This window comes from Moschus berezovskii, chromosome 9 (assembly GCF_049115385.1).
Source record: "Moschus berezovskii isolate FMDL1 chromosome 9, NW_MosBer_1.0, whole genome shotgun sequence".
Lineage (NCBI taxonomy): Eukaryota > Metazoa > Chordata > Mammalia > Artiodactyla > Moschidae > Moschus > Moschus berezovskii.
In genome coordinates, this window is record NC_142468.1 from 54288722 (window position 1) to 54360810 (window position 72089).

The 72089-nt window shown below is 43.1% G+C and overlaps 1 protein-coding gene across 1 annotated transcript; it reads right to left on the reverse strand.

The window, feature by feature from the left end:
* Positions 1-3800: 3800 nt before the first annotated feature.
* On the reverse strand, positions 3801-50252 carry ANXA2 (annexin A2). The gene is made up of 13 exons (XM_088839662.1): positions 50154-50252; positions 38458-38516; positions 35142-35241; positions 18423-18517; positions 15132-15245; positions 11935-12025; positions 10952-11031; positions 9565-9624; positions 7802-7895; positions 7125-7220; positions 6647-6705; positions 5178-5300; positions 3801-4175 (listed from the first exon to the last, which is right to left on the reverse strand). The coding sequence occupies exons 2-13, from the start codon at positions 38503-38505 to the stop codon at positions 4116-4118; spliced, it is 1020 nt and encodes a 339-aa protein (XP_088695788.1). The 5' UTR covers positions 38506-38516; positions 50154-50252; the 3' UTR covers positions 3801-4115.
* Between the last annotated feature and the right edge of the window lie 21837 nt (positions 50253-72089).

Genomic DNA, 72089 nt, shown 5'->3' on the forward strand with positions numbered 1-72089 from the left:
ATAGATATGCAAGGTTAAATAGAGGTAGATGAAGAAGATTTTCATACATTAAAGATTAACTGCAAGGGAAAAAGAATAGTAGGAAAGGCAAACAAAGGAATAAATGTAGAAAAAATATAATAGGTTTAAACATTAAAATTATAAAAAAGAGAAAAGAAAAAAATGGAAGAAGAGAAGAAAAAAAGGAAAAGGAAAACTCCACAGAACTGCAAAAGCCCAACATAGAGGCAGAGGTTTATAACAAAAATAAAAAAACGTGACTGAGGGAGAAAAAAAAAAGCTCAAAAGCTTAATTGGATTTCATAGTGCCAATAAAATCAACAACTACAATGGTGGAGGGGAGGAAAAAAGATACAAAAGATCCTACAGAACAAGCCAAAACATAAGAATAATAAATGTTTTTACTGAGTCACTGCTGTCAAAGAGTCCTTTCCCACACTGGGAGTCGCAGTCCACCTCACCTCCCTAGATGCCCTCCAACACTGTGCTGATCTCTGGACCTGCTGTGGGGGCAGCTCAGGTTCTAACCTGGTCCTATTCCTGTGTGTTCTTGCCTCCAATGTCCACAGCTATCAGAACTAGTGCGTTTTCTTTTGTGGAAGCTCTCAGTGGTTTTTTATATAGTCCAAAGACATAGACTCTGTCTAGTTGACCATGTGAATTTAATCTGCAGCTTGTACAGCTGGTGGGAAGGTTTTTGGTCTTCTTGCTTAGCCATACTGCCCCTGGGTTTCAATTGTAGTTTTATTTCCACCTCTCCACGTGGGTCGTCCACTGGGGTTTGCTAGCTGCCTTAGAGGACTTGGGTTTGCCCCTGTGAAGGCCAGGTATGGAGGTGGTGCAGCTGCTTGGGTCACAGGGGTTCTGGCAGCATCAGGTACTCAGGGTAGTTGGCAGCTAGGGCAGCAGGAAATACAATGCTCTAGAAGGGTATGGCAACCAGTATTGGCCAATACGCTCCAGTATTCTTACCTGGAGAACCTCCCCCCATCCCTGACAGAGAAGCCTGGCAGGCCACAATCTACAGGGTTGCAAAGAGTCGGCCACGACCGAAGAGACCCTGCGCACACAGACGCAAGACTTTTTTTGCCTGTGGCAGCTCTGCCCCAGCAAGAGTTGATAGTGAAGGTGGTGCAGCTGCTTGACTTACGGGGACCCTGGCAGTGCCATGTGTGCAGGGACATGGACTGCCTTCGCCACAGGAGTTATGGCCCTATCAGAGTCTTTGTTCTAGCCTCTTTTAGCTGGCCATCAGGCCTCTTTGGCCAGTCTTTCTCTGTAGCTCCGCCTGTTCAGGCACTTAAAGGGTTCCCTTGCCTGGGGTCCTTCTCTGTTGTTTGGCGCATCAGGCACATAGAGGGGCCCCCTGGCTGGGGTCCTACTTTGTGGATTGGAGCGGCAGGCACTTAAAGGGGCACCCTGGGTGGGGTCCTACTCCGTAGTTTAGTGCCTCAGGCCCTTGATGGGCCAGCCTCCCTATTGTTCAGCTGCCATGCTGGCGTGTGGGGAGAGAGGCTATGGTGATGGCTCAACCCGCTATGCTGGACTCAGTGTTATCGCCTTGCTTCCATGGCTGCAGAACTTTCCTCCACAGGCATTTCCCCCCACAATCTCTTCCCTCACATCCCCTCAATCTGTCTCTCCACAGTCAACAGCAGCCCTCACCCTGGGATTGCTCCACAATCCCTAAACTCCAGCTCCTAGCTGCTGCACCTTCCAAGGGACCAGCGTTCCTGTCTGCAGTATATATGGCTGAGGCAAGGAATGTCTGATTCTCATCCTACTTAGGCTCCCACAGATCAGTTGTTTCACTCTCAGCCTTAAATGTTTTTCCTCTGCCTCAGACAATTGCCCTGATGTGGGGGTCGGACCCCTGCTTCAGTTCCCCCACTCGTCGAGAGCAGGTCCAGTCCTACTAACACTCCTGTTTTTTCCCCTGGCTCCCTCGTCCTACCAACTGACATGGTTCTATATATTCTTTTCCACTGGTGAGGTACTCCTGTCTGCTCTCAGCTGGTGTTCTGCATGCACTTCTGTGCCTGAAGGTGTATTCCTGATGGATCCATGAAAAGAGATGTACTCCACGTCCACCTACTCCTCTGCCTTCTTGTTCTCCCCGCTAACTTGCATTTTAAAGAATATCTCATTGGATTTACAGGCACTTCACGGACCACTTAGGGACTCAAAGAGTTATGTTCCATCTGAGTTTCTACCTAAAGTTTGCCAAAGGTCAAAACAGCAAATCAGTCAGCTCACAGATGTCTCATTATGTTCTTAATGTGGTGTTGTTTTCACCAGATCTGAAAGCTGAAACGTGGGGCAGAGGTTCTCCAGACTCTCCTCTCTGTCCAACCAGCCCATTTCACACCTGCATTTCCATTCCTGCCTAGACCCTGCAGGCCACTAAGTGCATTGGACACTAGCCAGAAGTCAAGAATTAGCAACTGCCAGAGCATCCTCTAGAAAGAGGAAATGTAAGAATTTAAGGATAGTTATCAACACTGCCCCAGCCCTACCTGCAGCTGAGGGGAGATACCTGTATGAGCAAGCTGTCCGCAGGGTCCTGGGCTAGAAGACTAAGAACAGTGTCTTCACCTGGTGAATGGAGACAGATACATCAATACACATACCTGTTTAGCTTGCAGCCTAGGCTATCCAAGCGCCTGAGGACCAGAGACCACTGACTCTAGGAAGGTACCTGGCTGGTTTGGAGGAGAGTAGGAGGGAGATGTCGGAGAAGGCAATGGCAAGCCACTCCAGTACTCTTGCCTAGAAAATCCCATGGATGGAGGAGCCTGGTAGGCTGAGTCCATGGGGTCACTCAGTAGGACACGACTGAGAGACCTCACTTTCACTTTCACGCACTGGAGAAGGAAATGGCAACCCACTCCAGTGTTCTTGCCTGGAGAATCCCAGGGATGGGGGAGCCTGGTGGGCTGCCGTCTATGGGGTCGCACAGAGTCGGACACGACTGAAACGACTTAGCAGCAGCAGCAGCAGCAGCAGGAGGGAGATGTAATTTTCACTGCACTGATCCATTGTGCCGTTTGAATTGCAAACCAGGTGGTAAGGATTAGCTCTCCTCTATGATCAAGACCATGTGAAGTGTGTGGAGAGCTTCTTTCCAGCTGTAACACTCTCCCTTAAATTTCAGGGTGAGGTTGAAATGTTTCCTTCTCTGGGTCATCCTTCTCGATCCTCCCAGGCAAAACCGCTTTCTTCCCTGTGCACCTGTCCACTTGTGTTACACTGCCTGGACAAGAATGCTGTAGCCTGACTCACTGACGTGTGAGCCCTCAAGGTTGGAACAGGATGTTGTTTACTCCTCTGACTCTTACACCATCCCACCCCTTTTCCCAGTTTGAGGCCCCTGCAGATGCTGGTTTTCACCTGTATAAAGATGAACAGAGATGAAGGGGTCATTCTGGGATTTCTCCCAAAGAAATTTCTCTGTTTATCCCTTGGTAAACAGAGATGCCCAATACAATCTTCTGTTTATAATGAAAGATGCACGCATCCACTTTTGATATGCTGCCTGTGCTGTTCCAATACACTCGGTGCTAACCACATATGGACACTGATTATTTGAAATGTCGATAGCATGATTGAGGAATTCAATTTTTAAATTATTTCATTTAAATAAATGTAAATGTAAACAGCCACAGCTGGATAGTAGCTACCATATTGGACAGCTCCTTTCAAGAGCTTTCTTCCTCGAGAGGACAGCCTTACCAGCTGAACAAGACAACCCTGAAGCATGTCTGGTTTTGAAACAATGAACTGAGAGCAAGGTTCACAGGTACCTGTTTCTAAAGTAAAAATTCAGTTTATTCATCTGTTTATGACACAGTACTCGAGAGGCAAAGTGTTTCACATCATAGATTTCACTTCCAAATCCTTGGAATGTTCATTTCTTTGGCTATAAAGAGGGACTAGCCGGGAAAGCCAGGTAATGCATAGGAAACTAAACTAACAAAAGAGCGGGTGGGATGGGCAGCGCTAAGGTCATCCTCCCAGGGATGGGTACAGGGGGCTGTTAGCCGCAAGCTGACTGTGAAGAAATGTTAGCTGGAGCACGGAGCAGCCGTCCTGGACGCTCGGGCCGGCGCAGGGGTTCAGTCATCCCCACCACACAGGTACAGCAGTGCTTTCTGGTAGTCGCCCTTGGTGTCTTGCTACAAATGGCCGAGGAGAAAAAAAGAAATTCTGGGTCAGGAGAAAGATCCAAATTCTGCAGGAACAGACAAAGAGGCCCACGGCACATGGAGGCCCTGTGGGACCTGCCCAGATGCCCCCAGACCATCAGAGGATCCTCAGAGAGTGGTCCAGGGGGATTACTGCCACAAGCGTAGAGAACAGGGGGTTCCAGGGATTAACACGTTAAGTGACCAGAGGACAGAACCTGGTCTGCTCCCCTTGCACTGAGGTCCTGCAGACACCACCCTCTCTCTCCCTGGCCTGCACCCTTCCAGGGAAGACATGAGGCCCCTTCCTGTCTCCCTGTGTTGTTTTGTGGACTTTTAACGTCACGTGGGAACTAGCTGATAGATTAAGGAAATAATTACTTAGAGTCTAAATGGCCCCAGAATTTTAAACATATGCCCTATGAAACCTAGTTGTAGTGAACTCAGCTCTGAATTCATCCCTGGTGACCACTGACATGCCTCTGACGTTTTCAGGATCTTTCAGAAAAAGGGGTTTGCAACATATGTCTGAACTAAACACAGTGGGAGGGATCATGGTGACTGCAATCAGTGCTTATGAAAGGATGCTCCATCCCTCCAAAATAGGGACAGGCTAAACCAGGGGAAGAGACGGGGTTTCTCAGTGAGGAAATGTTGCCCAGGCTTATCACAGAGGAGTTTCAAGAAATGGAAATATAATAAAATGCAGTTTGAACTGACTGAAGTCTTTTCAAGATGTCAGCAAGTCTTACAGGATCACTGTCATGAACACCAACTATCACTGTAGAATAGGTGTGGGAAATATAAAATATTTGCCTGATTCTTTAACTTTCCAGGACACGTCGTAATAGCACTTTGAGAATAAACCCCTGATATTTGATGAGTAGCATCTCTTCCCAGGGGAGTTAGGAAACAGAAAACCACCATTTTGCCATTGTTCTGACAGACCCCTGCCGGGGACCCCAGCCCTCTGATGGCCAGGTGGGGCCTTACCTGAATGTAGTAGTACAGGGACTTGCCGTACTTTTTCTTGAATTCAGATCTAATTTTCAACATGTCCACTTCACTGCGTGAGACCATGATTCTAATCAGGACCTTGTCACGAGTGCCCTTGCCCTGAAAATCAAATTCATAGTCCAAGTTACAATTCACTGACAATGTCAGTCATTATAAAGGAGTCTCGCGGGGACTTGGTGATTCAGTGGTTAAGACACCAAGTTCCCAACTCAGGGGGCAGGGGTTCAATCCCTGATTGGGGAACTAAGATCCTGCCTGCTGCACAGAAAAAAAAAAAAAAGTCTAGGCGGTTCTCCTGCACATGGAACTGATCTAGGTTCTTGACGGTGCCCTAAGAGATTATAATGATAACAGTGAAACTACTCCCTAAAGAACAATTAACATCTTGGAATTCCAAACACACCCGTGGCACAAACCCCTCCACACCATGCATTTAACAAACGTGAACTGAGCACTAATCACTGCAAGGCTCAGAGTTAAAGCATGTGAGTTCACACATGTAACACAAAGCTCCTGGCTCTTGGGGGCTCGGGGAGCACACATAACCACGTTCACCACAGCTCTGTGCCATCATGAATGGTACAAACAATAAGGACCACTGAGTTTACTTCCAGAATCTTACACCAGAGAACAGGTCAAATGTGACATGGAACCTAAGGGGAAAGGGAAGAGAGGCCATGTGGATAAGAGGGTGGCCCAGGAAGAGGTGGCAAGGGCTTGGAAGCCAGAAAGCACGAGGCACATGTGACAAGTGGAAAGGGGATGGGACTGTGGGAAGAGATGGCCACTGAAGGGAAAATTGCAGGGCTGGCTTTGGACTCATACAGACCCAAGTTCAAGTCTGGCTATGCAACCTCAAGCAAGCTGAAAGCTTTCCAAGCTCCATTCTCCTCCTCTAGAGCGAAGATGGCCACACAAGCCCCATAGGATTTTCAGTAATGACTTAAGGTGAAGTCAGCAGCACAATGCCTATTGCACAGTGATTGCTTAATAACTTCTCTCTTCCTTGCCCATCCTCACTCTGGGGCACCAGGAGGGAATCACTGAGAAATCTGAGCAGGAATCTAATGGGATCACTATCTGGCATTTTCTGTCCTGTGGCACTCTGTTTTCTACCTGTCCACAAAAAACGCATTGAAATAACTGGGAGAAGCAGAAGACTGAAAACCACTGGATTGTGGGTTTTCGTCTGTCAGGTGCAAGTACAGCTGACCAGTGTGGTCACCGAGACAATGGGGTCTCTTCCGCCATCCACTAATTAAGGAGACTCTTGCCTGGAGAATCCTAGGGATGGGGGAGCCTGGTGGGCTTCCGTCTATGGGGTCACACAGAGTCGGACACGACTGAAGTGACTTAGCAGCAGCAGCAGCAGCAGCAGCTGCTTGGGCCACAAAGAAAGAAAAGCCTAGTGTGGAAACATGGACCTCTCAGCAGGCTGCTCTTACCTTCATGGAGTCATACAGTCTGTCAGCAAAATACAGGGGCTTGTTCTGAATGCACTGGACTGTGAGGAGAAGCAAAGGGTCAGCAAATGCACTGCACAATGGGAAATGCTCAGGGAAAACCGGGAATCCTCTAAAGCCCTGAGCGCTCCCAAATCAGGGGAGTCTGAGGGCCACAGAAACTGACACACATATGTCTGTTGCCCCCAGGGAGAGAGCCGTTTCCCTGGTTATCTTATTCTGCCTGGGCAGCTCTCCATTCTACCAATGTAAGCCCTTCTTCAGTCCCACATCTTAAATTCATACAGTGAAGATCATGAAAGTACCTACAACATGTAAACAAGTCACACTTCCCAAAGCCACCTCAATTATCAGGATGGTCATTCATTACTTCTCTGCTTCAGCATAGTGGACTCACGTCCACTAGGATGGGGCAGTGGCGGGGTGGGGGTGGAGTGTGTGTGTGTGCACACTTGCTTACCCAGATTCAGAAAGGCATTTTCCAGGTCTCCTTTGACCTCCTTCTTGATGCTCTCCAGCATGTCATAAGGGCTGTAGCTCTTGTACCTTTCAAACACTAAAGAAAAGCAAAAAACAATTATTGTAACAGAGCCACTAAGAGAGCTGTCAATGGTCACACAGAGTTACACATCACATACACACGGATCATCACAGCACTCTAGGGGTTAGGGACTGCCTTGTGAACCAGGGCCAACACTGCACCAGTTGCCCTGGGACAGCCCTACCATGCATCTGTCCTGAATGGCACAGCCCAGGGCATGTATTTTGACCATCTTCATTTCTATAGAGTGGAACCCATTTTATCTAAGCTACAAGAAACAGTACATAGCACCCAGCCAAGTCCATTATGTCAAAAAATATGGCAAGATAAAATGACCTAGATAAGAAGAGGCAGCCTATGAAAGAGGCACCAAACATGGAAAATATTTAGGGGAGAAATAAAGGATCCAAAACGGGAGAGAAGGTTGAATGGATTTGGTGAGGAAAAATGCATGAGATTACAGGGTACAGAGTGGAGAATGAACTCTGTTCTGGCAGACCCGAGCCCCAACACAGATACCTGCTGGCAATGACACAACTGAGAGGGCCCTTCATTCAGGCCCCGGGACTCTAAGACCACCCCCGAGCAGCACCCACCTTTCTGCAGGTGGCACACGCTCCGCTCGGTCATGATGCTGATCCATTTGGGAACATCAGTTCCTTTCCTCTTCACACCAGCGTCATAGAGATCCTATGAGCACAACCAGCCAGGAAAGTTAACCCCGCAAATCCAGAGAGGGGGTCATTAAAAAAACATCATGCAAAAAAAAAATTTATGCGTTTAAAATGCCAAATGAAAAAGGAGGATGGCACTGCAGACACAGGAAAAATGTGCTATTTTCTTGATCAATGTCAAAGTCTTGATTAAGAGCAGTCTTCCCGAGGCACAGACATGCAGTATGAGACGAGGCTGTGAGGCTGATGCTGAACCAGTCTTCCCTGAAGGCCATGGGAAGAACCAAGAGCTTCTGCTCATCTACAGAAGGACAAGCCGATGCGCACTAGTGCCTCCAGCTCACCTCCATGTGGCCCTTCCATCTACTGAAGACAGCTTCAGGTCAGGTACCCACCCTGGGCTTCTTAGAGACTGAGAAAATGATGTAGCTGGGGAAAAAAGCTGCCTCAACCACATTCTCAGTTTCTAGAAAATTTAGGGGCTACAAGTAATGCTAAGAATGTCAAGGAAGGAGGGAGAAAGGCTTACACAGGAGCCAATACGCATTGAGTGACCGTCCACTATCTGGGCGCTGCAAAGCCTAACTTCCATTTCTTTATTAAAAAGCCTTTTCTACCTCCTGCTAAAAGTGCTGTGTGAAATATACTGAATTTTAAAACTAAAAAGAATTAAAAGTAACCTTGTTCTTCAGCTCCTGTGAAATACATCGAGACAGCTGTCGACCCTCTGGGAAAGGCAGGCAGTTCATAGTCATCTGAATCAGCTTCCCAACCAGTTCTCAGTGATTATGGGATGAGAAGCAGCAGGAGTTCCATTTGGCCAGAAAGGAAGGCAGGCCCTCTGCCTCCCTCGTCTTCTCCCCCACCACCCAGGGCAGTGAGCTTCCCCGTCCCTGGCCACGCCTCTACCATCCCCTTCCAGAGTTGTGTGTTGTATACTGTATTAGGGTTCATTTGCAGCCACTGCACTCCAGTACGCACAGCTGTAGCACACCCGGCAGAAACTGGTTCCTCCAAACAAGCAAAGCTTGAACGAGGAAATGTGAGTCAGATGCTGATCCTGTAACTAACGCCAGCATTACAAGGCCGTACAACCATGGCTCCCAGAAAGTGAAAATGAAGCCCCCAGGTTCTTTGACATTTCTCCCTCCCTGACATGGAGCCTACATCCTCTCCTGCTGGCTGGAGGCTAGACCTAGGGACTTGCCTCTAATGAACAGAGTGTGACAGAAGTGACAGTGTGTGGCTCTTGAGATCACATCCTAAATGGCACCTGGCTTCCGCCTGACACTGTCTCTCTCGGATCACTCCCTCTGGGAGAGCCTGCTGTCACGCTGTGGGAACACTCAGACAGCCCCTTAACGAGGCCCATGTGGAAAGAGACTAAGGCCTCCTGTCAACAGGCGGCACGTGGGTGGGTCATCCAGGAAGCCTCCTGACGCAGTCAGGCCCTCAGAGATGCAGCCTTGGCCAACAATTTGTCTCCAACCTCATGAGAAGCCCTGAGCCAGAATCACCCAGCCAAGCCACTTCCCAGCGCCTGACCCACAGACACTGAGGGATAATACATGCTTGTGGTTCTAAGCCACTGAGTTTTGACGTAATTTGTTACACAGGACAGATCACTACATAGACTATCCAGAGACTAGGAAACAAAACATAAAACCAAGAAGCTTGGCACTGACCCTGGCGTCCTGGTCAATCAGTTCATAATCAATGACAGAGCCGTCCTCTGCTCTCCGACCCTAAAAATAAAAGAGAGAGAGAGAAAGAACATCAAATGTATATCTTTGTACATTTTAAAACTGAAAATGTTGATTTCTCCCCAACTCATGTAAGCCACTATTTACTGAATGGACACCCTCTGAAAATTTTTCTTCACTTAAAAGTCTAGGCAAGACCAAGGATTGCTATCATAATTGAGGCAGTGAAGTGGGGGCTGTACCCTCTGTGGTACCCATTCCTGGGCTAAGCATCTTACAGAATCCACCCTCTGTCCATCCACCCTCAGAGAGCACACAATCCAGAAGGAGAAATAAGGATGGGATAAATGGTAAAGCAACACAGTATCTGTGGCTCTAAGTAGATATGAAATGTAAAATAAGGAAGAAATCCGTCAAGTAGTATCATCAGCAAAGTCTATGGACAACGGGGTACAGCTGAGGTAAAGCCAAAGGATGTGTCAGATGAGGGTGGTACCGGGGAATGGGAGAAAGCCCCTCCACGCAAGAGGAAAGTCTCAGAGGAGTGAGGTGAGCAGGGGGAAAGCCTGCGGAGGAAGACTAAGGGAGGGTTAGGGTACAGAGGATGCCTGAAGGCAGTTGAGAGTTTGTATTTGATATAGCAGAAATATACATAGCAGAGTTTTGATCAGGGTACGAGTAAAACGGTACAAGTAGATTTCAAAATGATGGATAGGTGGCCGTACTCAGGGCAGGTGGTAGAGAAGGGAGCTAGGGAGAGTGGTATGGAGGTGTGACAGCAATGGAGGTGTGGGTGGCCAGGATGGAGTGTGCCCACTGGTCTTCAGGGTTCCTGGATGAAATTCCTCTTCCCTTGCAGCGCTCATAGTCATTAAACTGCACATGGGTCAGAACTCAGACTTAGAAGGGAAGTGCCTTTCAGCTACATTAATGTGTTAACCTTGGCAAACAAGCAAAGACCTTCTCTCCAGGCAAACCACTACCTAGGCAAACCATCCCTTAAGAAATGATAACAGGTCAAAGAAACAAGAGGGTCACTTCCCACTGGTCTCCTATGTGACCACAGAGACAGGCAAAATGACTTTCCCTGAGTCACAAGGCTGGCACAGAAATCCAGGCCAGGAGCTAAGACCTGCCTCTTCCTCCTCTGGCCCCAAAGTCCACCTGACCATACGGTTTTGCAGGATAAGAAATCCTATTATACAAAACTGACAACTCTGCAGTTGACAGTGCAAACCCACTGTCAAAATAGAGCTGGAATTTCTGATGCAGGCCCAGAGGACTGAGTTAATTCGCTCCCGAGTATAAAATGAGGTATGCAACTTGCTTTTGGAGGAAGCAAGGACAAAGAAACGAACTGGAAACTAACCTTTGCGAGGGCGACCATCAGCTTGCGGAAGTCGCCAGATGTGTCAGAAACGATGTCCTTCTCCAGATCGGTCTTGTACACTTGGAAAATAACACATCTGGTTTAACACTTCCTTCCTACGCAACCAGCCACCCCACCCACCCCCTGCCCACTAAGCCTCTGAAAAGCAGAAATCTGTGGCAGCATGGATGTACCCCTAAAAATGAGGGTGGATTCTCAAGAAGGAATTTTACCCTCATAAAATCAGAACTAGTATTATTATTATCAGTGACAAGGGATACACAGAGCAGGATCAAACAGGGGATCCTCAAGCTCACCTTTGATCAGGGACCTCCTGTCTAGCTAAAATACTATTTCCCAAACTTCCTGATTATACTTTTTTAGAAAAAAATTTGGAGGACCACACACACACACACACAATTGTGCTTTATATATACTGATTGAGAAAATGCACAATGGCAAAAAAAAACTAGTAAGAATTAAAGGGTACTTTTGAATGAATTTGTATTTTACTACTCAAAATAACACCTATGTTGAAATGAAGTATCACATATCAGGTAAGCTGCATCATTTACTCCACCTCTGGCCTCCTATACTGCTTGGAGCACACGGGTTCTGCTGTCTCTTGAAACAATGATCCACAGTCAAGTCTGGGAATCTCCTCAGCAGAAACTGGACAGCACTCAGTACATGAAATCCAAGGGGATACTTTCTACTTCTCCCCATCAGATCTCTTTTGTTTCTCTGCTTTCCCTCCCATATATCCTTTTGAACTAGTTCTAGGGGGATGTAATCACAAAGCCCAGGCCATCAGGAAATGGAGGAGAGTGACCTGGTTACAGAAAACCCCTGGACAGTCCATATGGCAGGTGTTTCTATATATGTAATCCAGGGATCCTACCCTGAACACCAGACCAGGGGGCCAGGGTAGTGGTCCTAGAAGCAAGGTGGAGTGGGTGCACCATGGAACGGGGCCTACTCACTTTCCTTGTAGACTCTGTTGATCTCCTGCAGCTCCTGGTTGGTCCTTGAGCAGATGATCTCAATGAGAGAGTCCTCATCAGTCCCCAGCCCCTAGGAACCAGGCAGCACAGACATTAGCAGGGAAACCCCTTCCGGCCACTAGCCCACTTCTCTGAACTCAATCAGGTAAACTGCATGCACGGGTTTGGTCTATAGTGCGCCCCTTTCTGTATTCCTCCTGAGGGATCTGTACTGATTCCTTGGCACAAGGTAATGTTATATTCTATTCCTTTAAAAAAAAAAGCTTCACTAGAATAAAAGATGGTTTAACTGGCATGTTTTTTTTAGCTCAACTATATATATATATATATAAATTTCCTTACTATATATAAACATATAGTGAAATGGGAAGAGACAGTAATGGAATACACCAAAATGTTAAAATACAGCCCTTTTTGGCGATGGGTTTATAAAATGAATAACTTCATCTTCTCCCTATGTTTATTTTTCAACTCCTCTAATAATAAGCCATTATTTTCATAGATAAGAAATCATTTTCTTTATTACATAATTCTGCTCATTAATTTAAAATAAAGGAATATAGAGATTTTGAGCTGTTGTTGGCGGCCAGCATTGTTAGATTGAAATAAGTCTTTTACGAGGGAAAGGTACAGATAAGATAAAATTTTTAGCTTTACCTCTTTGAAATGTAAAACTGGGTTAATGTTAAAAATTTCATTCTTGTACTTCCATTTTTGCTTGATTACTATGCACTCTTCAGGCATTTTAGAGAAGCAAAAGGAAATAATGAAGTGCCAAATAAACCCAGACACCAACACTTTATTAAGGAATGAGAATTTGATGGGTGATGTATTCAAATTTAATATATACACTTTTGAGCTGGTGTGCCAGATAGCTTGAAAGGACTCAATGAAACATGTATTTCAAAGCTGGCTTCATGATCAAAGTCAAGATTTAATAATCAGGATTCTCTAATACTCATCTTTCCGAATATGGAAATATCACTTTGAACTAAGCAGAATTACAACTGTTTAAAATGTAAATCAATTATAAGGTGTTAATACAATAAGAAACTTATCCACACGAGAAGTGTGTCAGCTATTAATTAAACTTATTAGAGTTTATATGCCCCTAAAAAAGTAGTTTGTAGAATATGAGCTAAGCCTCAGGTTAATAGTTAATTCTGAATTTTATTCCTCAATCTCATCTATGAGCCAAGGCCTCTTCTACTAGAGTTTTTAATCATGATTTGTGGAGGTGCATGCAAAACCAAAATTTCTTCCCTTAGCAAAAGGTCTACGTAGACCTTATTGTATGAACACCTATATAAATATTATACATAGACTACCAAGCATCTTCAGATATTTTAAGGGGCAGTTTGTCAATCTTGAGGATGTAAATATAGTCTAAAAAATAGCTCATGCATTGGAAGAAATGTTATTTCTTAACATTGTAGAAATATAAAATAGGTACAGCAACAAAGATTTGTTTTCTTGCATCACTGATATGCCCATTTTAATATAGGAAAATTCTGACAGGGTTTTTTCTCTATATTTAAAAGTGACCTTGGCAATTTCAAACTTGGCCCAAGCTCTCCACAGACTGTCCACAGTTCCCATCACAAGGGCAATGTCTACTGTAACATATGGCAGATATTGCCAGTGGTATTGCCAGAAGTCAAAACAGATTTTTTTTAAGCATTGTTCAGTTAATGTCACTCGAAGCTTTATGGATTTCAGAAGGGTACTCAGCTGTGATAGCTAATGGACGAGCTGGCCCAAGGTCAAAGATCCAGCAGTCAAAGCACCTTTCACTGGACCCAGTTACAAGAGATTACAATGGTGATGGACAGCTCTTACAGGTCTGTTTCAGGTCACTAATACCTAGTAACAGATACAAGTAAAACTTCACAAATCACAACTAAATGAATTCTTGGAGAAAATAAGATAGACTGATCTGAGGTGATGATGGTCAGAAGAAACCTAGGAGAGGCTGGTTCATCCATGGTTCCAAAGGTCCCAAGACTGAGTGTTTTCAGTGTTCTTTTTATCAAGCAGAATCTTTAAGTGTTGTTAATATCTTATCATTCTTAATTATACCTTCCCTCCAGCATAGTCTATGTAGATAACTCAGAGCAACTCTGCCCAAATAAACTGAGCACAGCTTAGGCTTAAGCCAGAAAACTGATTTCAGAGCAAATAGCAGCCCTGAGCTATCAACTTCTGGGCCCTGGAAATGCCTGGCTGGGAAGCTGCCTCCCTTTCAAAGTGTTCTGTGGGAGAAGCGATGACAACTGAACTGTAACATTAGCTAGTGACAGGCTTACAGGTCTGTCTCTCCATTAATTCAGAAATGGTGGCATCACAGAAAACACACTTGGACTTAGAATGAAACATCAGAACTGCAGCTTTTCCCTCTACACTGAGGCTTCACCCAGCTTTACCAGCAGAGGGCAGTGACACATTATTCAAAGTGTCACAGGCACCTTATGAAAAGGATTCTGTTTTGCTGTAACATGCGTTTATGTTTCTGTATCTATTACATTTATATAACACTTGATGTTTTAGGTACACATAAAATACAGGAGCACTTGCAACCTGGAATTTTTACTATCTACTTTAACCTTAAAATCCATGTTCAAAATAACTGCAAAAATACAAACAACACTCGGTAGTGTGTGCTTTGAAAACACAGGAACCATTCACGATCTGAAATCGCCCTTAATATCCACAGTGATATTCTGATTTTGCCCAAAATCCGAATCAAACAATGGGACCAGCAAAGAGAAGGTCAGAAGAAGAAACAACCAAAAGAACATCAGCAGATTTCTGTTAAGCTTCACTTAACAAAAGCTACGAGTTTTACTTTTGCCTTAATGTCATAACAAATCTTTTTTAAGGAGGAAGTGTAATCAAGGAAGTAGTTTTTCCAAATGGTATTCCAATTGCCCAGGTGCCAAGCAGTAGCAGCTGGTAACTGACTTCTCTGCATCATGAAATTTTCTTTACAGTCTTAAAAAAAGTAATTGAAATATTTTTGGTACAAATCCTGAGACTTAAAGCTTCAGTTCATTCCCCCAAAATGACTCCAAATGAGAATTCAACAAAACTGAAAATCACCTAATTATACTCAGAAAGCTGTAATTCACAAATATTAATGGCAGATTTGACAGAGATTGCATCTTACACATGTTTACCTTCATGGACGCTTTCAGCTCGGAAGCATCATACTGAGCAGGTGTTTTCAATAGGCCCAAAATCACTGTCTCCAGGTGGCCGGACAAGGCTGACTTCAGTGCTGATGCAAGTTCCTTCAGAAAAACAGGCGAGAACATGGAAAAGTTGGTTGGTAACCGATAGTCCCTTTAAAACTAGTAAGACAAAAATAGAGGCCTGTGTTTGTAAAACAGGTTGTGATTCTTTGACAACTCTGTTAGGTCAAAGTATTCTTCAACTGCATTCCCTTTGGCCAGACCCAAAGGTCAGAAACTGGAAGATCAGACCTTGCTCTGATAAAAACCAAGCTGATTTTGCCTTCTCCCCCATAAATAAAATGAAACCAGAGCAGCACACGAAGCCTCAAAAGCTATGAGTGAATGCCTTTCACAACTTGCTTACACTCACCCACGATTCAGCCTACAGAGGGCAGGGCCCTTTCCAGGGTCAAGGGCCTTGCTAAGAAGGAGGTGGTCAGAGTGGGAAGCTGCCAGGGAAGCAGAGCCCTCGAGGCCTGCTGATAACTTCCTGTAAAAGACTTTGTGCAACTGTGCCAGAGGTGGTTCCAGAAAGTCTCCAGTTGAAACCAGAGGCCACCACGTGGCTAGAAGTAGGCTCATGAAGTTTTCCTATGCAAAACACCTCACCTATTGACAGAAGCTCTGTTTTCCATGCCAAGTTGGAGTGGTGTTGACAGAGGTAGCGAGGATAAAGTCCCCCCATTCACTCCTTAACCTCCCCATTGTGTAGTGTTTCTTAAAGGTTCCACTGTCACCATAAAAAATCCACTGACTGATTTCAAGTCAGAGGCCTGAGTCAGCAACACATATGTAGACAGATATCCCAGTTCAATGTAGCTTTTACAGATGCTTCCTCAGGGATTAAACTTCTGCAAACCATGAGCACTGAGTAATGGCTGAACTCTCTTATTAAAATAATTTTTCTTCTTTCTTTTCTCTTTTTCCCTCTTCTTCTGTTCCTTCTTTCTTCTCCCCTGCTCTCCAGCAGCACCCATGGCATCTGTGATGTTTAGCCTCTAGAGGTGTGTGCAGGCTTTCAGAGGTGATGTGCAGCCTGCTTCAGAGAATCTTCTCAAATCATTCACAAACGTCAAGAACTGAGATGGGTCTTAAGAGACAGTCTGGACCAACCCTTTCATCACCTACTTTCTCCGGCTTCCCCAAGTCCGAGTAACACCTAGCACTTAGGAGGGGACTTTCAAAGCTACTCCTTCCAATTATAGCACCAATTTTCCAATTTGGAACTTTGAGGTTAGGTAATTCCAAATTTAGTCTACCCTTGACACTTCCCTCCATCCATTCTCTGTTCAGATCTCAAATAGCATCTGGGCACCTACTGACTTCTTCCACTTCTATAATAAACTTCTCATGGGCAGTCAACTTCCTGCTTCTCACACTGTCAAGCACAGGGCTTTGCACTCAAACTCCAGATATGTTTGACAAATAAAATACGACCATTCCTTATATAGAGAAACCTGGCATCTGCTCGAACTTGAAAGAAATATTAAAATCAATCCTCTGTCCCAGCGCCTGTCCACTTCTACTAGCTGTGCCCGTGCTTGCCTCTTACCCAGGCAGCCTTGGTCCCTATTGTTAAAGACTACAATACAGGGTTTTTCCCATTATTATGCAAACAATAAGGTTCTGCTTTGAGGATTTCCTTCAGAAAGTCTCTCAAGGGACTTCCCTGATGGTACAGTGGTTAAGACTCCATGCTCCCAATGCAGGGGGCACAGGTTCGGGGAACTCAGATCCCACATGCTGCACAGTGTGGGCAAAATAAAACAAAAATAAGTGTGCAGAAAGTTATCTTAAGTATTTTATGTATCTCACTTTAAAATATAACAACTCTCCTTAGTCCAAAGCTGACAGACATCAAGAATCAGCAGGACAGTGAGCTGATCCCAGCCCACAGCAAAGTCTGTGAGGTCACCAAATCCAGCATGATTCTGCAGTATCTTCCCTCCAGCAGGGTATACAAGAGCTTGGCTCTCCATCTATCTCATCTGAAATTGAGATCCAGGCTTCTATGATTCAATGTACACTTGTGTGTCCACACCCAACTGGGTTTGAAGACCACGCCCCGTAAGTGACAGCTGAAGGAGCAATTACAGGCATTTTGTCCAAAGAGATGGGACTTCTACTTCAACTGAACTCAGCTCTACCAGCTCACAGATCCTTTTGGGAAAGAAGAGAAATAAAACAGTCCCTTCCATGCCTCACTACAGTAGGTTAGTATAAGTCTAGCTGGAAGAAGAGCTTTATTGCATATGAGAGGAAAGAAACCATATGCTTTCCTATTTATGTCCTTTCCAACTGTTTGAGAGGTTGGGATTGGGCTTGACCTGCAACTCCCTGGACACTGGGGGTCATGTCACCCCAAGTGTAGAAACATCTTTTCTAGAATCCTTCCAGCTTACCTCCACCGTGACTACCATCTTTTCTAGAATCCTTTCAGCTCACCTCCACTGTAACTATGAGTGAAAACTATAAAACGGAAGCTGCAGGAAGCCACGCTTATGGCATCATCCAAGAATAAATCAAACGCTTTTAATAGCAAGAAGTTAAAAATAAAGCAGCTTGTCCTTAAAAAGAAATTTTCCTAACACTGCGACAAAAATAAAGGATGAACAAGTGCTAGGCTGATCCTTAACGGCCAGTGGACAAGCAAGTGAAAAACGCCAGAGAAGACCGTTTCAGCAATGGCAGCATGGCATGTTGAAGACAGCCTGGAAACCAAATAAACTACACTAACTAAACCCGGGTGGCTCCAAAGGCCTTAAGAACTCAAGTGAATCTATTTTTTTTTACTTTAATGAGAGATGCATGTCAGATCAATACTCAATAGAAGTTAGTGTCCTAAGATTAAATTAAAAACATTTTATCAAGAGTCAGCAGAACTCATGAAGATGAAATGAGTGGCTTCGTGTAGCGCATGCCCAGGACAAAGCAAGCATTCAGTAAATGATACCTGCTGCTGTTGTTCCCCAGCCTTTCTGTTTCTATTTCCAGAACTGCTGCCTCTACATGCTCTGGCTTGGAAGAGGCTGTGGTCTTTATGAATGACCTCCAAGCACCCCAGGGGCCACACATGTGTGAGCTGTAACTCTTACAAGGATGTAAGGGGAAAACCTTGGATCCCCTAGGGTTCCAGAAGGCGCTTGCTGGTAAGAGAATTCATAAAACGAAAAACTAATGGCTAAGGAACTGAAATTGAACAAGCAGTGCCCTACAGCCCTGAGCCTGCTGTACCTTCTTGGTCCTTCTCTGGTAGGCGAAGGCAATATCCTGTCTCTGTTCATTGCTGCGGTTGGTCAGGATGTTGACGATGGTGACCTCATCCACACCTACGAAGATACAAGTTGTGAAGTTACTCAACCATATACTCTAGTCCTCTGGGTTTACAAAGAAGGGTTTAAGTATTTATTTTTCCAACCTGATATATGGATATATTGTTCTCTAAACTGAAATACCAAAACATTAAGATTTGTTCTCGTTCTGTCAGCACCCTCAACCCAACATATACATCCTCTTTTTTTTCCTGACAGCCTCAAACCTCAAGTCCAATTAGACCTCTAAAATATCTGTATTTAAAAAAAAAACTATTTTATTCATAAATTGCTTTCTGGAATCAACAGTAGGAGGTGCATTTGTGGGCTTCGGCAGTCAAATGAACAACAAAGATTTAGAGGGATTTTAAATGAAGGTCCCTGAATTGCCATTTAACTGGGGATTTAACAGACAGTAACTGTGACCTGAATTAATAGAGACAATTATTTATATTTATTGCAGGATTATGACTATATAAGTAGTTAGGTATAATTTCTATAATTATAGAAACTGTCATGACAAATGAGTCAGATTTAATATGGCAGTTGTATTTTAATAGCGTAATTGATTAATACAATCCTACTTACCGAAGACTAAATTGTTTTGTAAGGAAAATAAACGTTCCACTGCTTTTAATCTTCAATAGGCAATTTTAATAATCAATTTTATAACTTTATTAAAAAGAGTAAGTGTTTTAATCTAAATTAAATCTAAATTGGGAGCTTTGAAGTACCACCAAAATATTTTAGTACCTATTTTAATTGGAACATGTGTATTTACAAAGATAAGCAATGCCTTCTGGTATCTGAAAGTTTCCAATTTTACATCAGAAATACTCCTAACATGCCATTTAACTGAAGAAAGCACAATTTTAAAAATTCAGAAAGTGAAAGGTCTCTCTCCTGACTGACGATGAACTTTGTTTAATAAAAGGAAGAGCCTTTGCCATAATAGGATAGGTAATTTCTGAGTGAGAGCAAGCACAGTGGTTCAGCCTACAGGGTCTTACATGAATTGCAAACACCCTGGCCTAAAGGAAATCAGGAGTTGCCAAAGTCAGAACTGTCGTGCTCTGAGGCACAGGTCATGAGCAGACTGACAGAGAAGATACTCTAAACTCTCAAGTGTGTTAGAAAGATCAAAAGCAGAAAGTTAGAATTTCTAGGTATAAAAATAAATAAGACTTAATGTTGTATTTATATACTCATTTCTAAGTGATTTTATACAAATGTTAGGGCTTCCCAGGTGGCTCAGCAATAAAGAATCTGCCTGCTAACACAGGAGACATGGGTCCTATTCCTGTGTCAGGAAGATGCCCTGGAGAAGGAAATGGCAACCCACTCTGGTATTCCTGCCTGGGAAATCCCAAGGACAGAGGATCCTGAGGGGGCTATAGTCCATGGGGTGGCAAAAGTTGGGATGCAACTTAGCAACTATACAACATACCAACGTTAGTCAGTTACCTTAACTGTATTTATCCCTTTAGTCAGTGTCAATGTAGAAACCCAACTGCTGAATATGAAATTATTTCCAAGATACTTATTTCAGCACTGCATATAATAAATAAACAGGGAAATATCTAATAACTGATTAAATAAATGTTTTTGTTCCTATAATGGGGTACTATATAGACATTTTAAATGATGGTATTAAGTATTAACTGACATGAAAAAATGTTCACAATATACTGTTAAGGAAAAAAATGGGTTGCAAAACAGTATGACTAAGCTAAACTGATTTTTGTAAAATGAATGCTCATGTGTAAGAAAACATAAAAACCTCTTTATACCAAAAATAAATTTTTAAAATTTCTGTTAGAGTATAGCTGATTTACAGTGTTGTGTTAGTTTATACCAAAATTTTAATAGTGATCATCTGAGTGGTAGGATTATAGATAATTTCAAGTTTTCGTCCTTTCCATTACATAGAGTTTTCAAATTCACCATGATGAGCGTAAAAAGGGTATTTTAAAAAAATATATACACTGTGAATGGCAAATAACTACTGATTTAGAGTCAACTAGTAATTTCACCTCACAAGACTCCTAGTGTGGTTCTAAATACTTTAGTTAGAATAACACACGATACGCATGAGGGTCAGGAACTGTATCTGTATCATTCTCTTTGGTTTCTAAAACATCCTAATGCAAACCATCTTACATAACCTTCACAACAACAACGTGGCAGGATGGCTATTTCTCTTCCTAGTTTACAGCTGGGGAAGCTGCAGCTGCAGCTGCTGTTACCCATGGAAACATCTGCCCTCCTGGCATCCGGACTCTACACCAGCATGAGAAGGGATCTGAACCATGACCTCCAGTTCTGCTTCCACAAAACACTTACACATAAAAATGAACTTGAACTTACATTTAGTCTCAATCAGGCCTGATAGATTTCTTCACAGACTCATTAAGGCTTTGGGGACTACTTTAGGGTATGTCTGGGCACGGGGGTATGCATGGCTACCCACAGAAGTGTGTTCAGAGGTGCTCTTTCTCTCTCTCAATATTCTATAACTCTAACTTTATATTAGAAAAATTGTTTATTTATAAATGTCTTTTTGACACTTAACTTTCTTACCCAAATCTGAAAATGCTGGGAAATAACAAAATACAATTATATCCTCTAACCTCAACTCTAATATTTCCTGAAACCAACTGGGGCTGCTGACCTGAATGCAGGCCAAGAATACTGACCCATAAAAAATTATTCTTCCCTGAAAACAAATACAAGGTTATGTTTGTGTCAGAATAGGTCCTGAGCCCACCAACGAGAGTCACGAGAAGCTCTTATTAAAAACACAACACCCTGGGCCCCATCCTGAGATCTGATTAAAGACTCTTGGGGACACGGGACTTGGGAAGCACCATTTCAACCAGCTCCCTGGTATTCTTTGAGAATCACCACTAGAGGTGGAAAAGCATGGGTAGGGATTGGAAAGGCTGTTGGCAATCTGTGTATATTAAATTGCTTCTACCAACTGCTTCATATCATTTCTGTCCTTTATTGAGCCCATCTTTGCTTGAGATATTCCCTTGGGATCTCTAATTTTCTTGAAGAGATCTCTAATCTTTCCCATTCTATTGTTTTTCTTTGCATTGATAGATGAGGAAGGCTTTATCTCTCCTTGCTATTCTTTGGAATTCTGCATTCAAATGGGTATATCTTTCCTTTTCTCCTTTGCTTTTTGCTTCTCTTCTTTTCACAGCTAATTTGTAAGGCTTCCTCAGACAGCCGTTTTGCTTTTTTGCATTTATTTTTGTTGGATGGTCTCAATCCCTGTCTCCTGTACAATGTCACGAACCTCCATCCTTAGTTCATCAGGCACTGTCTATCAAATCTAGTCCCTTAAATCTATTTCTCAATTCCACTGTATAATTGTTAGGGATTTTATTTAGGTCATATCTGAATGGTCTAGTCATTTTCCAGTACTGGAAAGCACTGGAAAATATCCCAGTGAATATGTCCCAGTGACATGAGTCACAAAGGCCTTTCCCACAAGCGGGCTTGCACTCAAACTTGGGGGTTCCTGGTTTAGGGCCCCACCTCCAAAGCCCCTCCCAGAGGACAGAAGCTACTTTTCCCAGTCAATCCGCCTCCCAGCATCTTCAAGAAAATACATTCTTAATTGGTGTCTCAACTGAATGAATATACCTACAGGTATGCAGGTGAAACGCAAAACACACATCCTGGCTTGCTTCCCACTGCCATGGGATGTTAGTCTTCTAGCCATGCTTGAAAACTAAAGCAGTTCCATTTTAAAAGTATAAGAAAAAAAAAAGTGCAAAAATTTGCAGCATTTATGCTTCTATACTTGTGCTAATAAGAAGTGGGGGAAAAACACCCAAGTACCAGTACCTTCTTCAATTTAAGTCTGAATTTGGCAATAAGGAGTTCATGATCTGAGCCACAGTCAGCTCTCGGTCTTGTTTTTGCTGACTGCATAGAGCTTCTCCATCTTTGGCTGCAAAGAATATAATCAATATGATTTCAGTGTTGACCATCTGGTGATGTCCATGTGTAGAGTCTTCTTTTGTGTTGGAAGAGGGTGTCTACTATGACCAGTGCGTTCTCTTGGCAAAACTCTATTAGCCTTTGCCCTGCTTCATTTCGTGCTCCAAGGTCAAACTTGCCTGTTACTCCAGGTGTTTCTTGACTTCCTACTTTTGCATTCCAGTCCCCTATAATGCAAAGGACATCTTTTGGGGGTATTAATTCTAGAAGGTCTTGTTCAATTTCAGCTTCTTCAGCATTACTGGTCGGGGCAAAGACTTGGATTACTGTGATATTGAATGGTTTGCCCTGGAGACAAACAGAGATCATTCTGTCGCTTTTGAGATTGTATCCAAGTGCTGGATTTCGGACTCCTCTGTTGATGATGATGGCTACTCCATTTCTTCTAAGGGATTCTTGCTCACAGTAGTAGATATAATGGTCATCTGATTTAAATTTGCCCATTCCAGTCTATTTTGGTTCGCTGATTCCTAAAATGTCGATGTTCACTCTTGCCATCTCCTGTTTGACCACTTCCAATTTGCCTTGAATTATGGACCTAACATTCCAGGTTCCTATGCAATATTGCTCTTTACAGCATCAGACCTTGCTTCTATCACCAGTCACACTCACAACTGGGTGTTGTTTTTGCATATCAATAACCTCAGATATGCAGACGACACCACCCTTATGGCAGAAAGTGAAGAAGAACTAAAGAGCCTCTTGATGAAAGTGAAAGAGGAGAGTCAAAAAGTTGCTTAAACCTCAACACTCAGAAAACTAAAATCATGGCATCTGGCATCACTTCATAGCAAATAGATGGGGAAACAGTGGAAACAGTGTCAGACTTTATTTTTTGGGGCTCCAAAATCACTGCAGATGCTGACTGCAGCCATGAAATTAAAAGACGCTTATTCCTTGGAAGGAAAGTTATGACCAACCTAGACAACATATTAGAAAACAGAGACGTTACTTTGCCAACAAAGGTCCGTCTAGTCAAGGCTATGGTTTTTCCAGTGGTCATGTCTGGATGTGAGAGTTGGGACTATAAAAAAAGCTGAGTGCCAAAGAACTGATGCGTTTGAACTGTGGTGTTGGAGAAGACTCTTGAGAGTCCCTTGGACTGCAAGGAGATCCAGCCAGTCCATCCTAAAGGAAATCAGTCCTGAATGTTCATTGGAAGGACTGATGCTAAAGCTGAAACTCCAATACTTTGGCCACCTGATGCGAAGAACTGACTCATTTGAAAAGACCCTGATACTGGGAAAGATTGAAGGCGGGAGGAGAAGGGGATGACAGAGGATGAGATGGTTGGATGGCATCACCAACTCAATGGACATGAGTTTGATTAAACTCTGGGAGTTGGTGATGGACAGAGAGGCCTGGAGTGCTGCAGTCCATGGGGTCGCAAAGAGTCTGACACGATTGAGCAACTGAACTGAACTAACCAACTGCTTCTGTGAGGTGCAAGGTCAGCTACAATCTTACGGAAAGAAATGCTTGCTGCTGCTAAGTCACTTCAGTCGTGTCCGACTCTGTGTGACCCCATAGACGGAAGCCCACCAGGCTCCCCCGTCCCTGGGATTCTCCAGGCAAGAACACTGGAGTGGGTTGCCATTTCCTTCTCCAATGTGTGAAAGTGAAAATTGAAAGTGAAGTCGCTCAGTCGTGTCTGACCCTCAGCGACCCCATGGACTACAGCCTACCAGGCTCCTCCATCCATGGGATTTTCTAGGCAAGAGTATTGGAGTGGCTTGCCATTGCCTTCTCCGAAGAAATGCTTACCTTTGTTCAAAACCCAGGTAAGAACACCTGAAGAAAGTACACTCCACAAACTTCGGTGTAGTCCCATGCTCTTGAGCAATGAAACCTCTCTTAGCAATGAAACAATGAAACTTTCTGTTCACAGCAGCTTAGTGTTTAGCCAATAATCAGAATCCAATCCAATTATTGGAACTCCCCATAAAGAGCCTGGGTGGTTAACCTGAATCTCACCTGGGAGGGAGCAAGGGCCATAGTCTGAAGGCATCTCAGTGTATTTTACCTAAATTATTCATCATGCAAACAGCCTGCTGTGATGCCGTATCTAACATGCTGGGACCCCCTGACCAGTGAAGGATCTGATACATTATACAAATACTAATACCAGCAACTGCAGAGTCAACTGAAAATTGTCTACTAGTGGAAGCCCCTCCTCGTTCTGAGAGACTCACCTACATCACCTGTTTCTCCCCTTTGTCTTCAAGTTTCAAATCGAATTAGAAAGAAGAAAAAAAAAATCACTGGGCCTAGGATCAACGGTTGAGTCAAAGCCACTTAAGGCATATCCTACGTTGGAAAAGCAGAATGCACACATCTGCCTGTGGGATTTAACCATCTATCTTATCTTCAGAACACCTCTGCTTCCTCTCAACCTGCTATCGTAATTGGTGAGACAGTAATTCCTGCGGAAAATGGTTCAGTCCAGGTTGAAGCTGCAAGGGTCATCCGGTGACTCATCACTTCTGCCCAGGATGCAGCTGAAGGATGATGGCCGAACACTCTGCTACCTAGATCAGCACAGTCACCTTCAAAAACTACACAGCGAGTACCAGCACTCCGGGAAACCTCTACACTGAACAAAGTTAATCCCTGCGCGGGTGCCTCTGCCACTCTGTACTCTCTGCACTTCTGTGCCTGTGTGAAGGGAAGTGTTTGCCAAGAGAAGAAGCCCAGCTCGAAAATAAACTGTGTGAGTAAAGCGAAAGCATTAAGAAAACAACAAACTTGAATAATGCCTCTTTCCTCTTCCCATTCCTCTTGTGTTGGATATGGACGGTCACAAAGTAACGTGAGCAAAGCCTCACCCTGGGAAACAGTGACACGGATGGGCGATCCCACAGAACGTGGGTGCAAACACAGTAAATTCTGTGATTCAGACAGATTGTTTTAAAATGTTTTTTCAATTTTTTTTTATATTGGAATATAGGTGATTTACAATGTTGTGTTAGTTTCAGTGTATAGCAAAGTGATTTAGTTGTACATGTACATATATCTACTCTTTTTCCAGTTCTTTCCCCATATAGGTTATTACAGAATACTAAATTGAGTCCCCTGTGCTACATAGTAGGTCCTTCTTGGTTATCTACTTTATGTACAGTAGTGTGTATAGGTTAATCCTAGCCTTCTAATTTATCCCTCCCTCCAACCTTTCTCCTTTGCTAACTGTAAGTTTATTTTTGAAATCTGTTAGTCTGTTTTACAAATAAGTTCATTTGTATCATACTTTTAGATTCCACATATAAGTGATATCATATGATATTTGTCCTTCTCTGACTTACTTTACTTGGTATGATAATCTTTATGTCCGTCAATGATGCCACAAATGGCATTATTTCATTCTTTATTATGGCTGAGTAATATCCTATCATATACTTGTACTACATCTACTTTATCCAGTCCTCTGTCAACGAACATCAAATGTCTTTTCAGCACTAATAGAAGCTAAAATTTTTAAGACTGGTGAGGATCTAAGACACACATTTATTTGGCCCCTGAGAGAAAACAGCACAAAGGTTTTTAAGCATTTATTCCTTGAATGAAAATGGCAGGCCAATCTTCTCAACTAACTATAGAAATAGTCCACTCTGAGCTAGGACATCTGGAAAATCAGTCCCTGATCTAAGTGCCAGTTACCTGAAGCCACAGTTCTGGCAAGTGATACCATAGGAAGGCACCGCTGACAGCAAGGTTCACACAGAAAACTCCAGGGTCGTAAGCCTCTTAAACCATCAGTCATAGTTTTAAAACAAAGAAAACTTGCAGTCTAAACTAATGGCTGAATCCAAACCCACAAAATGGGCCTCCTGGAGTCTTCTCCTCTCTGCGGGTAGAAACCCCAGGCCTGCTCCACACGTGGCATTCCATGGAAAATGTGTATCCTTATTGACCATGGCAAGGAACCAAGAGGTCATTCTGAACAGGATGCTGACTCACATCTGCCAAGACACACTGGTTGCACAGAGAAAATAGATTTCATTCTGCTTGATAAAGGACTCAGGAGGCCCTCAGGGCAGGGCTGACTGGTTAGAAAATAAAGGAAAACTGCCCAGATCTTCTCCTTATCTAGATCAGAGAAAAAACCAGGACTTGGCTTAGATTACTAGGCATATCAGTATCAAACCTTGGAAACCACCTTTGCAACAAGGTCAAAGGAAGGTCACTGGGAGAGGAAGGCCATGGGCCCATGGGTTTTATTAAAACAGTATCAACTATTCACTGAATACATACAATGTGCCAGACATTTTACGAGGTACTTTGTACAAACAAATCTCTATTGCAATTGTCACCACGTCTGTCTCTATTGCAACTGTCACCACGTCTGTGTGTAACGGGGTGTTATGGTCACCTCCACTGTACCCAGTGAGGAAACCAATGCTCACAAGGCAAGGGCTCACCCAAGGTCACACAAGTAAGTCACTTGCAGAGCTGGGATTCAAGTCAGGATCAAAGACCTGCATTGGGCTGTTCTGCTTCCTGTTAGAGAAAACTATCCAAAACTAAAACATGAGGCAAGAGGAAGGGAGCATGTCCTCTGAGCGCAGCTAACTGCCCTCCAAGGCTGTTTCTCCAGGGCTTGCTCTCACTCGACTGGCTACTCACCACTGATTATAGCACAGGCTCTGTGGGTTAGGTGTTCACCTGTACATTTTGGTCCAGTAGAAAGGATAGTTTCCAAGATACGGCTTCAGTGCCCTCAAATTCATGAATGGTCTTGTATCCAGCCTAGTAAACTTCTAACACTCTTTTCTCGGTGCTTATAAACAACCAGCCTCTCAAATTTCCTTTGAACCAGCTCTATCTCAATGAATTAATGTTCGACATGTGTTTATCCTGTATCACATGATATCTTGTATACTCTTATGAGTCACATTTGTACCTTTCTGAAATTATACTTTGGTGCTTTTTTACACGACACTCCTCCATCTTGGTCCTAAAAAGCATCTGAGACAGTAATGTGTCTATTTGTCTACAGAACTGGACTTACTATTCAGAACATACAAATGTACAACCATCAAATAATCTTTAGATAACATCTGCCACAGAGTAACAATGCACAGCCACTGATGAGACAACCCCACTGAGGCTTTAAGAGAAAGAGCTAGAAGACCCTCTTCTGAAAATAGCCATCCATAACTCGGCAGGAACCTAAAGCGCCAACAAGGGTGATTTTAGGGACAGGGAAGCACGTGCACACACACACACACGCATGCACGCGCATGCCATTGCCCAAAGTATCCTTCCTACCATCTGACACAGTGCTACCTGGCCTGATTCAGAGAAAGCACAGTTCAGCTACCTACCTCTAAGAAGGAGGTTCAGCTGAGAAATTAAATTTCTTCTATTTCCATTCTGCTCTGGTCTCACCTCAGCTGAGACCCTTAGAAAGGACTTAAGCATCATCTCTTTGGTAATCCCACTGGATTCTTTAATAATCTAGAACCCTGTCGGCCTTCTGTGCATAATCACATTTCTGCGATACTACAGGACCAGCAGAAAAACACAAGGGCCACTGCTCAAGATCCAAATCAAATAAAACTGCAAATGAAGGATCATGCATAAAATGCAAGCAGCAATTTGTGCCCTGTTGCTCTATCAGCCTCCTGAGTCAGAAAGTAAAACATCTGAACAGATGCAAGAGAAACTGCCACACTTACCCTGAACTCAGCTGACAGAGTTATCGCCCCAGCACCGCAGACACCAGACAAGAATGTGGTGACTTCCATGGTCCCTGGATGTCACTGGTATTTGATTTCCTCAATGGGCAAGAGATAACGGTTTTTTACAAAAGAAAGAACTGAGAGGCAGGCAACAACAGCCAATGCCTACAATGAGAAAGGCACCAGGGAACTCCTTTACCCAGGTTTCACAGGCTCCTTAGCATGAGTGTGGCATCTACATACCTTAGTAGACAATGACCTTCTTGAAGAAAATCAGAAAATCCGTGCCCGGAATAAAGGTGGCTATGACTCAGCACTGGCCACTCTGTTCCCAGCAGTGCTGTAAGATGAGAACTCAGTCTAGAGTAAACTTGAACACAAAAGAGACAGTCTTCAATGGGAAGGTTGTGTTCCCTTCTGTTCAACTTCCAGGATGGTGAGAAGGCCCTGGACTACATGAGTCACAAAGGCCTTTCCCACAAGCGGGCTCGCACTCAAACTTGGGGGCTCTTGGTTCGGGCCCCCACTCCAAAGCCCATCCCAGAGGAGAGAAGCTACTTTTCCTAGCCAATCTGCCTCCCGGTATCTTCAAGAAAATACATTCCTAATTGGGGCTTCCCTGGTGGCTCAGAGGTTAAAGCGTCTGCCTCCAATGCGGGAGACCTGGGTTCGATCCCTGGGTTGGGAAGATCCCCTGGAGAAGGAAACGGTAACCCACTCAAGTATTCTTGCCTGGAGAATCCCATGGACGGAGAAGCCTGGTAGGCTATAGTCCACGGGGTCGCAAAGAGTCGGACACGACTGAGCGACGGAATGGAATGGAATTGCTGTCTCAACTGAATGGATATACCTACAGGTATGCAGGTGAAACGCAAAACACACATCCTGGCTTGCTTCCCACTGCCATGGGATGTTAGTCTTCTAGCCATGCTTGAAAACTAAAGCAATTCCATTTTAAAAGTATAAGAAAAAGGAAAAAAGTGCAAAAACTTGCAGCATTTATGCTTCTATACTTGTACTAATAAGAAGTGGGGGAAAAACACCCGCTATTGCAACCCTTCCGGAGAACACAAATACAGCTAAAATCAAAACTGGCAATAATAATAGGGCAACTCATTACCCTCCCCTTCCAGAGAAACAGAGACCAAAGCTGTACCAATTTATTGGCACTTACTCTAACTCTCGGGTTGTGCTGCTTCTAATTACAATCTATTTTATGGAGTCTAGATTCATCCTTTTCTAATTTAGCTGACTTTCCTTTCTAGTTATTTGGGCCCATATGGTAAACCACTCACAGCTGTGTTGTACACTCCACAGTATATATTTAACCCAAGGCCAATCTAGACCAAGAGACTCCTACAGAGTTAAGTCTCAGCAACCTCTTGTTAATTAAGCAATATTACTACTTTTGCACGGCTTTGTTCAGTTTCTAACTAGACATTAATTGAGGTAAGTAATTGCAGAGTCTACCTCAAGCCAGAACATACAGAAAACAATCATGCATTTGGTTGAGGTGAGATACACAGAATACTGAGACTCCCTAAAACCAGAAACAAAGCAGACTTCCAAGGCAAGAGCTAAATTCACTTCGGAAAAAAGGATCAAACCTCACCAGGGGACTGTTAATCCTCTGTGGATGTGGTCCGGATTCTGGATCTGTCTTTTGCTGCCTTATCTTCCCAGCCACGTGTCCACACACACCTTTAACCTCTGGTATCTGTGTACATTTTCACTACTATTCAGGTTAAATGTGTACCTTCTCACATGATCCCAGTGGCCTGGGCATTCCGTTCCGTTCCGTCGCTCAGTCGTGTCCGACTCTCTGCGACCCCGTGGACTGTAGCCTACCAGGCTTCTCCGTCCATGGGATTCTCCAGGCAAGAATACTGGAGTGGGTTACCGTTTCCTTCTCCAGGGGATCTTCCCAACCCAGAGATTGAACCCGGGTCTCCCGCACTGGAGGCAGACGCTTTAACCTCTGAGCCACCAGGGAAGCCCAAGCCTGGGCTGGGCATTAGAAAAGGTTAACGAAATGCAGCCCTCACCCTTAATGAGCTCACATTCTGGTAGGAGGAGACAAATCCATAGATAAATAACTTTTAACACAATGTGACAAGAGCTATAAATGAAATGAAAAGTATTATGAGACACAGTCAAGGAATAATTGAGTCTGCCTTCCTGCTAAGAGAAAGCTTGAAGAGGCTGTGCATTGGCTCAAGTCAAGAGATGAGTAAGGGGACTTCACTGTCGGTCTAGTAGTTAAGACTCCACTTCAAATCAGGGGGTGGTGGGGAGGAAGGTTCAATTCCTGATTGGGAAACTAAGATCCCACATGCCACATGGCATGGCCAAAAAAAGTTCGCCGAGAGAGAGGGATAAGTGGGAACTGCCCAGATGTTAGAAGTGGGATAACACTCCCACTAGAGGAGGGCTGCACACTCCTGAGAGAGTCTGGGGCTCTGTGTGGGGCATGAAATAGCCTGAGATGAGGCTAGACAGAGAATCTGTCACAGATGAGGCAAGGAGGCTCTTCAGAAATAAAGACAGATGCCCTCGCAGCCCAGATGAGAGATTGTAAGGGCAGAGGGGAAGGGAGGGGTGAGAGCTACTTCGAGGCCTTCTGACCAGTCTATGCAACACCACCCTACAGATCTCAGCCAGGTCTGCCCCTCCTCACCCTCCTCACTGCAGGCTTGCCCCAGTTCACAGTTCTTGCGTTTAACAGCACTGAATAACCCTCAGCCACAGGTGACCTGCTCGCAGCCCTTCTTCCTTAGAGCCCTCAGATGACAGGACAGTCGATGTACGTTAAGCAGTACAAGTAATGCCCAGCATGCTCTACATTTGGCACACACACAAACAAGTATGCACACACACCTGGGCTACACCATCTGAGAGGGAGGCCACAGAGAGTCACCTTTTCATGGTCCTTTGGCTTTTGTTTGTATCAGCATTTGAGGTTTACCCTTTGTTTCCTTTGATATCAAGGAAGCACCAATTCGGAGAAGGCAATGGCAAGCCACTCCAGTACTCTTGCCTAGAAAATCCCATGGATGGAGGAGCCTGGTAGGCTGCAGTCCATGGGGTCGCTACTAGTCAGACAAGACTGAGCAACTTCACTTTCACACATTGGAGAAGGAAATGGCAACCCACTCCAGTGTTCTTGCCTGGAGAATCCCAGGGATGGCGGAGCCTGGTGGGCTGCCGTCCATGGGGTCGCATAGAGTCGGACACGACTGAAGTGACTTAGCAGCAAGCACCAATTAATTTGCATTGTGTACTGGAAAAGAGTTTGAGGTGGAAGCTGGGTAAGGCGTGGTACAAGCTTCTTAATTACACTTAAAGTGAAAGGCATTCTAAAAGGGAAGGTAAGATCTTAATTAGCTCATTTTTTTAAAAAAAAGTAGTGTTACTATCTAAAAAGATCAAGAAGGAGAAAAAAAACAAGAAGGGATGTGACTTTCTCAACTATAGCTGACCCTTGAACAACTCAGGGATTTAGGATGCTGACCCTCCCCACAGTAGAAAATCCACATATAACTTACAGTCAACCCTCCACATAATTGATTTCATACCCACGCATCTAACCAACCTCTGATTGTGTAGTACTTACTATTGAAAAATATCCATGTAAGTGTAGTTCAAACCCATGTTGTTCAGGAGTCAACTGTAATAACTTCATTTGTTTTTAATTTGGTTTATTGCTTCCCATTACAAAGGTAATATGTGTCATCATAGAGAATTTGGAAAATACAGAATATATCGAATTTTATATATATATATATATATACATATACACAAAATAATGCCTTATTTTTTCTTTCTGACATAAAAAATATTGTTGTGGTGTGATCATACTGTATATACTATTTTGGGGAAAGAGCGCTTAACCATAAGTCTTGTGAGATCTTAGTTCCCTGACCAGGGGTTGAACTCAAGCCCCTGAAGCAGAAGCATGGAATCCTAACCATTGGAGCACCAGGGAATTCTCTGTATATACTATTTTATGTCCATTTTTTATGCAATTGACAAATCTAAGGTGAAATTTATGTTAAAATGAGTGTTCCAAAATTGATTGCAAGGATGGTTGCACAAGTCTGTGAATATACTAGAAAAAAAACATTGAATTGTACATTTTCTATAGGTGAATTGTATGGTATGTGAATTTTATCTCAATAGCAATGTAAAACAACTGTTTATAAACTTTACTTTTCATATTGTGGTGACATTCTACAGATATTCTATGTAATATAAAGAGAGCTGTCATAATTTACTAAGTCACTCCCCAGCTAGAAGAGAGACCTGGGTTTTGTCACCATCATGACCAATACTGACAATAACGTCTTTGCTACAACACTGAGCTCTGTATGGGTATCACAGTCTTTCCTCTCAAGAATGTTCTAGAAGAATTCAAGGTTCTAAATACACCAACAATCTAGAAACTATTTTAAAGGGTCAACAGACTTAAGAAAATTCAGTTACTCTTTAAAACCACTAGGCACCAAAAATAAGTAAATAAAAAGCAGTCCTAAGTGGGACTCACTGGGCATTAAGTTTGGGAAAGAAGACAACAGGGGACCAAAAGCTGGACCCACAAATATGACATATACCTGATATCTCTAGAATCACAGACAGAAAATGTTCTCATGTCTGAACACAACTTATGGCAAAGTAAGAAGTCTGGTCCTGCCAAGTGGGTGGCGTAACATTAGGGTGCGTGAGAACACAGCCCTGGGGCTGGACTGAGTCACATTCAAATCCCAGTGTGAACCACAGTCAAGAGACCTGGAGCATGCTAATCCTAAATTGTGTCCTCCATATATTGGGGATGATGGCACCTAGTATGAGAGGATTAATCCGAAATTCACCTAGGAATAATGTTCCTGAAGTGCTTGGTGCCATGACAGCCCATAATGAGCAAGCACTCAATAAGGAGCTCTTGCAACCCTGATAATGGTGATGTCAGCTGCATTTGACCAAACCGGAAAGTAGGAATCCAAATCTTAGCTCTCCAGACGTTTCTGCTTAGAAACTTGAGTATTTTTCTACTAACTCAGAAAGGGCCTGAAGGTATTTTTATTACCCTGGGAGTTTCAGCTGTTACCAGAGTTCACTTGCGCAATCTTTACATTCCAGTGCGCTAAAAGCTTTCTCATGCAGGGATAAAAGCAGCCTTTGTCTCAAGCTTGTAAAAGGCACCATCTTTATCAGATGAGTGAGCTGTTAAACTTCGACTGTATCTCTACAATGGCTTGTTGGGAAACCCTAGGAATATAGGCACGTCCAAATAGTGAGACAGGTTGAGTTTACACGAGAGCAGACTGTGTGTGTGTGTGTTAAGGTAACACACTCTGAGTTGTCTATATAGCAGGCACCATGCTACTTGCTTCATACTTCACAACAACCCCTTTATAGTAAGGAAGTTCAGGCTTAAGGAAGCTAAATGTTTTCCCAGAGTCTGCAGTTAGTAAATTAGTGGCAGAGCAAGATTTGAAACCACAAACACATATGCTCTCATCCACCAGGTTCCACCAAGTAGAACTGACTGCAGGGAGATAAAACCTGCAGATTTTAGTTTCACTTCCTGATTAGTGACTTCCTGACTTCCCAGCCTGGCCTTTGACAAGTATGGTCATTTAAAAGCACCAAAAGAGATGGCTTTTTGAAGGTTAGTTAGTTGTCCAGGCCAGCCGTGCCCACAGTGTCCTCATGGAAACTAAGGTTGCTTTGAGGCTGATGATGCAAGTCTATGTCGCATCAGAAACACAGGACCTAAAGGATCTTTCTACATTGCTTCTTATCCCTGGAAACACAGAATCCAGTTTTTCCAAGGGTTTCAGGAAAGGTGACTATGCAATTTATCCTGCAAAATACGACAGTTCTGAGGGTGCAAGGGGGCACAATCAGTAACATGCAGGCATAACGGGGACATATGGTCATCCTCATTTTAGGCCCCCCAGGTTACCCTGACTGAGGTCCCCAGTCTGCAGTGACGTGTATGTAAACTGTTGGGGTGTGTCAGCAAGCAAAACCACTCCATCATCCTAATGTCCTGAGGCGCGTCAGCAGGGGATGAACCAGCAGTCAGAACAGCTGCTGGATCGCATCTGTGTCTCACGAGCTTTGCGTGTAAAGAAGTGCTTTGTCCAAAGTGGGGGGAAAGTGTGGTGGATCACAAGCATCACCACAGTCATCACAGTGTTTCCAGGGATCCAGGGATGGAGCAACCCCAGAGGTACGTGCTTCATCCACGGAAGCCTGAAAGTCTGGTCACAGGCTTTTGTAGACACAGAAAACAGCATGATAACCTGAACAGGTCCTTGCTCAACTCTACCCGCAAAATGCTTTATCTGCTTTATTTCAGAACAGAAGCTTTTATGCCTCCTGGTCCTCTCTTACTCATCCTGGAACTCTAGGAAATACAGTCAACCCGACAGCTCTTTAAATCTGAGCTCCAGGCCTAAGGAGTGACATAACTTGTGGAGTTAAAAACAGGCTGGATTTTTTGCTCTTAGATCAATCTAAGAGCAAAGCAGCAAAATGTACCCAGCAATTTTGCACAAAAGTAATGAAATTCAAGGGGACTTAGGACCAAAAAGAGGCCCTTAGGGACCACCATGACCAATTTCTTCCTTACAGAAGTGGCACTGAGGCCTCTGAGCCCAAAGCACACGCTCAGGGGATCAGGCCTCCTGGCCCTGAGATATAAGCTTATTTCCATGTCACTATGCCACTCGGTTAATTTCTCATGCTTTAAATCTTCTTCTCTCCAAGGGGAGGAGGGAGGGAGGAAGCTGGAAGGAAGAAGGGAAGGATGGGATGGGGCAGGTTTGGATCACTTACTTCATTAAAGCTCGATGACAATTTCAAATGACCAATGTATGCAACGAAAGACAGAGACTAATAACATTTTGGCGAGAGTCTGACAAGAGGACAAACATATGCCTTACCTTTGGTCTTGATGGCTGTTTCAATGTTCAGAGCATCCCGCTCAGCGTCAAAGTTAGTGTACGCTTTGACTGACCCGTATGCACTTGGAGGTGTGGAGTGCTGACGTTAAAAGACAAACATGCTGAAGTCATACACAGTTAAAATCCTTTTGCTGAAATGTCAATTACTAAAATTTTTTCTCCTATTGTTTTGTTTTTTAGCAATTCACATCATTCTTAGGCCAGGGAACTTGTAAGTATTAACACGCCATCACACATAGAATATAAAACTTCCTTGTTTCCAATGAGAATTCTTCAAAGGCTCAACTAGTTAAGAATTTGCTAAATCTATTTTTACTTTTCATCTTACTTTTGTGCAAGCTCAAAGTGGAAGACGCAAAGCTGGGCACTTGAAACCACATGTTTCTCTGGGGAAGGCTTTGAAGAGCACAAAACCGGACTGGCAACAATTTGAAACAAGCTGGAAATGTGGAAATTCCTGAATGACAAGTGTGTTTCGCTAAGTTTTTGCTACAGGCACATGAATTTCCACTGGGCCTGCATCACAGTTCTTTCAAAAGCAAAGGCAGAGTGCCTGCCTGCTTGTCTCTGACTATCAGATAAGTGAGGGAAGCGTCTTCCACCTACCCCCTACTTTGGCCACAGTCATGGCACCAAGGTGGTCAGGCCACATGGCCCACAGCCTCCACCTATTGACCACGTTCTGCTCTTTCCTCTCCTCTCTCTACCCTTCTGCTATCTTTTTTTTTTTTTAACTTTTCACTTTATATTGGGTGTACAGCCAAGTAACAATGTTATGATAGTTGCAGGTGCACAGCAAAGCGACTCAGCCACACAGGACATGGGCCCACTCTCCTCCAAATTCCCCTCCTATCCAGGCTCACTGAGCTCTACTCAATGCCACATAACATTGAGCAGAGTTCCCAACGTATACATATTTCTCCAGACAAGACATACAGATGGCCAAGAGGCACATGAAAAGATGTTCAACATTGCTAATTATTAGAGAAATACAAATCAAAACTCCAATGAGATATCACTTCACACCAGTCAGAATGGCCATCATCATAAAACTCCTCTGCTGTCTTTCACACAATCCCTTCCACTAACTACTCTTCCTAGAATTTTGTTTCTCTGTCTTTTAAACCATGGACTCACTCTTGCTTTCCAGGGCTTTTCAAAGCCCTGGAAAGCTGTTCTTGATACTGTTCTTGATCTGAGGGACCCACCCTAGACTGAGGTAATAGCACGGTTTTTAACATCAGTTCTCCTTTCCACAGTGTTAACTTTTCTCCTTTGAAATGCTCTTACAGCTTTATTCCCCCTTGCTATCCAGTCCGAAAGCAAAGGACAGACTAAACAGCATTGACGATGTGGAGCTATCCACCACCTTCAGCATCAAGGCTCCCTCAACCTACCTCCCCCAGAACATACTTCCCATCATACATGACTTTGTCATGGCTCAGTTTCTGGAAAGAGTGGGAGTCTGAGTCACCCTGACTTACCTTTACACACACACGCATCACGGTACAAGGCATCCCAGCATTTATTAGTAATAGCAGTGAGATTGCACAAGTAAACAACTAAGATGCCATCCTTTCAAATGTCTCCCAGGACAAACCCACAAATCTAAGTTCATGACTGGACAAAATATTTCAACTAACTTGTGGTCATCTTGGCTAAACAGTAAACCCAGTTAATATATATAACTGAAACACAGTGGATTATCAAGGTGTTTTTCATTATAATTTCACTTAACTTTCCAGTAAGATTAACTCAATGGAAATAGAGCACACAATCAAGAAAGGTAAGGACAAAGTATTATTCTGAAATACTTACTATACATGTTAGAGTGGTACAAAATAAGTAAAGAAATCTATGGGAACACATTTTCTGATTTATTAACAATTCCAACCATTATTTACAAAGGCAGGCAGTCTAGTCATTGAGCCATAGGAAATGTGGCTTCGTATAGCAGGTGCTATGTCATCTCATTTCAAAAACAACAGTGAGTAGGGAAAAGTTTTACATACTTTCATATCTCTGGAAATAAAATTAAATGGGCAATTGAAGCAATCACCTGTAAAATTCATTTATCTGAAAATCAAATTAAGAAGGCAAAAGTAATGTTTCTCTGCCCTCAATGTACTGGAGAATACATGACATTTTCTGTTGCAGTCCCATCTCTGCACACCAAGAAACACATCATACCTGAGGAACTTCAAAGGCCACATGAAAAGCCCTCTTATGAAACCTGATACTAAAAACGAATTAATGATCTACTCCATTAAGAAAAAATTTATTTAGCTCTTAGACTTGTCTGGACCTCAATGTGCCACTTGTATGGTTGCCAGCAACAGTATGCACAAGGTCCAAGAGGAAAGATGAAAACGAGGTAGGCTTTATACGCCAAACAACTTGTGCCTGCACCAGTGACATCATCGGAACATTTTATTGGTAAGCACCAGGGACGGAGGATCCTGTTCCTCATGACCCAGGCTGATGTCGACCCACTTGAGTGTTTTGTATTTTAATTTCAGTGACAGCATATTTTGAAATATCTGTAAGATATGCCTACAGATCAGTGTCACTGCTGAGTTTCTGCAAAAGCCAGTTCTGCCAAGAGGACCTGGAAGATGTATGGTATTACTAGGTAATTCACACATTCACAACTTATATTCTACTTTATTCTAAAAGCATTTGCAATGACTTATAATTTTGCATATAGCTTTCAAAATTTTTGACCATAAAACAAACAAACAAAAAAACCAAATGCATCAGAATTTCCAGGTTCCTGCGAAAGACAAATACAATTCTGAGCTCCCCAGTAGCCAAAGCAAAAAAGGCATCATGATGAATTAGAATATAGAATACTTTTATTATTTAGTTTAAAAAAATTCTAACGGTTTTAGAGAAAAGCTTTTCCAAAACATGCAGGATCATTTTCAATATGGCTGCAGCTTGATGCAGCCATTAATAAAATCTGGGGGCATGATGCTAAAAGTTCTGTGTCATCATAACAAGTACTATCTCTGGCATGTTAAGTATATAGCAGGATAAAGTTCCAGGCACATCAATGTCACTAGTGTATGCCCAATTTTGATCTGACACCAAAACAGTTTCTGGAAACATAACATTTCTTTCAAATTGAACTACTAGGAACAGCTAAAGTAATGGGGAAGACAGGAACCAAGAGGGGAATGAGTATCTTAATTCTGTCCTCATTTTCTTTAGATGCACAAGGAAAAGAAGGGGCAGAGTTACCCAGAGATGCCCAACTATCGAGAATTACACAAAATGAAAATGATATACTTACATCACCCTCCAAACTGAGCTTGCACAGAATTTCATGAACGGTAGACATTTTGAAAGAAGCTGGAAAAAAAGTACAACAAAAAGTTCTTATTATGAAGAGACTTTCCCTTCCCCTGAAGCACAGTAATTCATTATACTAATCTCTACTTCTTGGACCATTTCATCTGGTGATATTAGAGTAATATTTGCAAATAGATGCAATTCTCATCTTGTGACTGAGAAAATTAAAGCTGAGATATGGTTTGTATTGTTTGGGATGGACTACAGAACTAGCTAGTTTTGTTCTTGCTCTGCTCAAAGAGAACTTGGGATGACTGACGTGAAAATACAAAAAACAAAATGCTTCCCAACAGCAGCATTCGTCCAAACAGGGTAAGACTGAATCTTTTGGTTCTCCTAAAAAATGGTAATCTTGTCAAACTAGCCATTACTTCAGTATTTTTCACAAGTAATTTCATATATTGAAAAGGGTCTGAAAACTATGGATGTGAACTGAAATCAACAGCATTTTCATGGTGGCTCATTCCTAAATAGAGCCCTTTATTATCCCTATTATTCTCTTAGCTCACCAATGATGAGAGGTATCAGAAGATATTAAACTGTTGATGAGAAAGACAATGGACATATCTTCTGATGTTAATTCATCCTATGAAAGAGTAATCCTTGTATTTAAGATTCATAACGGCTGAAATGATGTCATCTTCCAGTTAATACACTTAACCAGGCAGTGATACCACAGCCTGATGAATTGGCTTTCCAGCTTTGCGATCACAGTTCTCGGAATTGATGCACCAACCCCTGCCAAAAAAAGTGCTCAACTGGCAGGAAATTTACCTCAGCTGAGACAAGACAGGTCATTCAGCAGCAGCCTCCCCAAAATAAAGAAAATAGAGCAGAGCTGTGTCCTCAAATAGTGGAAATGACCTCTGAACTCCTGTTTTGCTCTTTTATTATTATTATTATTTTTAGGTTTTTATATACTTGCACCAGGTCCTAGCCATGGCATGTGGGATCCCGGATCCTGAGAATGCAGGATCTTCAGCTGTAGCATGTGAGATCTAGTTCACTGAACAGGGAGAGAACCTGGGATCCCTGCATCGGGAGTGTAGAGTCTTAGCCACTGGACCGCCTGGGAAGTCCCTGCTCTTTTTGCTTAATGTTCTTTGATCAAGGAAATAGTGCCCATGCAATTCAGCTTTCTGTTTGCTTCCAATAGTTTGCTTAGTTTACATGTTTTCATACAACTGGCTTGGAGGGAGTATTTTGACACAGACATTTTCTCGTTTATCAGAAGGCTCTGGACTAGGCAGATTCCAGGCTCTGTGGGGAGTGAGTTATAAGAATGTAAGAGAAGAGGATTTGCCTTTATTTGTGGTTATAGAAATATTTCTGCAAGAACTCTGTTCCCAATGAACTCTGTCCTACACCAACTCTTCTCTCTTGACTGATGCTTAGAGAAACTTTTTTAAGCATGGCAAAAAAGAAAGTCACAAATATTCCAACTCCTCCATTCCCACAACTCTGACACTATCACACACACACCCAATCCCTGCAATATACCCCACCACTGGGATATAATCATAATTTGTAAAGTTTCCCTCCATAAATAAACTGTGGTACATCCAGATATTGTAGTATTATTCAGCACTAAAGAGATATGAGCTATCAAGTTGTGAACAGACACGGAGGTAACAAATGCATATTACTAAGTGAAAAAGTCAGTGTGAAAAGGCTACATATTGTATGATTCCAATTATATGACATTCATGAAAAGGCACAACCATGGAAACAGTAAATTAATCAGTGGTTGCCAGGAATTAGAGGGTAAGGAGGGAGGGAAGAACTGGCAGAGCATAGAAGATTTTTAGGGCCGTGATACTATAACAGTGGATACATATTACTATATGTCTGCGAAAAACCCATAGACTTTACAACATCAAGAGTGAAGCCTAATGTAAACTATGGGATTTGAGTGATAATGATGTGTCAATGTAGGTTCACCAATTAAAACAAATGCACTGCTCTGGTGGGGGATCTTAAGAGTTAAGGAGGCTGTGTGTGTAGAGAGGGTGCTGGAAATACTTACAAACTCTGTACTTTGCACTCAATTTTTCTGTGAACCTAAAAGAGCCCTCAAAAGTCTACTTTCTTTAAGAGTAGCTAGACTGTCCAAGGGCTTCCCTTGTAGCTCAGTTTGGTAAAGAATCTGCCTGCAATGCGGGAGACCTGGGTTCGATCCCTGGGCTGGGAAGATCCCCTGGAGTAGGAAAATGAATACCCACTCCAGTTTTCTTGCCTGGAGAAGCCCTATAGACAGAGGAGCTTGGTGTGCTGCAGTCCATGGGGTCGCAAAGAGTCGGAAACAAGTGAGTAACGTAAAAATCTAATAATTCCCAACTTCACCTTGGGCCAAGAAACATTTTATAGGGTCACCTCAGTATCCTGCTGAGATTCACCTAAGCGGAGGTGGATTCCCTAGAACATGGACCACCTGGCCTTGACTCTCACTCATGGGGCTCAGTCAGAACTGGACTAGGTTTACAGTGAGGGAAAAACTGTTATCCTCTGCTTTGTGGAATTCTAGGCGTCATTGTAAGCAGCTAAGAAATAAAAATGCCAAAACAAAAAGAAGACCAGTAAATCAGAACTGTTTCTGGATGGATTTATTAGACCAGGTACTTCACATCAGTTCTGGTATTTAGGAATCCGCAGCCACAGAAGCAGGTGAGGTTCTGCCAGGTAGTTCTTTGAAGTTGCCTTTCCAGTTCTGAGCTGTTCTGACAGCTGTCTCCCCATGCCCTAGATGGATCCCTTGGTGCTGTACAAACTACAGAACACATGATTCAACTAACCCTTCTCACGCCCACAACACACTGATTTTAAAAAGCCCACAGATTTCCCTTCCCATTAACTATCCATAGTCGTACTGCTCTTTCACCAACTCAGTGGCTCTTTCATGCCACTATCAACTACATTCCTCTGTTTTATCTCGTCACAACAGTTCAATACCCTCCCTTCTGTGTTGTTCTCTTACTCCAGCTCCATCCAGCCCTCTATCTATTCCCTAGCAAAAGTGGACTTGAGCGACTTCCCTGGTGGTCCAATAGTTACTTAAGAACCTACCTTTCAATGCAGCAGTTGTGGGTTCGATCCCTGGTCAGGGAACTAAGATCCTACACATTGGGGGAGCATCTAAGCACACACACCACAACTAGAGAAGACCACATGCTGCAACTATTGAAGCCTGCATGCTACAAGGAAGAATCGGCACAGCCCCCTCAAAAAGAAGAAAAAACAAAGTGGACTTGAGCCAAATTGTTCCTTGCTTCTCCTCAAACATACCATAACTACTTTAATCCACAGCATCTTGACTCATGTCTCCTGTCTCACTGTCTTCCCCTCATCTTCTCCTAGTTACAGACTCTGCCCATTTCTCAAGTCACTAGCACTTTGGCATATGCTTCAAAAGGGTGGCTGTGGCCCCCTTCCCGCAACACTGTCTCCCAACTTTCAGTATCAGAAACACTTTCTGATGCCACTCAACTTACTTGCCGTGAAACAGTATCCTGAGTTCCTGCCATGCATCACATATTCAAATGGCAACTACATAGTACATTTCAACAAAACGGTCATCTGCTGGACAGAGTCCCAGTTCCCCAACAGATTTAAGAGGGCTGGAAGAAGCACAAGCTGGAATCAAGATTGCCGGGAGAAATATCAAGAACCTCAGATATGCAGATGACACTACCCTTATGGCAGAAAGTGAAGAGGAACTCAAAAGCCTCTTGATGAAAGTGAAAGAGGAGAGTGAAAAGGTTGGCTTGAAGCTCAACATTCAGAAAACAAAGATCATGGCATCTGGTCCCATCACTTCATGGGAAATAGATGGGGAAACTGTGGAAACAGTGTCAGACTTTGTTTTTTTGGGCTCCAAAATCACTGCAGATGCTGATTGCAGCCATGAAATTAAAAGACGGTTGCTCCTTGGAAGGAAAGTTATAACCAACCTAGATAGCATATTAAAAAGCAGAGACATTACTTTGCCAACAAAGATCTGTCTAGTCAAGGCTATGGTTTTTTCCCGTGGTCATGTATGGATGTGAGAGTTGGACTGTGAAGAAAGCTGAGTGCTGAAAAATTGATGCTTTTGAACTGTGGTGCTGGAGAAGACTCTGGAGAGTCCCTTGGACTGCAAGGAGATCCAACCAGTCCATTCTAAAGGAGATCAGTCCTGGGTATTCATTGGAAGGACTGATGCTAAAGCTGAAACTGTAATACTTTGGCCACCTCATGCGACGAGTTGACTCACTGGAAAAGACTCTGATGCTGGGAGGGATTGGGGGCGGGAGAAGAAGGGGACGACAGAGAATGAGATGGATGGATAGCATCACCGACTCGATGGACATGAGTTTGAGTGAACTCTGGGAGTTGGTGATGGACAGGGAGGCCTGGCATGCTGTGACTCATGGGGTCACAGAGAGTCGGACACGACTGAGCAACTGAACTGAACTGGAACTTCACACTTTAGGTGCTAAAGAAACTTTCAGAAACAATGAACTGATATTTTGCATAGTTAACATTGATATGTTACTATTTATAAGCATTCTGCAGAAAAAGAATATCACAACAAACAAAAAACAAGATCCACGAAGCTTGCTATTTCTCCATGCAAGTGTCTTCTGCATCCATATAAATACTTCCTACTTCATGCGAGCTTAACCGCAAAGACATTTTCACCTTAGAAATAAACATGGCCCTCAGTTCTTCACTACCACCAATCCATTTATTTCTTCACCATATCCTGGTCTCTTCACTACATCCAATCTCCTGGCAATGCAAAGTCATTTTGCAGATGACTAATTAATCTCCAGAAGAAACAGTCGGCTTTGCCACTCATAATATTTGTTAAAACATTAGCTTAATATAGTTCATTTGATTAATGAAAAGATGTCAGGGTGCTGCTACCCTGGAAAGTGGAAAGAGAAAGTCTTGGCAGGGCTACTGTAGGTTACGAACACTGGTGACACCCAGGAAATCAATCAACAAGCCCCTAACACACACACACTCTCTCTCTCAGCCTGCCCCTCATTAAAAGCTGAGACAGACACACACAAAACTATGTAACACTGACTCCACTTCTGCAGGACCTTCCAGCTCTCTTTTTTTCTTGGCCCAGGAAGACAAGACCAGGTCACCCGGCTAATGATGAAGGGAGGCAGGGGCCCAGGTCCAGGTCCTCAGACTCAAAAGCCCTTTCAACTTCACCACAGTGGGTCTTCATTCCAAGAGGTTAAAAGAGAAGAGAAAGATAAAAGCAGCATGCATGAGGCTGGCTAAATATCTGAGAGGTGACATACCGACTAGTTTGAGGAGGGCAATCACTCACTCTGGAAGGCTCAAGCCAGAACAACAGGGGAAAGTCGGAGGAGATGAGATGCAGGTGAGTGTTCCGGGGGTGTGAAGACACAGGCCAGGTTTAAAACCAGCCACGTCTAATGTGGTAGCCTGAGAGGTAAGTTTCTGGATGAAGCATATTTAAGCGTGGCTCTGGAAAGGGATCTGACCCCAATACTCACAGTATCCATTCACAGTATTTGCTCTGGAGGCTGAATTTTCTTACTGAAACAATAGCTCTGCCTTGGTATACCTATTGTTAGGACGGTAACTATGTATACCATAGGGGACAATTCCACCCCTACTGACCACTCAGCACAATGAAAAATTCATAAGCCCATTATAAGCAGAACCACCACTTCTTTTCTGGCAGATCTCTCTATGGAACATGAAAACGGCATCACTCTTTCCAACACTGCAACCTCACCCAGATCTCCAACTGGTTTCAACTTGCAGGAAAGGAAAAAAAAAAAAATCAGCAAATTCAATCTGTTGATGAGTACCTCCACACCTCCACATAACAGAGAAGGGCTGGGTGACTAGACAAGACTGTTTAAATTACCTTTATCAGGTAAAGTTTTTTAAGAAAATAACCAGAGGGGTACCAGGAGACAGACTGAAAGAGCCACACCCATTTCAAACTGGCTTGAAATAACTCACCACTGGGAAGGGAACTCAGACACCCCACCCTAATGAAGGGAAAGGAACGGTTTCCTCTGGCCTTGAAAATATTAATAACCAAGGCTGTTAATTGCCTGACTACCAAAGATTTTAGAGTGCAAAGCTAGACATTAAAGAAAGCTGTGCAGCTGCTGGAAAACAGGCAACTTACCTCGAACATAAAGACTATCTTAAGGATAAACTTAAGGGTTTATCTTAAAAAAAAAAATTATATTGTACTTCAATGTTTCACTTCCACAACATAATTAGAAGTCATACAAGTAAAACAGCCTTAAACTCTCCCCTAACCCCCACCCAGTAAAAAGTAAAACAAAGTTTGCAAAAAGGTGGAAAACAAACCAAAAATGTAAACCAGAAGTTAGCATTTCAAATAATAAAAACAAGTTCTACTGATATGAATTATGAAGAACCAGATCCAGAAAGCGCAAATAGCAATTTGTACAAACAAACAAAAACACACTGCAACAGGCTCATCTGCACAGCAGAACCTGAGTATAAACCAGCAGTTTCGTGGTCACACCCACTTTTAAAATGTGGAGTGTTGATGTGTTACTGCAAAACACATCCCTAGCAACCATGATGAATCAATCAGGAACTGGATGATACAAAGGATTTTTAAAACCAAAAAAAAATGGGTGAGGGGGTGGGGCTGGGGGGCTGGGATTTCCCCACCAAGCCCTTGTTTGCAGTCCAGTGTCTATAGGACCAGACTGAAATTTTAAACCAAAAGCAAGGAAAAAAAAAAAAAATGCATGAGTAGGGGGGAAGAGGTGGAGCTCCCACTATACTTCACTCTCCACCCCTTCCCCAAACCATTTTTATTTAACAGAACCTTTCTGAAAGCACCCAGTTTTCCCCTTGGTTTTTACGGTCTTGATTAATGTCTGAGTCACAGGCGCAAGTCATTCCCGAGAAATCCTGGAATTCTGCCCAGTGGCCTTCCTCAAACAGAGCAGGATGGACACAGCAGCACTTGCTCTGGCCTGTCCCTTTTGCTGCCTGATCTGAATCAATATTTGTTTGCTAACTTCAGACACAATGCAGCCTCGAGCTCTCAGAGCCTCTCAGTCAATCTCCTGATGCAGTGTTAGAGTAGGCGGAAAGAGACGTGCAGGAGAATGATGTCACTTGGCTCCAAGCACTCTCAGGGTTGAGAAATCAAGGTCTTCGCATCTACAACTCAATTTCAGTGTTTTATGGCCCACATATTACATTTCCAGTGGGGCCCTGCTGCTTACAGTAAAAAGGCTACATAGCATTCAAGATTTTCCACACTCTGGACTCTACCTCCTTTTCCTTAAATAAAGCACATGCATACACACACACATACACATACACACACTCAGCACCAAAGTCGGATTGGATTGGTAATTCTCCAAACACACTCAGTGCTATTCTGTGACCTCCATGTCTGGGTTTTTCAAGTCCCCAGTACTGGGAAGACTCAATGTGGATCAGCTGACATCCTCACGCAACTTCAGGGTACAAAAATTACTATTAACTTTCTCCTGCACCTCTCCCTGTTCCAGGTTCCCGTCTCTCTTGGTGTGTCTGTGAAGTATCAGAGCTGAGAGTATAAAGTCAGTCTTCCACTCTATTGGCCCCCAGGGTTTCTATCTTATTCATTGCCATTTCCCCACAGATCTGAGCACAGTGCTCAGCACACTGGAGGTATTCACTGACATTTTGGTACGTGTTACACACACCGGGTCTTTCCACATTCTGTCCTTTTCCCCTTCTTTTCCAATACACTCTCCTTTCTCAATTTTCTTTCTCTTCCTCAGACTGAATATCTCAAATGCAGTTCTAGTTCCACACATACAGAGCTGGAAGCGTCAATTCCCAGGCTCTATTCGCATCTTTGTAATGCCCGGTAGATCCATTCAGGGGACAGACTCTTTCTCGTCATCTGCAGCTCTTCCCAACTCCCACAGCCCCTCATTTATACCACCTTTATACCATCAGGGCCCCGAGGGTCCTAGCTCTGTCCACAGGACAATGTGGAAAAGTAACCTACATCTGCCATGGCAAGCAAAGTGGGAAAGGAGGCAGGAGGGAGTAAGGGTTTGCAAGTGGCCTTGGGACTCTGACTGTGTGGAGACGGGTGTGGCAGGGAGACAAAGGGCAGGGAGTCCATGTGACAGACAATCCCTTGACTCAGAACTTTCCGCACCAAGCCTGGGAGGATAACTCAGATCACTTGTATGCTACTCACTTCTCTCTGACAAGACTGAATTAAGACTAAAAAGCTTCAGGCTGTACCCTCGGAGAGAGCTTTGGAGGTCATCTCAGTGGACCCACTGAGAAGGGCAAGCCTGGGCACCTCCTGACCCCTTCTGCTGACCTGCTCCCCAGCTAACTAGATGGGGACTGCATCCGGCAACTGGAGGGGGAAAAAGAGACCTGACAGTGAATGAGCTGGGTTGGGGGGAATCTTTTATTCAGACACTGCTGTCCTCTGTTGTAGCCTACAATGAGAATAGGGTGTGGCACCAGGGGAGAAAAAAAAAGGACGTAGATTCCAGTACACCAAAAAAAAAAAAAAAAATAGTATTCCATTTCTGTTCTTACAGTCAAATCCAGAAGGCAGGTTAAGTCATGATAACCTGCAACAACACTTTGCCTAGCAGGTTAAACATGAAGCTCAGGTCTGTGGAACAGCTGGATTAAAGGGGAAATGCGCCCCAATCAAGTTCGGAAGCTAATATTAATTTAGGAAAATGTAAAGTTCACAATCAATTACTGCCTATACAATTCACTCATTTTTGTTTTTCTCCTCACTAGATTTAAAACCTAAAGAGCAGAGTGGTGCTTTTTTTTTTTTTTTTTTTTGACCTGTTTTGTTCACTGCTGTATCCCTAAGTGCTTATACTAGTGAGTGGAACATGAAGTGAAAATGAGGTGTTAATTGTTCAGTCATTTCCAACTCTTTGAGACCCCATGGACTGTAGCCCACCATGCTACTCTGTCCATGGGATCCCCAGGCAAGAATACTGGAGTGGGTTGCCATTTCCTTCTCCAGGGGATCTTCCCGACCCAGGGATTGAACCCAGTTCTCCTGCATTGCAGGCAGAGTCTTTACCATCTGAGCCACCAGAGAAGCCACAGTGGAACATAGTAGATGGAACATCTGAGTGGAACACAGTAGATGCTTAATAAATATTGTCGAATGAAGGGATGTTTAAGGCAGCTGAGGAGAGCCCAGTGTTCATCTGGGATGTTCATCTGGCACACCCACCCTCCGTTTGTAAGAAATGCCTCAGCAGGCCCACAGCTCCACACAAAGGAAGGACAAAGGCCAGATTCTAGGCCCATCGGTGCAGAAAGAGCCTACAAACCCCAAAATCAATAACAACTGTAGAAGGATATCTACCTTGCCAGGAAAAATACTTAAATTAGAAATCAGTCAGGAAACTAATGGCCATGACTGCAGACATATCAATCAATACAGTATTTTTAATAGCTCAAAGACAGAGGATGTTAAATATTGACACCCCAGTCCCAAACCAAGTTCATGATCAAAGCCAGTGAGTCAGCAGTATTTCCTGTGTATTTACAACAGGCAAGCCATTTGGCACTACAGGAAATCACAAAAGCCAGGCAGTCCCCCAATCATAAAACTCCAACTAAAAAAATTTAGCCTGATGGTCGCATCCTTCCATGGCAGATGCAATTTATTTCTGGGGAAAGCCTTGACTTAAGCTTTGAGATAACAGATGGAGTTAGAAGGGAGGAGAGTTCCACAGGCGGTGGTCTTAACACTCCTGACCAATAAGGACAACGAACCTGGCCTCATCTGAGATCTTCCTTCACACTGCCTGGATATTATGTGGCTCTCTGATTCCATAGCCTCAAATGTTATAAATTACAGACGTTTAGTTCAAAAAGGTGCCTTGCTATTTTTTAAATAACACAACTCCCATGAGTTGCTAAGGATTTTAGGAGAACCAACATTCCTAGTACTGAATATTAACAAATACTGATTCAATCTGCTACTCTCCAGCTGGGTATTAAGTACAATGAAGGAGGAGGAATGGGAGGAATGCATCGGAACTGGATAAGCATGGTCGGGCTTTTGCAATATGTCAGTGAGGAGGATCTCCAAGGAGGCAGGAGGAACACAGAAAAGTAGAGATGGTGATAAGGACATAATTACAATCACAATAATGTGATCAAGGCCAGCATTAAAACTAAGAAGACTTCCAGTAAAATATTTCAGTGATTTTTTTCTTCTTACCCACACATCTTCCCTCACCCTCCTCCCACCTTCCCTCCCACTTCCCACCACTCCCAACCTCCAATCTGGGCCTGTACTATTAGTACTTTCTATAGAAGTGCCTTCTACAACATTGTTTCAGTGGGACAGTGCCTTCAACATTCCAAATGTCCAACTTAGGGACAGGCACAGTATGGGTCATTTTGGATAGAACCTATCAAAACAGTCAGTATGAGCTCAAGGGTCCAGAACCCTGGACTCCATGACCTTATGGTTCTGGATAAAGACCCAGTAAGTCCCTATGAGGGTACTGCTCTTCTATACACAAATTGAGAATACCTTCCAATAGCTTTAAAATGGCAAATCTTAATACAAAATGATACTGCTTTGGTATGACACAATGCTTTCAGGGTGCTTTACAAATTTATTTTTGAATGAACATGTTTTTTGGAACCTTTGATAGTAACCCTTTGGGGCAATTCTTAAACCACTTTGATTGATAAGGCAATAGATGCCCACTTCCCACCGTCTTAAACGTGCCTTGATGGAAAACGGCCCTCCACACCAGGCGCTAGGACCGCTCTCACAGAGCTACAGGGAGAGGCCTAAGGGGCCACGCCCTGTTCTGTACCCTCTTTGACTCATTGTCGCATCAGCGCTAGTAAGTCAGTGACAACTCTGCCCACAGAACCACGGGGGACACTTCCTTCCTGAAGCAAAAGTGGTCAAGCAAGTTGGAAACTCTTCAATACACGGAAAACAGAAGTGCTCTCCTACAGGATAGACGAAGGAGAAGGAGCTGAGGTTCTTTCGTTCTGTTCTATAGGCGCAGGAGGTCGCTGCTAAAAAAAACCCCTCCCCTTTATCGTCCGTTCAGCTGCTTCCCTCCTGCTGGTTGGCACAAGTTCCACATATGCACATTTGTTTCAAGTCAAGTTAACTTGCAACAGATGGGGATCACTTTCTAGATGGCCGTAAGGCTCGTGTTCAATGTGCAGGGCGCCGCACCCTCTGCTCTCCTCCCGACCCGGGGCTCCTAGGGTGGCCACACCCAGCCCCCCCCGCATCGCCTGGAGCGTCTGGAATGTGGGGCCTCCCTCTGGCCCCCTCCCCGGCGCCACCTCGTCTGGCTTCCTACGTGCACTCAGGAGGGATGCCCGACCCCTCCTTGCACCCCCCCATGCCTAAGCACACCCGGCGCCCCTCACTCCTGTCCAGACCTCCTCGCCACTGGGCACCCTCCCCGCCGGGCCCCTAGTGCAGACCATCCCTCCGGCCCTCTCCCGGGTCCCCGTCGCCAGAGCTTCTCTTTGCAAGGCTGACTCCTTCCCTGCCTCTCCGCACCACCCCCGCTAGCTCGGCGGCCTCGGGCTGTAGCGGACTGGCGGGCGGGGCGTCCCGCTTACCTGGGCCGGGCGCAGTGCGCTTTGAGCGTCCCCAGAATCAGAACGGAGCCGGCTGGCCTGGGTGGGGCTTTTATAGTCACCACATCCTCGCGGTGCACTGGAGGCCCGCCCCGCCCCGCCTTCCCTTGCCCCTTCCCTTGCTCGCACCCGGACTTGGGGGTGACTCACCCTTCCCGCCCCGCGCGCCTGCCAGGGCCGCCTCGCCCTGGAACATTCCCTGGGCCGCGCCAGTGGGAGTGGCCCCGCGCCCACTGCCGTACCCTCCGGTAAAGCGCCGCTGAGACTTCCCCGAGGCCTATTAGCGGCCTCTTTTTCCTCCCTTTCTCTGCTTCTCCAGCGCCACGTCGAGTTCTCAGCCCTGCCTCAAGTTCGTATCAGTACAGTTGCAAGACTTTAGTGGACTATGAGGTTGGTTAAGTCGTTTTTTTTAAGGCGTCGATGCAACAGAAGGAAGAATAGTTCCAAGAAACATAAATCGTGATTCCCCTGAGCTGGGCCGTTGGCATCCAGCCCCCGGTTACCGTCTGCAAATATATTAGCTTAACCTCTGACCGGCCATTCCCAGGAGGAGCGCTGGGAGGGAGAACCGCAGTGTCCTGGCTGGCGAAGGATTCCTCCGCCTTGGGGCGCGCTGGTACACAGGGAGCCACCGTGGCTGTTGGGTAGGGGGTGGGAGGCCGAAGCCAGGAGCAAGATCCCCCCTTCCTGCCGGGGAGGCGCCCTTTTCCCAAACCTCCTGAGACGCCGGGCCTCCAGCGTGTCGGGCAGCTAGCTGTGCGTCCCAGAGGCAGGCAGTCCCAGGCTGGGTGGGGACCAGTGGCTTTGAACCTCGAGTCCCAACAAAGAAGTTCCTCCCTTCCTTCTTTCCTAACTGGCTTTTTTTCCCCCTCTCAACCTCAGCTCCCTGGCTTGGTTTTGCTATTTCTCGCTTTTTTTTTTTTTCATTCTCTGCTTCTATGAGCCACCGTAGCAACAAGCACGCAAACATGATTGTGTGTGTGATTGTGAAAGTACTGTACTCACACCTCAAAGTAGCCGGAAAGTTTTGCTAAGAATCCCAAAAATCTCGCTCTGCACCTCTGAATTCTTTCCTTTCACACACCTCACGTAGCTCTTTCTCCTGATGCGTCTATGTCTTAATCCCTTGTCTCGCTTAACGTCTGTTTTTACATTCCAGTTGAGCGTTATTTCATTCCTGGGAATTAAGAAATGGCGAGGCCAAGACATCATTGCCAAGCTCACAGTCAAGTCCAGACCACAAATGGGGTCTCTAAACACTCAGCCCAGAGCTCACTGTTACCTGTTTCTTCCACTCATAATGAAACATGATAGACACCGTCAGAAGGACAAATAGAAAATAAAGCAATTCTGTTGATACAATCTCTGATTTACATTTGTGTTGCGTTGCTAAGTCGTGTCTGACTCTTTACCACCCCATGAACTGTAGTCCTCCAGGCTCCTCTGTCCATGGGATTCTTAAGCAAGAATACTGGAGTGGGTTGCCATTTCCTTCTCCAGGGGTTCTTCCCCACCCAAAGATCAAACCTGTATCTCCTTAATTGGCAGGCAGATTCTTTACCACTGAGCCATCAGGGAAGCCCATCTACCTTTCAGTTCAGTTCAGTCGCTCAGCCATGTCCGACTCTTTGCGACCCCATGAATAGCAGCACGCTAGGCCTCCCTGTCCATCACCAACTCCTGGAATCCACCCAAACCCATGTCCATCGAGTCGGTGATGCCATCCAGCCATCTCATCCTCTGTCATCCCCTTCTCCTCCTGTCCCCGATCCCTTCCAGCATGAGGGTCTTTTCCAATGAGTCAACTCTTCACATCAGGTGGCCAAAGTATTGGAGTTTCAGCTTCAGCATCAGTCCTTCCAATGAACACCCAGAACTGATTTCCTTTAGGATGGACTGGTTGGATCTCCTTGTAGTCCAAGGGACTCTCAAGAGTCTTCTCCAACACCACAGTTCAAAAGCATCAATTCTTCAGCGCTCAGCTTTCTTCACAGTCCAACTCTCACATCCATACATGACTACTGGAAAAACCATAGCCTTGACCAGATGGACCTTGGTTGGCAAAGTAATGTCTCTGCTTTTTAATATGCTATCTAGGTTGGTCATAACTTTCCTTCCAAGGAGTAAGCGTCTTTTAATTTCATGGCTGCAGTCATCATCTGCAGTGATTATGGAGCCAAAAAAGTCTGATACTGTTTTCAGTTTCCCCATCTATTTGCCATGAAGTGATGGGACCAGATGCCATGATCTTAGTTTTCTGAATGTTGAGCTTTAAGCCAACTTTTTCACTCTCCTCTTATAGCTCCTCAATTCAGGCTGAAAGCTTTACAACCAGAAATTGTGTTTTTCTGCCTACTCCCTGAATATTTTGGAACAGGAAACCATAGACTGACAATAATGGTGGGCTGGATTCTGTCTCCCTTCTGTTCTCCTGGCTGGTTGCACAGCCTCTGATTCCCAGTTGTGCTGTGATAGGCACTCTACAGAAGATAAGATTTAATTCAAATCATGTGGAATACCTAGGAGCCAAGTATCCAAAAGAATGCTTTTGCTTATCTAGGGCATCTAGCAAATCCAAACATACAGATCTGTTCAATAGCCAGAGTCGGCTTCATACTGCAGAACTTCACGCTGGTGTTTTCATAAAGAGGAAGCTGTTGCAGGTCATGGATTGCTCTTTCTGAGGAATGTGGGGCCAGTTCTGCCGGTTGAAATGAGCTTTTGAAACTCTGTGCAAGGATTCTTTCTTCTTTCTTGTCCCCCCATGGTTGGAAGAATGTTTACAACAAATCTCAGATTATGTCTCTGCTGCTGTGCACTCTGTCCTCCAAAGTCTTGACTTTATTTTGTTCACGCTTCATCTGCTGAACCTCAGCACTACTAATTGTGCCTAGCTAGCAGTCCATGTTCCAGTTTATTTTGATCCACACAGTCAAAGGCTTTGGCATAGTCAATGAAGCAGAAATAGATGTTTTTCTAGAACTCTCTTGCTTTCTCCATGATCCAGAGGATGTTGGCAATTTGATATCTGGTTCCTCTGCCTTTTCTAAAACCTGCTTGAACATCTGGAAGTTCACGGTTCACATATTGCTGAAGCCTGGCTTGGAGAATTTTGAGCATGACTTTACTAGCGTGTGAGATGAGTGCAATTGTGCAGTAATTTGAGCATTCTTTGGCATTCCCTTTCTTTGGGATTGGAATGAAGACTGACCTTTTCCAGTCCTGTGGCCACTGCTGAGTTTTCCAAATTTGCTGGCATATTGAGTGCAGCACTTTCACAGCATCATCTTTCAGGATTTGAAATAGCTCAATTGGAATTCCATCACCTCCACTAGCTTTGTTCATAGTGATGCTCTCTAAGGCCCACTTGACTTCACATTCCAAGATGTCTGGTTCCAGGTGAGTGATCACGCCATCGTGATTATCTTCGTCGTGAAGATCTTTTTGTACAGTTCTGTGTATTCTTGCCACCTCTTCTTAATATCTTCTGCTTCTGTTAGGTCCATACCATTTCTGTCCTTTATCGAGCCCATCTTTGCATGAAATGTTCCCTTGATATCTCTAATTTTCTTGAAAAGATCTCTTGTTTTTCCTATTCTGTTGTTTTCCTCTATTTCTTTGCGTTGATTGCTGAGGAAGGCTTTCTTACCTCTCCTAGCTATTCTTTGGAACTCTGCATTCAGATGCTTATATCTTTCCTTTCCTCCTTTGCTTTTCGCTTCTCTTCTTTTCACAGCTATTTGTAAGGCCTCCTCAGACAGCCATTTTGCTTTTTTGCATTTCTTTTCCATGGGGATGGTCATGAGTTTGAGTGAACTCTGGGAGTTGGTGATGGACAGGGAGGCCTGGCATGCTGTGATTCATGGGGTCGCAAAGAGTCGGACACGACTGAGCGACTGAACTGAACTGAGCAGTCCATGGGGTCGCAAAGACTCGGACACGACTGAGCGACTTCACTTTCACGTTTCACTTTCATGCATTGGAGAAGGAAATGGCAACCCAGTGTTCTTGCCTGGAGAATCCCAGGGATGGGGGAGCCTGGTGGGCTGCTGTCTGTGGGGTCGCACAGAGTCGGACACGACTGAAGCGATTTAGCAGCAGCAGTGATAGGCACTCACTAAAACTTAGCAAATGATAAAATTATTCACCCAATAATAGAATGTTACAGCAGAGAGGGGCCTTAACAGGCTACTTATCCAGTCCTTGATTTTTATAGATGTAGAAACTGGAGCCCAAATAAAGTCTCCCGCCCAGTCCAGAGATGAAAAAATGCACTCAAGTTACTTATTGCAGTTTAACAAATTACCACCAGTACTTAGTGGTTCAAACATAATTAAAACTATTTGCTCATGATTTTGCAATGTGGATGGGACTCAGGGGACAGCTAGTCTCTTCTCTGTAATGTTGGGTGGGGCTGCTCAACTGGGGTTGCAGGATGGATAGGCATTTCACTCATTTGTCTGGTGCCTCCACTGGGGTTGCTGGAATGCCTGGGAGCAGGCTGGATCTCTCTGTCTCTTGGACTGTCATCTGCCAGGTCCTCCTCTACACCAGGATAGTAATGGCAGCCAGCTCTCAAGAAGCAAAATCTGGAGCTGCCAGGACTCTTAGCTTGTGGGCTACCCCAAAATAGGCTGGATTGGTTTTGTGGGCTGTAGTTTGCTGATCTTCACTTTAATCTGTCATCTGATCAGTCTTTGGCTTTGCCTTCCGGCCTCTTGATTCCACTCTCTGAGATATCTTTCCTTTTCCTTAAGAATGGTCCACATTTGTTCCTGAGTAGTTCTCTCAATCTCCTTCATGCTAGTAGAGACTCGAAGGCCCAGAAACTTTTCATTTTTGAACTGTTTCTTTTCTAACCTGGCAGTCCTTTCATTAATATAATTATCTTTAAAATTCTGTGGGCTTTCCATACATCTTATTGAGGTTCATTCCGTGCTCCAAAATTTATATCTGATGGAATTTTTCTCAAATCCTTTGAGGAATTTCTGTAAATCTTAATGAGGCTTAACATCCAAATGCTCCAAAATTCACATTGATTATTCATATTGATTATCCTTTCTAAAAAAAGATCTCTCTGTTTGAGTTTGTCAAGCTGGAACAATGCACTTAAGATTCTTAGAAGCCCTGAGATGGCCTTCAAAGTACCACATTAAATCTTTCTGGAATCTTAGAAATAAATAAAAGGGACTTTTCTGGTGGCGCAGTGGATGGAAATCTGCCTGCCAACGCAGGGAATCTGGGTTCCATCCCTGGTCTGGGAAGGTCCTTCATGCCTGGAGCAGCTAAGCCTGTGCACCATAACTCCTGAGCTTGCACTCTAGAACCTCTGAGCTGCAGCTACTGAGTCTGCAAACCACAACTACTGAAGCCTGTGCTCTGCAACAAGAGAAGCCACTGCAATGAAAAGCTCATGCACTGCAACAGAAAGAAGCCCCCACTTGGCACAACTAGGGAAAGTGTGCAAAGCAACAAAGATCCAGTGCAGTAAAAAATAAATAAATTTTTTTTCAAAATAAAAATTAAAAAAAAGATTTTGCAACCACACATGATTTGATCTTTATCCTGGGGCCATTTCTTATTTTCCAAATCTTTCATTGCCTAGAATTCTGCTTAAAAACCAAACATATGTTTACTTGGTGCTTTTTTTTTTTTTTTTTCACTTTGTCATACACAGCTAAAAGAAGACCACTGGCATTTTCAGCATTCTGCCTGGAAATCTCCTTGGCTAGATTCTCAAGTTCATTAGGCACATTTTCTATCACTTGTGTTACCACAGGCAACAGTAACATTAAACATTCTGCCAACACATAACCTGGGTTGCCTTTTTTCCAATCTTCCATGGCAATTTCCTTACCACTTTTCCAAACTCCAGTAACAGTCTTCTCTCTAGTTACTGTCTGGAAGTAAAGTCCATGTCACATATTTTAGGTTTTTCTTACAGCAACACTTCATGTCCACATTCTAATTTCTGTTTCAGTCTCCTGTTACTAGGAAATAAGCCTACTTCCAAATATTAGAAACTTAGAACAGCAACAAATGTATTTGTTCTGATTCTATAAAGGGCAGAGTTCATGGAATCAGCTCATCTCTGGTCTACTTAGCATTGTTTAGGGAGACTCAAATGAGGCTGGAAGATCGATAAGGGCCTCCCTCCAGCAGAGTAGTCACTGACCTTCAAACGAGTGAAAGTGGAAGCTACCAGACCCAGAAGTGAAACAGTGGCACTTCCCTGCATCCCACTGATCAAGGGAAGTGATATAACCCAGATTCAAGGGAAGGGGAAATAATTTCCACCTTTACATAAAGGGAGTAATATATGTTTACATGAGTGAAAGGAACTGTTGGCAACCACTTTTGCATACAATCCACCACAATGCTTAAACTAGTAAGTGGTAGAACTAAGGGTAGCCTACGTCTGTCTGCTTTTCAATCCACTGCTCTTTCCATCATACCATCTCTCTCACACACCACCACTGCTTCAGAAAGAAACAGGCTGTCTCCAAGTCCTCTACATTATATGGTTTAGTTTCACTAACCATAAAGCTGTTCTTACCTTGAAACTTGTTATATGCAATCAGTATATAATAATGTATTATATTTGAAGACATGGCCAGAAAAGGAAAAATACCTATTTGGAAAACCTGATATCCAGAATATCAGAATATTCAGATATATCAGTTATCAGAATATCAGAGTTCTAGAAAGAAAAATAGGGAAGATGAAGGGGAGAACATCACCAAGAAATAACTGAGGACAATTTTCTAGAACTGAAGGTTATGAGGCTTTAGATTGGAAAAACCACAAGTAATGGAAAAACAAACCCAAGACACATTATCGTGAAATTTTAGAACACTGAGCAGGGTCAGGGGAAAGATCCTAAAAGATTTGAGAGAGATTTTAAAAACAACTCATTTATGAAGTGTAAGAAAGAAGACTGGCATGGTACTTAAAACTCTTAGTTTCCAAATACTATTCCCAGTAAATAAACCAGTTCCTAAAGCAACGGCTGGATCCAGAGATGGAACAGAGAAAATACGTGGTGAGCTTTGTGCTAAATGCCTGATGGTAAAAAATCAAAGCGACACAAGAGACAATTTAAAGGCGTTCTCATTGGTTAAAACTGGGGGTAATTTGAGCATCATACTGAATAGTGATAGGAACTGATGATACACATTGAATAGTAGTAAAATAGAAAATACAGGAGTGGACAGGAGAAGTTCTTAATTAGAGAAGAATGCTAACTTATGAATGTATCAGGAAAGATAAATTAAAAAAAAAATCATTATTTTGCAACTAGAATTCCATACCCAGCCAAACTATAAATCAAGAATGGATTCCCCTGGTGGCACAGTGGATAAGAATCCACCTGCCAATGTAGGCGACGTAAGTTAGATCCCTGGTGTAGGAAGATTACAAATGCGATGGAACAACTAAGCCCATGTACCACAACCACTGAAGCCCATGCGCCTGGAGTCCATGCTTCACAACGAGAGAAGCTACTGCAATGAGAGGTCTGAGCACTGCAACAAAGAGTAGCCCCAGATCACCACGACTAAGGCAGCGTGCACACAGCAACGAAGACCTAGCATAACCAAAAATACATAAAGTTTAAAAAGAATGCATGCATCATTAACATTTTTCAAAAATATTGTTTATGCCTACATGCCCTGTGTTAATTTCCTAAGACTGCCGTGAACAAATTGCAACAACCTGGTGGCTTAAAAGAACAGAAAAGTATTCTCTTGCAGTTCTGGAAGCCAGAAGTGTGAAACTGAGTTACCTGCAGGGCCACACTCCGGAGGCTCTAAAGCACAACTCTTGTCTCTTTCAGCTTCTGGTGGCTCCAGTCATTCCTTGTGGCTGCATCACTCTAATCTCTTCCTCCAACTTCTCAAGGCCCTCTTCTCTGTTCCTGTGTGTCTTCTCCTCTTCTGTCTTTCAGAAGAATACTTCTCATTGGATTTAGGATCAACCTAGATTCAGTTCAGTTCAGTCGCTCAGTTATGTCTGACTCTTTGCGACCGCATGGACTGCAGCACGCCAGGCCTCCCTGTCCATCACCAACTCCGAGTTTAATCGAACTCACGTCCATTGAGTCAGTGATGCCATCCAGCCATCTCATCCTCTGTGGTCCCCTTCTCCTCCCGCCCCCAATCCCTCCTAGCATCAGTCTTTTCCAGTGAGTCAACTCTTCGCATGAGGTGGCCAAAGTATTGGAGTTTCAGCTTCAACATCAGTCCTTCCAATGAACACCCAGGACTGATCTCCTTTAGGATGGCCTGGTTGGATCTCCTTGCAGTCCAAGGGACTCTCAAGAGTCTTCTCCAGCACCACAGTTCAAAAGCATCAATTCTTCGGCACTCAGCTTTTTTTATAGTCCAACTCTCACATCCATACATGACTACTGGAAAAACCGTAGCCTTGACTAGATGGACCTTTGTTGGCAAAGTAATGTCTCTGCTTTTTAATATGCTGTCTAAATAATTGAGAATAATCTAATCTTCACATCTGTAGCTTATCTTCAGATCTGTAACTTAATTATATCTGCAAAGACTCTTTTTCCCAACAAGGAAATATTCACAGATTTTAAGACTGAGGATGTAGACACAGCTTTAGGGCATGACCATTCATCCCACTATGCACCCTAATCTCAGGAGACTTCTGAATGGTGTACTTCACCAAAACAAGAGAATGAAGCAAAATTAGGAAGCAGTGGATTCAGAAAACAAGGGATTCACTACAAAAATAAGTGAACAGAATTCCCAGAATGATGGGGAGGAGAGAACTTGGAATGAGAGCTGTGCAGCAGGCATTCAGGGCAACTGGTGTAGCTTGGAGAAGGGGACAGACAAATGGCTCTAGCACACGTGCCTCGGAAACAGGAGGAGGAAGCAATTACCACAGAGGTTTTAAGTTGCTGAGAAGAAATTAACAGCTCCATTGGATGGCTTTGGAATGACTTTGTGAACATAAGGAAAACTATCAATGAAAAGCTCTGGGAAAACAAAAACTTGTTGCAGCATGCTATAAACTGACTGTTTATATCCCACCCATTGATTCATATCTTGAAACCTAACCCTCTGCTGCTGCTGCTGCTAAGTTGCTTCAGTTGTGTCTGACTCTGTGCGACCCCATGAACTGCAGTCCACCAGCCTCCTCCATCCATGGGATTTTCCAGGCAAGAGTACTGGAGTGGGGTGCCATTGCCTTCTCCGATCTAACCCTCTACATGAGGGTATTTAGAAATAGGGCTTTTGGGAAGTGAATAGGTCATGAGAGCAGAACACTCATGAGGTTAGTACTTTTATAAAAGAGCACAGGGAATTCCCTGTTGGTCCAGTGGTTAGGACTGTGTTGTTACTGCTGAGGGCCTGGGTTCAAAAATCCCAGCTCAGGAAACTAAAATCCCAAAAGCTACATGGGTCCTCATCAGATCTTGATCTTGGACTTACCCATCTCCAGAGCTATGAGAATTTGTGGCCGTTTGCTGTGGCTGCCCAAATGGACAAAGACACACATATTATATTCTCCAAAGATGACCCATCCCAGATGCTCCTCTAGAATTCTACCACTTTCCCCTCAAGAGGAGGAGGATATGCCCAATTCCCTTGAATCTCATGACCTGTTGTGAATTATCTGACCAACAGAACACAGCGTAAGTCATGCTGTGTGCCTTCTGAGGCTAGATCATGATTGCATTTCTACTTTGTTTACTTGAGACATTTGCATTGGAATCCAGCAACCATTCTGTGAGGAAGTGCAAGCAGACTATGGAGAGGTTCCAAAGTCTACGGCTGGCAGCCAGTACCAACCTGACATAAAGCCGTCTTAAAAGTGGGGCATACCAGAAGCAGGGCACTCAAAAGCTGGGGTTCTGGGACAACCCAGAGGGATGGGGTGGGGAGGGAAGAGGGTGGGGGGACACATGTTCACCCATGGCTGATTCATGTCAATGTATGGCAAAAACCATCAATTATCCTCCAATTAAAATAAATTAATTTTTTTAAAAAAAGGGGACCATGCCAACTGAAGTTGAGTAGAGACAAGCCTCTTCCACCAAGCTCTGTCCAAACTGCAAATGAATAAGCAAAACAAATGACTGTTTTAAGAAGCTAAATTTGGAGGTAGTTAGTTATGCAGCAATATAGAGCCAAAAACAGTTGCCGTGAGAAGATAATGAAAACATAACATATTATGTTATGCTCAGGTTATGTTTCTGTAATTCTATAAGCAACATTAGAGAAAAATATTGTAATCATTTGCGTGTATATCATAGGTAAGGAGTAAAATATCTCTTTTCATTAGAATATAATAAATGCTACTTAAAACTGAAAAATTAAGAAACAGTGGAATGTTATTCAGAAATAAATTGGTGAAACTCCACAAGAAATAGCTGCAAGTGCTGAAAATATTTGGCTTCTTGGAGCAGAAATTGTGAGTACTGTGGATGAGGGTGAGTAATTGCTCTCTGTGTGTGTGTGTGTGTGTATGCTGTCACAGAAGATCCAAAATCCTAACTCAATATATATTCTGATTATTTTCTTTAGCAACCTTTTTCTTTAAAGTAGGCAGCAGGCAGCAATATACTCAGATAAAAGACTGCAGTTTTCAGCTTCAAGAAAATCTCCTTAAAAAGAAAACAGCAGTTGACATGGGGTTTTGGTTTGGTCTGGTTAGTAACTTTTACCCTGAAATCCCCTTTCTTCCCTACTTCCTTTGCCTAATACTTGCTGTGATGTCTGGAGCTCTTGCAGTTACTGTGGGCACTGGGAAAAACTGGAAGATGGAAACGAGACACAGAGGATGGAGAACAAAAACTTGAGCACGAAAACAAAAGCATAGGGCAAAAAGTCAAGAGGAGACTGTTTTCCTGATGATTGTTAAGCCATGAGTTCAATCCTGGACTGCTTTCCTCCAGATTTCTTTTACGTGAAAGAAAAAAATAAATTTGTACCTTAAAGTACTTACATTCACTCTCTGTTACTAACAAATAAGCTCAACACTAACTTATATAGAATTATATAGAATTCTTATGTAAATATGTGCCTTGTACAACTATTCTCTTGTATAACTTGGCTGAAGATAAAAATTAGAAGAGGAGGGAAGATGAAAGGAAGAGGGAGAGAGGGAAGGAAGCAAAGAGGAAGGAAAGAAAGAGGAGAATCAGAGAGAATGAGTCAGTGAACAAGAATGGGGCTTGGAGTGAACCAGTCCTGGGCTCTTGTTCTGTATCTGCTTCTTTGACAACCTCAGTTTTCTCACTTGTGATACTGCAAGGCAAATGTAAAGATTAGACAGAGTACTAAAAAGTGCCTAATGTATCGTACTGTTGCAAAAAAAATGGGTATTTCATTGGCTTCTTGAGTTCTTCCAGCATCTAGCCCTGTTGAACTCATGGTACATCTTCAATAAACTCATGTTGAATTAAGGTGCTTTCAGTGTGGACAAACCACAATTTGTTTTGAGATATTTTTCAGGGAAATGTATGCCTCTTTTTCCCAGTTGTAACATATACTCTGGGTCTCAGCTCATTCTATACAAGGCATCCAGAAAAGCTTTCTAAGAAATAGTTTTGATTACATGACCCCTCTCTGGAAATCCTTCTTGCTCCCCACATCTTTCCCTTCACTCCCATTTTGCACCCCTGCCAATCACATTCATGCCTCCATAGCCCTTTCTTCAGACTGTTTCCCTGCCAGGAATGCCCTTTCCCACTTTCCTCGATAGTGAGTTTCTTTTCCCTCAAGCCTCAGAGCAAGTATTTTCTCATGAAGGAAAACCTTTCCCAAGCCCTTTAGGTAGATCTGGCTCTAATCTATTTCTCTTGATATTTTTGTGTCCCTCTCCTCTCTCAGTTATCACTTTGTATTGTTATTCTTTTATTTGTGGTCTCTGCAACTAGCCAGGAGCTCCTTTAAGGCAGGCCTTTTTGTTGTGCTGACATTGTCTTTACCCAGTACCTGCTGCTATTGTATTTCTCTCCACAAACACATTACCTTGTCCTTATTCAAACTTAAACTTACCTGTTAAATAGTATCCAGAGTGGCTGGAAATGGCTGAAATAGGAATTCTTAAATGTTATCAGTGAGAAGGCAATTTAGGAATATCTATCAATATTTAAAATGTTCATACTAGGGAATTCCCTTGTGGCCCAGTGGTTAAGACTCTGTGCTTCCAATGCAGGGGGCATGGATCTGATTCCTGGTCAGGGAATTAAGATCCAACATGTGCTGTGGCCAAAAATAAATAAAATGTTAAAAATTAAAAAAAAAAAAGTCTTGGGGACCCAGTGGTTAAGAATCTGCCTTGCAATGCAGGGGACACAGATTCATTCCCTGATTGGAAACTAAGATCCCACATGCCACAGAGCTACTGAGCTCACGTACCACAACTTATGAGTCTGCACACAGTAATGAAAGATGCCACACGAAGCAATGAAGATCCCGCATGCCACAACTAAGACCCGAAGCAGCCAAATAAATAGATTAAATATTTTTTAAAATGTTCATACCTTTGAGTGAGTGATTTTGCTGCAAGAAAGCTATCCCGAAAAGGGTGTGTCATATATGATCACAACATATGTGTGTAAGGATTTTTATTGTAGCATTAAAAGACTGATACACCCTAAATGCTTATCAGTGCGGCTAAATTAAAATTATAAAATATCTGTATTATCAACTGAAGCTGGAATAGATCAATATGGACAGTTTTCAAAAATACAGAGTAGGGACTTCCCTGGTGGCCCTGCTCTAGGCTAAAGCAAGCCTACTCCGTGGCTAAAGCTCCCTGCTCCCACTGCTGGGGGCCTGGGTTCAATCCCTAGTCAGGGAACCAGATCCTGCTTGCAGCAGCAAAGATCAAAGACCCTGCATGTCTCAACTAAGATCCGATGCAGCCAAATAAATACAATTTTTTAAAAAAAATTTACAAAATATAGAGTAAAACAAGAGAAAGCAGAATGTCAGGGTAGCCTGTGTCTTGTTGGCATGCTAAGTTACAATACTGATATATAAAATATTATAAAAACAGATTTGGCTATAAACATCCACCCTAGCATGATGATTCTTATATTAAATTGCTGAGATATTGGGATGCTTCCTGAGCCATCATAGTGGCATCTTAGTTGTTACCTCAGCACATTTTGCTGCATTTTTATGTTTTGGCAAGTCAGAGGATAAATATTTCAAATTATCCCAGCCTCCATCATTCCTTCAAGCAGTATTTTCCACAGAATGTTGCACAATATATATACAAATATTTAGGTGCCAAGTATCTGGAATGATCTTAATTCTATAATAAAAAATGTATCTTTTAGTCATAAGAGTTTGCTCAAAATAGTATTCTTCATAAAATAAAATGTTTAGTGAGTTTAAAAACACATAGAGATAGCTACACCTCAACCATTTTCACCTTTATTAAATATCTACTAGATACTTTTTTGAATGTTTTGACTATTTTTAAATGTTAAAGACCTTATGATTTGTGAGTTAAAAAGTCAATTAGACTAAAAATACTAATTTTGAGTATTTATATTAATAGTTATATATGTACATTTATATATTTACATATGTGTGTAAGTGTATACATATATTGGAAGGATATACACTAAGCTGATATTGGCTAGCTCTTGGGAAAGAAGAAGATTGGTGTATATGTGTAAAAGAGAATGTTCAGCTTTTATTTTATACACTTCTTTATATTACTTGTTTTTTTTTAAACAATGAATATATGTACTTCTATAATTGTAAACATGGTTTACATAGAAAAAATAAATATAGCTAATGAAAAGAGGGCTTCCTTCTTTAAAGGAAGATTAAGATTATGACAGTCTGTGCCAGGCTTCGGGGAAATCTTCAAATATATTCAAGAAAATACGATTAAAAAACAATAAAGTAAAAGTTATATCACAGCACCCTCTGTGAAAAACTCAATCTATGAGAAAACCATCTAGTAAAATTTCATTTGATTTTGATTCTTCTGATCATAATTTATAATAATACAACCTATGCAGGGCCAGCACTTACATAGTCATCCTTTCCGTTCAGTCACTCAGTCATGCCCGACTCTATGCAACCCCGTGGACTGTAGCCTACCAGGCTTCTCTGTCCATGGGATCCTCCAGGCAAGGGTACCGGAGTGGGTTGCCATTTCCTTCTCCAGGGGATCTTCCCGACCCAGGAATCGAACCTGGGTCTCCCGCATTGGCGGCAGACGCTTTAACCTCTGAGCCACCAGGGAAGCCCTACATAGTCATATACTTATAGAAATAAAAAGGTTTGCTAAACAAATTGATATAATAAATAAGATATATTGTGGCATAAGGTTTGTGGAAGGGTAGAGTAGACTTCTTTATTCAGATAACCTTTGTCTTACTTGTAGTACTTTATCTCAGGGCACCAGGACTGCTTATGTATCAAGCTGTACCATCAGACTGGGAGCTCCCTGCTCATCTTTGCAACTCCAGCACCTGACCCAGTGTGGGCACATGACAGGCTTGCCATCTTTCAAGGTCTGGCTTTGCCGGACTCTTCTCTATTGCTGAATCCTGTGCTAATCATCATCAGCCTCACGAGGAACAGGTTCTAGTCCTAGTTCTGATCCTAATTGAGTTTACTTGAACAAATTATCCAGGATCTATGATTCTGTTTCTTACTTGGAAAACAAAATGAGGCACTTTGACTAGAAAATCTTCAAATTCTCTTTTAACTCTAAAACTCAATCTTTAATATGCAAATGTAACTGACTTAGGCACATTAAAGTATATAAGCACATGGATGTTACTAAACAGAAACAGGTCTTATCTATTCATTAAAACAGACCCAACAGGATTTCTAAATGGAAATATTTTGAACAACAAAATTACATCTCTTCACAAGAAGATCAACAGATCATTTTCTATTGAATAAAATTGGCCATCTTCTTTCTCTGCATTCCATTTTTGTCCAAATTAGGAAATGTACCCCTTGTGCAAATGAATATATTATATAAAGTTGTTTTAATTCAGATCTTTGAGTCATGGGACCCCAGCATGTTTTTCATCCCTAAGTTATTCAAATGTATATCTGTGATTGAGAAACATCAATTTAAAGTGAAATAAAGCTGTTAGGATATTATCAAAATAAAATGAACTAACAGGCAACTGTTGAATATCTCTCATGTTGCAAAGGACTTTAGATTTTTAATAACCTATTTTTGGGGGCTAGAAAATCACTGCAGATGGTAATTGCAGCCAGGAAATTAAAAGATGCTTACTCCTTGGAAGGAAAGTTATGACCAACCTAGATAGCATATTAAAAAGCAGAGACATTACTTTGCCAACAAAGGTCCATCTTGTCAAGGCTATGGTTTTTCCAGTGGTCATGTATGGATGTGAGAGTTGGACTGTGAAAAAAGCTGAGCGCTGAAGAATTGATGCTTTTGAACTGTGGTGTTGGAGAAGACTCTTGAGAGTCCCTTGGACTGCAAGGAGATCCAACCAGTCCATCCTAGAGAAGATCAGTCCTGGGTGTTCATTGGAAGGACTCATGCTAAAGCTGAAACTCCAATACTTTGGCCACCTCATGCGAAGAGCTGACTCACTGGAAAAGACCCTGATGCTGGGAGGCATTGGGGGCAGGAGGAGAAGGGGACCACAGAGGATGAGATGGCTGGATGGCATCACCAACTTGATGGACATGAGTTTGAGTGAACTCTGGGAGTTGGTGATGGACAGGGAGGCCTGGCGTGCTGTGATTCATGGGGTTGCAAAGAGTCGGACACGACTGAGAGACTGAACTGAACCTGTGATAACATACTTAGGTAACTAGATACGGGAATTTACACTGGGCATATTCAGATGCTATCAGCATTGATAAGGCTAAGAGTCCTCCCCATTTTGTAAGGGGACATTGGCAAAGAGCAAGCAGTATGAAGTCGGTTTTGTAACCCAAGAGGCCAAAGCTGGTGCAGGGATGCTATAGAAGGATGTTGGAAGCTAGGAGAGAACTAAGCTAGGTATCAAGGGAAGAGCTAAGGACATTATGATCTTTTAAAAATTTCAAAGGACAAAAAGCAAAGATGAAATCAAGGTTATGTAGTTGGAACAACACAGAAGCAAACAGAAGGAGAGAAGGAGCCTGGCAGACAAGCTCCAGGTGAGCTGGTGGTGTCTTGCCACACTTGCCTCTGTGGCCTAAGGACATGTGATACCTGGTGGTCAGGCTTGGTTGATGTGAAGAGCAGACATAGATGCTGAATCATCTCTCCCATTGCTTCAACCAACAATGCAAAAAAGAAGACAGAAAGGAGAGAAGAGGAAGAAGATGATGGTGGAGGAGAGCACTGTGAGGGAGGAACTATGCCACTGTGACACGGAGGGAAAGGGCAGAGAGTCAGCACTCCTGACCTTGGCATGCCTGCCACTGCCTACCATCTCCACCTTAGTCTCTGCATCTGGGAACTAGGCATTTTAGCCCGGATCTTCAGTGAGGCTCTTGCTAGCTCTTAAATTTATAAGACCTAGTTAAACACAAAGTTTAAAATTCTTTAAGACTCCATTAAAACAGTCATTGAAAGAGTCATAATCTGTCTTTATTACTCAAGCACCAGGATTTTAGTTTGACTCCCTAACACTTTGGCACCTGGTTGTCCATGGGCCCTTGATAAGAATTCCTGATTGCTTTCTAACAGGGTGGATCTCAGGACTGTGTTAGAAGCAAAAGGCAAACAGATGGGTGGGCTGTTTTAAACAGCTCTAGTTGCAGTTTTTTTCCTTTTCTTTTTTCAAAAGAGAAGTTAGTCTTCCCCAAATCCCAATGCTCCACTCCCTAATTTGGAGATGAACCAGATGATTTCACTGGTCTTTCCCTTCTCTGGTTTCTGTGACTCATCAACTATAGCAACCAGGGTGGGGTTAAAATAAACAATGCTAATGCTCAGGTTATGCTGTAGCTCAAAAGGAAGGAATCTGAGAAAAACTGTTAAGATAGTCAAAGAATGACAAAAAAAAAAAAAAAAGGACTCATAATACTCCTAATTCATTCATCTTTCCCAGGAGGTCATCCTATATCCAGTGCCCCATTTTTCTTCTTTAATTAACAACTACATGAATGTTTTGTTTATTGATGTGTATATTTTTCTATGAAAAATGGTAGTAAAATGGTTAATGTAGTATAGAGAGAAGCCTACTTGATTTTGATCACTCACATCCCCCAAAAAGCTCCAGAATCTATCTGACTACAGAAATCAAGGTAAATTCATTCCATTTAACCAACATGAAGTATCCACTATATGCCAGGTACTAACCAGGGCAAGATTGCATATAGCAGATGCATGACAAAAAAAACACAATAACTCCAATTTCAAGATCTGGTGGAGGTAAATGAATAATTGTAATTTCACAAATGTATCAGAAATGAAATCAAAGTGCTAGGGAAGCCCAGGAGCAGTTAACCTTAAAGAAAGGAAGTGAGATAGTCCCTCTTGACCAATGCATTCAAGGTTACTCATAGCTATTAATACTTGAAGTCATTGTGAAATCATAAAAAAGGAAATGTAACATATACCAAAGTATTCCATATCCATGTGAAGGATCAAAGTAGAGAGACATAGCTATTAATTCTTTAAAAAAAAAAATCATTCCATTACAAAAAAAGGTACAGAGGATTGGTCACTGGAGAAGGTGTGTCTATTTATTTAATGCCACTATTGTGAAAACTGTGGAAATATTTTTGAAAATTCTTCACTTAAGTGTTTCCCTTAGAGCCCAAGGCAAATCCTGGTCACCTGAGAGAAGTTTTGAGGAACAGCTAAAGGTCACTCTGAGACAAGGCTCAAGACTCAGAGAGTAAAGGAGAGCAGAAGATACTGTCAAAGGGGTGATCAGGTCCTCGTTTGATCACATTGTTCAATGGATGAGTAATATCTTTTTTTTTTCTTCTAGTTTTAAGGAAATCGATTGTTCTGATATAAGGTCTGAAGTCAGCCCAATGAGGTTTTCAGAGTTCTTGAGATACTAAATATTCACAGTTATGTAATGCTATTTAAAAGTGGTTTCTTTCTTTTTTTTTTTTTTTTTGGTGAAAATGTCCAAAAATATAGTGGACTGAAAGGGAATCTTCAATAATGACATAAATGAGGATGAGGTATTTATATACCAACAAAAAATTCTCAAAAACCCAATACTCCCACGGGCAAGGGAATGGTCAGGTTTGCTGCAGTTTCCAATGAATGACATCAGCTTCCTGTAAGTCTCCATAAAAATGAATTCAGTTAATACTGTTAATCTCTTTTCCCTTCCAGAGCCTGTGGTATTCATGTGGGCATTCTGGAGAGCTGCAGCAAACTTAAGACAGAAACCCAGACAGCTGAAGAGGAAAAGGATAAGGCACAGAGTTAGTGGATAGAGATCAGCCCGGAGACCTCCACCAGTCAGTCCTTACAAAGGTTGACCACTCTCCTGGAGCGGCAGTTATTCATCTTTCATAAACACAGATCATTTCTCAGAATTGTTAACATTGCTTCTTTTGTCTTTAAACAAATTGGTCTGTTTCTAAGTTCAGTTCAGTTGCTCAGTCGTCTCCGACTCTTTGCGACCCCGTGAATCACAGCATGCCAGGCCTCTCTGTCCATCAGCAACTCCCAGAATTCACTCAAACTCATGTCCATTGAGTCAGTGATGCCATCCAGCCATCTCATCCTCTGTCGTCCCCTTCTCCTCCTGCCCCCAATCCCTCCCAGCATCAGAGTCTTTTCCAGTGAGTCAACTCTTCGCATGAGGTGGCCAAAGTATTGGAGTTTCAGCTTTAGCATCAGTCCTTCCAATGAACACCCAGGACTGATCTCCTTTAGGATGGACTGGCTGGATCTCCTTGCAGTACAAGGGACTCTCAAGAGTCTTCTCCAACACCACAGTTCAAAAGCATCAATTCTTCACCGATCAGCTTTCTTCACAGTCCAACTCTCACATCTATACATGACCACGGGAAAAACCGTAGCCTTGACTAGATGGACCTTGGTTGGCAAAGTAATGTCTCTGCTTTTTAATATGCTATCTAGGTTGGTCATAACTTTCCTTCCAAGGAGTAACCGTCTTTTAATTTCATGGCTGCAATCAGCATCTGCAGTGATTTTGGAGCCCAAAAAAATAAAGTCTGCCACTGTTTCCCTATCTATTTCCCATGAAGTGATGGGACCGGATGCCATGATCTTAGTTTTCTGAATGTTGAGCTTTAAGCCAACTTTTTCACTCTCCTCTTTCACTTTCATCAAGCTTTTTAGTTCCTCTTCACTTTCTGCCATAAGAGTTAGGAACATTAAAAAAAAAGAGTCATCCACCTTGTATTGTTTAAAAAAAAAAAACGAAGTCTGCACACACTTGATACCAAACTGAAAAGGAATGGAGAGGAGACGGAGGCATAGCCTGAGATCCACATGGGTTTTTAACGGGTTAAGTTCAATTTTCTCTTTCAAGGCTGTAGTAGCCATTTTAAATATTTAAACATTAACATAAATATCACACAAACATCAAAATGTTCTGGGGAGGAGGTCATGCCATTACTTACCCAAATGCTCAAGTCTCTGAGGGAAGGCAACTTGGGTTTCAGCTTGGGCTCAGCTGCTGGGCTCACTTTTTCTTTTCTAGACGCCAGAGTCCAAGCATTAAAAGGTAAGGAGAGTCCAGCGAAGTAAAAGTAACATTTAAAGAGTAAACGATTCTTTTTTAAGTGACCTTCTTGGGAGGATACCAACTCCCCCCCCCGCCAGATTTAGAATCCACTTCCAAATGATACAACTGGAATTTAATTCCCTAAAGAACAACTTTTGCCAAGGAACCTTTATCCCATTTAGTATCGCTTTGAGCTCTAGAGGAAGGAGACCCATCTGACTTAGCTTGCATGAGGATCTGTAGTACTGATTACCACCAGTTCTGATATGTCAAACTCCAGGAGACTTAAGATCTGCATCGTCTATATCATTGGCTCGGCCACATCCTTACATATGTGGTGGTAGGCGTATTTGGTACCGCAGAAACAAAGGTGAACAGATTGCCAGTAAGACTGATCACTATAGCCTCAAGTTTAGGCTGAAAAAATAGCCTCCCTTGATTTCTTTGCCCTCAGATTTCCCTAGTTTCCATTCCGCCTCCCAATCTAGCTGACATATTTCAGTCACAGTTTCCATTATAGAAGTTTAATCAGATGGCCCACCTCTACTGCCACCCTCATTGAAAAGCTGTTGATTATTCCCCATCTCAAGACAATGGCTTCTGTCTCTAAGAAGGCACGTGGGGCTTTTCATTGACAACTGCTCCCCAGTATACTTTCTTAGGTATCTTTTGGTTCCTTCCCCATAAATACCCGTGGCCAGGTCTTATGCACCCTGGAAGGCCTGCTATTCCAACAAGCGGTGCATGTTTCTACCTCTGCAGCACGGATTTTACTTTGTCCCTCAGCTTGAAATTTCCCTTCCCATCTGACAAACTGCTTTTAAACTTCAGCTCAAACACTCTCTCTCATTGATGTGATCTGACAATACTTCACATTTATACAGTGACTTGCAGGTCAGGAAGCAACAGTTAGAACTGGACATGGAACAACAGACTGGTTCCAAATAGGAAAAGGAGTACGTCAATGCTGTATATTGTCACCCTGATTATTTAACTTCTATGCAGAGTACATCATGAGGAACGCTGGGCTGGAAGAAGCACAAGCTGGAATCAAGATTGCTGGGAGAAATATCAATAACCTCAGATATGCAGATGACACCACCCTTATGGCAGAAAGTGAAGAGGAACTCAAAAGCCTCTTGATGAAAGTGAAAGAGGAGAGTGAAAAGGTTGGCTTGAAGCTCAACATTCAGAAAACAAAGATCATGGCATCCGGTCCCATCACTTCATGGGAAATAGATGGGGAAACAGTGCAAACAGTGGCAGACTTTATTTTTTTGGGCTCCAAAATCACTGCAGATGCTGATTGCAGCCATGAAATTAAAAGACACTTACTCCTTGGAAGGAAAGTTATGACCAACCTAGATAGCATATTAAAAAGCAGAGACATTACTTTGCCAACCAAGGTCCATCTAGTCAAGGCTACGGTTTTTCCCGTGGTCATGTATGGATGTGAGAGTTGGACTGTGAAGAAAGCTGATCGGTGAAGAATTGATGCTTTTGAACTGTGATGTTGGAGAAGACTCTTGAGAGTCCCTTGTACTGCAAGGAGATCCAACCAGTCTATTCTAGAGGAGATCAGTCCTGGGTGTTCATTGGAAGAACTGATGCTGAAACTGAAACTCCAATACTTTGGCCACCTCATGTGATGAGCTGACTCACTGGAAAAGACTCTGATGCTGGGAGGGATTGGGGGCGGGAGGAGACGGGGACGACAGAGAATGAGATGGATGGATGGCATCACCAACTCGATGGACATGAGTTTGAGTGAACTCGGGGAGTTGGTGATGGACAGAGAGGCCTGGCGTGCTGTCATTCATGGGGTCGCATAGAGTCAGACACGACTGAGTGACTGAACAGTTTAAAAATAACTTTTATATACATATATATATATATGTATTATTTATGGGAAGGCCATAGAGCCTGTAAAACATGATGGGTTTCACAGATGAAAAGACACAGGCTCAAAAGGGGAGAGACACTGCCTGAGCAAACGGTACAGTTGAGACTCAGTACTCTCTGCTTCCCACCCATTGCTTGCTTCTTCCAACGAACTCTGGACTGATTACTTCTAAAATGCAGCCTCTCATACCTCTCCAAGTTACAGCTGACAATTCCCCAACTGCTGGATGTGAATTAACTTTAGCAGGGGCCCCTGAGAGGTGGAAGGCTTGGCTGACAGCAAATTCAGCACTCCCTAATATGCAAAATGACATTTTGGCCTTAGGCATTTAGTAACTTACACAGTCCTTGCTCCTTAGGAGTAAAAG

Excerpts from the sequence above, each read along its gene's own strand:
- ANXA2 (XM_088839662.1), bottom strand. The coding sequence starts at position 38,505 with ATGTCTACCGTTCATGAAATTCTGTGCAAGCTCAGTTTGGAGGGTGAT. Across the intron at positions 7,221-7,801 it reads CGTGTGCCACCTGCAGAAAG|TGTTTGAAAGGTACAAGAGC; the intron begins GTGGGTGCTGCT and ends GCTTTTCTTTAG. Across the intron at positions 6,706-7,124 it reads AAATGCCTTTCTGAATCTGG|TCCAGTGCATTCAGAACAAG; the intron begins GTAAGCAAGTGT and ends TTCTCCTCACAG.